This window comes from Rattus norvegicus, chromosome 8 (assembly GCF_021556685.1).
Source record: "Rattus norvegicus strain SHRSP/BbbUtx chromosome 8, alternate assembly SHRSP_T2T, whole genome shotgun sequence".
Lineage (NCBI taxonomy): Eukaryota > Metazoa > Chordata > Mammalia > Rodentia > Muridae > Rattus > Rattus norvegicus.
Genome location: NC_141541.1, coordinates 120,753,326 through 120,825,414, shown reverse-complemented (window position 1 = coordinate 120,825,414; position 72,089 = coordinate 120,753,326). Strand labels below are relative to the sequence as shown.

Here is a 72,089-nt window from a genome sequence, read left to right as displayed (position 1 = left end):
AGGTGTGCTGTCTGCTGGGCTGAGTTTTCTGTACTTGGCTTCTGGCCCTCATTGTCCGTACAAGCCTGGAGTCCTACTTCACAGTAGCCTGGGAATGGAGCTTTGGACTTAGATTCAGATTCATCATTACAGTGACCAAATATCACAGTCCCAGTGCTAATTTTGGCTTCCTGAATAAGCTCAGATCCTAGAAATGTTTTACTTTGTGTCTGCAAAGTATAAAGGCAAGCGGCTAAGGGATTCTGAATTTAATTCGTGGACATGAGGTTGGTTGTTTCTTTGATATGTTTGGATTGATAATTGCCGCGTGAATAACTCAGCCTCTGTTTCAAAGCTCTTCAACCACGAACTGTTCCTTCAATAAGGAGCTTCTGAGGAAACACTACATCCCAGGTCGGCGGAAAGGTGGAATAGAAGTGTATTTGGTAACCATTCCGTTTTGATCTTCTCACTAACTGTGAAAACGTTGGCACCAGCCTCTCAGTAAGTCAAGAGGCAAGAAAGTAGGGTCTTGGGGTTGTTTGTGTTTTGCCCAAGATCTTCAGGTAATGAACTACGGCACTAGTCTGTGACTGCTGGCCGTCGTCGGTGTAATGTATGATGGCTCTCTGTCCCTTCCGTAGACCACGCATGGTATTGATCTGTTTCAGCTCTCCCGGCTCAGCGCGGGCAGAATGAACTGCTCGGACTTGTAGATTCAGCAAGAGCATCTCTGCGCTGCGATCTCAGCCATAGAGAGGGAGCTCTTACTCCCCCCATGTTCATGGCCCTGCTCCACATACATACAGTTTGTTCCAAGCCCGTTGGAGCTTTTCATGGTAAGTGCTAGATCTTAACAATATGAAGCACCTAGGCCCGTCTCACCTCTTCTTAAGTCACTTGCCATTTCAAAGACTCATGTTTCAGCCCATTTCATTTTCAAGCACGTAACGCACATTGCCGGCACAATTAAGACGGCTAAACCGACACAACAATTGTGGCACTGTATCATGGCGAAACAACTCAGGAGCTCAGCGACTTTATTAAAATTTTAAAGGAGTCGATCCTCTGGGAAGAGTTCCTATTAATTAAACAAAGGTGGGAGAAAATGAGCTTCACACTCTTTTTTTTTCAGCCCGGAATGAGGTGGCCTGCAGCATGAATGCAAAAGAGATGTGTGAACACCACACAGGCATCCCGCCTCGTTCCTCAGCTTGCCGGGCACTCAGGATCGCGGGTCCGTTATCGGCAAGCCACATTGGGCCAGTTTTTTGTTCAGTCTTTTCTGGGGGAGAGAGGTCTTATGTCAGAGGAGTTTCCCAGAAGTCCTTGAAGTCTTAACCCTTGAAGAACCAGGCTGTCGCAGAGCAAACAGATGCCAGGACTTCATTCCTATCAAGTTCGGTAGTGGAATAGCATGGGGCAGACAAGAGGCTAGAAACTGCCTTGTGGAAGAGGTAGATGGCCATAGGCACATCAGAGGATTTAATTCTTCGGTTCCTCATCTCCACTGCATCTCTGCTATTAGCAGAAATGATTTTTCATTTTATTTTCCTCCTGTGGAGTGACTCATGAACCCATCTAGGAACTTGCTTTCTCAGACATGCCTACGGACGATAATGCTTCTGCTTACGTTGACCGTACTCGCTACTTCTCCCCATCGCTGTGGTTGAGCCCCTGATAGAAGGAACCTCAGGAATGTAGGGCTTAATACTACTGTTCATCGCGGCAAGGAAGCTGTGGAAGCAGGCTCTTTAGGAGGCAACCGATCACGTGGAAACCACAGTCAAGAAGCAGAGGGAGGTGAAGGCTGGCGCTCGCATCCCAGTCTCTGCAGCCCGTGCCATGATGCCACTTCCGTTTAGGGCGATGCTTTCTATTTTAATTAACAAAATTAGAAAATCAACCTACGGGCATGGTCAGAGATTTATCTCCAAGTGGTTAGTCAATGTTCACTATCACAGGGACTGTGTACTGACCATGTGTTGTGTCAATTCTGGAGAGACATAATCATTTCTGAGTCCATCAAACCCAGACCCTAGAGTTTGTAACTACTACACCAGGTCAAGCGGGAAAGTCATGCTGGGTGCTTGGTCTCCTTGTACCCTTGCCCCTCAACTGACCAAATAAGAACAGAAGAATGGAATGTGTGTATCTACGTCCATCAATTGTGGGATTAAGTGCAGGCTGGGAGTATCCTATATCCACTTTCCATTGGAAGAAAGGAGTTGTAACTTATGTTGGTAGAAATCTACAAAACAATGAAAGAGAAGTCATAAATAAGGCTTGTAGATGTCACTGAGATCCCCATGAGAATCTGACACACCTACCCTCTACTTTAAAATGTATCTAATTTAATCACTACAATTTATTTATTTATTTATTTATTTATTTATTTATTTATTTATGTGTGTGTGTATGTGTGTGTGTGTGTGTGTGTGTGTGTGTGTGTGTGTAGGTATGTACATAAGAATGTGGTGTTCACAGAGGCCAGAAGAGGGAAGATCCCAGAAATTGTAATTACAGAGTCGTGGACAACTCCAAGTGGGTACTGAGAATCAAACTCGGGTCTTATATAAGAACACCAAGCCCTGTGAACCACTGAACCATCTCTCCAGCCCCAAGATGAAGGTTTTTGTTCTGAGACAGGTTGTGCTGTGTATTCTTGGATGACCTGGAACCTGGCACATAGACCAGTGTGGCCTCACATTTGGAGATTTACCTACCTGGCCTACCTAGTGCTGGGATTGCAAGCCTATGTCACAAGGTTCACCCTGCCCTCTGCTTGAACAATCTAACCAAAGCAAAGGCATTTGAGAATGGGAAGACCACAAGATAGGAGACGGCGTGAAGACCCCAGGATTGCCTTACAGCAGAAGTGGGTCTAAAAATAGGAGGACGCAAACACTGGAAGGTTAACTATTAATCATTGCCTGATGAAAAGAAACCAAGGAAGTCCTGCTGAAAACCCCTTGCCATGCAAAATGCATAGGAAAGAATGTAAGCCTTTTAAGATAAACCCAATATACAAGTCTTCTCACTAAGACTTTGGCTCAGGGGAAGTGTCCTCTCTTGTTCATTTCCTTCCGGCATTGTGCAATGTTAAGTGTGTTCTTGATTACTGTATAGTGCTCATCAACTCAATGTTCACAAGAAAGACAAAGGATCATGTGAAGATCCACAGATCTCAAAGGGTCCTAACAATATGAAGCACAAACAATAACAAAATGGCTAGTGGTGTGGATTTTGCAATTATGTCTTCACTACCATTTTATTTTAAATATAGCCACAATGTGTGAGTTACTTTTCTGTTTCTTGGACTAAAATACCATGGCCAACAGAAACTTAAGCAAGAAAGGCTTTATTTTAGCTCATGCTCCCAAGACAGACTCCAGCTTAGTGGGGAAGGCAAGTGACGGGTTTCAGGAGCAGGAAGCTGAGATATCATGTCTCAGTTCTACACAGGGAAGAGAGAGAGAGAAAGTGTGTGTGGTATGTGGTGTGTGTGTGTGTGTGTGTGTGTGTGTGCACGCGCATGTGCGTGCATGTATGAGAGAGAGAGAGAGAGAGAGAGAGAGAGAGAGAGAGAGAGAGAGAGAGAGAGAGATTGGGAAGCAGGGTGATAGTATATAAACCCTCAAAGCCCACCCTGAGAAATATACTTCTCCCAGTAAGGTGCCACCTCCTAAAGGTTCCACAATCTCCCCAGTGCCATCAACTAGGAACCAAGTGCTTAATTATACGACCCTCTGGGCGACGTTTCTCACTAAATCTACAACACGTAAAGTGACAGAAAGGAATCGCAACCTTACATATTAGTGCTACAGTATGGCTTCTTCTTTTGGACATAACATGAACATTCAGATACCATCTTGGAATGGAGAGAGCCATGGCTGGGTAGCCATGGCAACCAAGTAAGCAGAATAATACAATGATAGCTGTGGTCATGTTGATGTAGCTGTTAATACTTCCCGTTAGAAGTCAAGGAGGTCACAGCAGCCTCGCCTGGGATTCTAGTCATTCCTCCCTTCTGCCTTCCGCTCCAGCTGCAAGCGATCTTGGGAAATGCTAGAATAAGTAGAAGGTAGAAGTTTAGCTGAATGAGGGCTTCTGTGAAGTTACTCTCATGAGGTCATTATCCAAAGTGGAGTAGGACTTATAATCCCGCTGTATGGGGGTGACCATGCTTCCTTGTATAACCCTTTACCCATGTCCCTGGAAATACTGGAGTACTATTTATGGAGATGAGTGTTAGCATCTAGCTTTGTGACTTTGCAGATGGATAACCAGGATGAGGTAAATAATTTCTGTGTACCTCAGGTTTCTCATCTGTACATGGGAGCTCAGAGTGTTTAAAGCACTTGACCTACTGGCATAATTGGTGGCCTAAAGAATACTGGTTGTCCATTGTTTTCTTTTCTCCCCAGTCCTATTTTTAATTTCATTGCTGTTTTTCTAATCTAGTGAGAGTTAGGAAACATTCTAAAGGAGATAGTAGTAATTTTTTTGTGTGCTTCACCCCTATTCATTTATTTTGAAACTAAAATGCAAGCAAACCAACATTATGCAATTTATCTCTTGAACTAGGGTCAGGCATAGGTAAAATGGCTAACAACTTGTGTCCTTGAAATTGTTTGTAATTGCTGGTAGTGATTGCCACATTTTTAAAATTAATACTCATGAAAGCATAATACTTGACCTGTGAGAGGAGACTTCATGAGTTAGGTCTCGTCAAGTCTCAGGCATGGTGGAGCCTGATGCAGGGGGTTAAGGGCCTGTGCCTTACTGAGGGCTTGCAAAACTACAGAAACAAACTAGAAAGACGAGGAAGAAAATCCTCTTCTGATCCTTAGTAAACAACTAAGCATGGCAGACGAGGAGAAGGGGAGGGAGTAATGATGGCTGCTCTGTCCTGGGCTCTGTGCAGCACTCAGCCTTCCTGGTGGGCTTTAAAGGTAGAAGGTAAAAGTAAAGGTAGAATGACTCCTTCAGGTTGTCTTCTGGCCTACACACACACACACACACACACACACACACACTACATACATGCACACACTCACACATACTATACACCTGCACACATACATAAACACATAAATGCATATACACACAATACACACAAACATGCACACATACTCATATACATATATACACATACATATGCATACATACACATATGCATACACACACACACAAACTCACATACAATATACACATGCACACAAACACACACAATACACACATGCGCACACATGTTCACATATATAAACACACATCCATACACACTCACATACACTACACACATGCACATAAACATGCACACATATTCATATGCATATATACACATCATACATATGCACACATACACATATGCAAATACACAGACACAAACACACACATGTGCACACACATACATCATACACTAAGTAAATATATAATTAAAAATTATTCAAAAGAAAGAAAAGAGACTCTCTGCCTTCCCTTTGCCTATCAGATTGTTAAAACAATGGACCCCAAGAAACTGGAATTTCCCTAGGAACCTCAAACCTTGAGAAGAAAAAGACTAAAGCCTGAAGAATGACTTGTCTCCCAGGAAGATATTTCATACAACCTGTCAGAGAAGTTTTCAGGAGAGAATTGGAGGATCTGGGGGACACCTTGCCTTGATCAGGACTGTGTGTTTGCTGTGTGTACCTCATGTCTTCTCTTGACATGTAAACAAACCTCTGGCTGGGGAAATGGCTCAGTGGATAAAGCCCTTGTTTCTCAAGCCTTGAATCTCCAGAACCCACAACATTTGGATGCTATTTTGTTCCATATTCCCAGTGCTCTTATGAGAGCAAGAATGGGAGGCAGAAGCAGAGAGGCAGAGAGGCAGAGAGGCAGAGGCAGAGGCAGAGGCAGAGGCAGAGGCAGGAGAATCCTTGGCTGCTCTCAGACCAGCTAGACTGGTGTACACAGCAGGGAACAGAAAAGAGAGGATGCCTTAAATACAGTAGAAGACAAGACTACACATCCAAGATTTTCCTCTGACTTCAGTATATGAACTGTGACAAATGGACACCATGGCATGTGTGCCTGCACACAGACACACAGACACACAGACACAGATACACACACACAGACACACACAAACACAGACACAGACACACAGACATGGACACACAGACATAAGACAGACAGACACACACACAGATATAGACGCTTAGACATACAGACACACACATTCACATACACATCACACATACATACACATTCATGCACATACTCATACACACACACTCTCATACATTAATATCCATACAGACATACATAGCCATGCACACACATACACACACACACATATCACACACAAACACTCATACACATGTACTCACATTCCCCACATACACACTCACGTATATACTTATATATACACACACAATCTCATACACTCATACACATGCACACTCACATACACACTCATATATACATACATATGCTCATACACACTGAACCATACACAGACACTCATAACCCTCCCATGTACCCACTTATGCACACACTTGTACATATGTACATACACACACTCACCATATACATACACACACTCACATACACTCATATATATACACACTCATACACATACACACATACACATTCACACACACATACTCATATATATATATACACATTCCCATACACATAAACACATATGAATTCACAGACACACACACACACACACACAATATAAAAAATGAAGTCTTACGTATAGCAGGACTCCCAGTATAGACTTGAATGGGTGGTCACAGGTCTTTTGTTCCTCTTCTTAATGTGTCCATATTGAATAACCCTCCTCTGCCTGCTTTCTCTGTATTTTATTGGCCTGTTGAGGATGAGTGACTGTACCTTGCTGGTTAGGACTAGCAGGGCCCAGACTCTGGCCTGAACCATTCTGGCAACAGCATTACCAACTCCTTTTCCACATGTGTTAAATCGACTGGCACCAGAAACACTGGGCAAGGTAGGTAGGTGTTCTTCGTACCCCAGAGCAGCACTTTCCAGTAGAGGAGTATCCTGAACCATTTGCATTCTTCTGGTTGGCCCATGGGTGAAATGGAATAGTGTGTTTTATTTAACTCATTGTATCAATCATGTCATGAAAGCACGTAATTAATATCAAAGTTATTAATGGCATTACCCATTCTTATTTCTACACTGATAAATTTCCTTTGTGGTTGGCGAGTATCATATTGAACATTCAAAGGCTTGCCTTGTCAGTGGCTATTGAATCCCCATTCTCCATTTCAATCACAGTGCAGAGTGTGGCAAAGCAGATACACCCAAGTCTTCTGAACAGGCAGGGAATGGGGATTCAGAGTTTTGTGGCCTTAGGCTCCAAGGTTCATGCTGCTGCTCTCAGACCTGGGCGTGTACTTGCCTCCCACTTACTTGAATAATGGGCTTTTGTAAATGGTCATTGTGGTAGTGTTTGGCAGAGTCCAGGAGTAGGGAAGGACAGCGTGACTGAAGTGCTCAGCACACTTCTGGCTTGGTGTCCACAGTGTCCACTTCTACACCTGCCAAGGGAGTGCCAGCCCCATAGGGAGAAGACAGGTTTGCTGACCACAGTCAAATGACTTCCTTATAAAGAAAGGACTCCAAGGATTGAAATTCAAATCCCAATTACACCATCCTCAGAGATGATGATGCTGGCTTGAAAGTTTCTCTCCTTCCTTCCTTCCCTCTCTTTCCCTCCTCCCCTCCCCCTTCCCTTTCTTTACCTAAGAGCTTCTCCCAGGACACTCACAGTCATCCCGCACAAGACTTTCTGAGTGTGGGCGTGGGCTTCACAGTATAGAACCATTGAATCCATAGACCGCTTTAGCAAGGCCAACTGCGTCTACAGAAACACCTGCTGGGGTTAAAGCACACAGCATGCCTGGGTCCTCTGCTCTCCAGGCAGGGTACACATTCTCATCACTTGTCCTCCGCCACACACCCTGCACTGATATCATCTGACAGATGGCACTGTGATGGTGTGACTGCTGCCATGTTTAATGTCCCCAGTAGCATTCTGGCCTCTGCCTTCTGTGCTTTAGCAGCAGCGGTCAGAGTCCTGAAGTGCTCCCCAATCTAGAGCCTTGGCTCATTTTCAACTTAGTTTGTTCAGTGCATGAAGGACAGGTCCAGTGAGAAATCTCTGAGCGCTTATCTGGCCTGTAAATAGAAATCTTCATATATATTATGGATGTGGCCATGACTCCTGGAGAATCTAAAATAAGAAGCATTGCTTCCTCAGAGAGAGTGTGTACTGTGAACCACGGGAACGTTTGCATCCGATCTGTGGCTCTCAGTGGAAGTAAGGCAGGGGTCATGCTGTTGTGACTGTGGAGATGGCTCAGCACACAAAGTGCTGGCTGTGTAAGCTTAAGGGACCAGGTCTGGATTCCCAGAAATAACAGCAAAGCTGGAGGCAGGCAGCATGAGGCCCTGAAATCCCAGCACAGCTAGACTAGGGGGGCAGGCAGAAACAGGAGAATTCCTGAAGCTCTGGCCCTGGCTTTCACAGAGGGGAAAAACAGATCTCATCTCAAACAATGTACGTGAGGCCCTCCCTCCACAGGTATGTATCACACACACTCATACACACACACACACACACACACACACACACACCACACACACACACACCACACACACACACACACACACACACACACACACACACACACACGAAATTTAACAGGGGCCCATACATAATATTAACTTTTCTCATAGACATATTAAAAAGCAAAAACGGATCAAGTGGAACTACTAGCAAAATAATATTGAACACAATAAATAAAGAAAATAATTTTACAAGGCATTCACCCCCCAGCTCACCCAGGTTTTTTCTTTGATAAAAGGAAAAGCACATGCCGTGTGGAGGGCACAGCCTCTGCAGGGGCTGTTGATAGATAACGTCTCTGCTTCTGAGCAGGAGATGGTCAAGGAAAGATTAGGGCTCTGCTAATTAGGACGGTCAGGTTCAGGAAGTCAGACATCTGGAGTTTGTGTAAAAGGGCAGGGAAGTCATGCTTGGACAAGGAAGGAACTAGTTAATGATCATATTTAAAGGTCATTCATTTACTTTTGCAGTAGCCTAGTGACATTTATCCTAAGTCACTTAAAAATGTTATAAAATGTCACAGATCTATGTAGCATGGCCACATGGCGGGCCTGGATTCCAAGGCTGGTGATTCTAGGGCCAGGGTGTGATGTTGACGTTGATCATGTAATTGCATGAAAATGCTCTGCCTGAACACGGTATTTCAAGTATGTCTTGGCCTTTCATGTGTATCTATGTACAGACATGAGTTATGTATGCACACATGTGAGGGTATGTACATATATGTGTGGGAGCCAGAGGTCAACCTTGTGGTCATTCCTCAAGAGCTGGACACTTTGTTTTCTGAAACAGGCTGTCTCACTGGCCTCTCGTTCACTGCTTTGATAGGCTGGCTGGACCTTCTCTCTCTGCATTTCCGGTACTAGTTTACCCGGATAGGCCCTCTCATCCAGCAGTTGTCATGGATGGTGGGAATCAAACACAGGTCTTTACGAGTCTGCAGCAGGCATTTCACGAGCTAAGCCATCTTCTGTCCCCAGTGTCAGCGCTTTGACAGCTCTGTTTTACGTGTCACATGGACCCTCTGGAGAGCTGATAGACTCTCAACCTCATTGGTTAACACAGTTGGGAAGTATTTCCTACTAAAACGTACTCCATGATAGTAAAGCCAACAGGCCTTTAAAGGTCTCATACCAAAGGTGTCAGGCAATGGATTGATCAATTTGAGGTGACAGGTTTATTATTATTGTTATTGTTGTTGTTGTTGTTGGTGGTGGTGATGTTTTCACCTGATCAATACTTTGCATATAAAGAAAGTAAAAATAGTTTTCCTGTACAGTAAATTGTTTATAGTATTTAGTTCCCTCAATTACTAATAGTTTTGGAGAATGTCAAGAAAATTGTAGAAGAATTAAAGTTACAAAAGAAATTTTGTGGCCATCCATCTCCAGGTCTCCCCTTTTACCAAGATCACCCCGATGTCCAGGGGGAAATGTGTTCTCAGTTTCTCACATCGTCTGTTATGATTGTCAGTGCCAAGGAAGGAGAGCATCGTGAGTCAAGCCATGCCTATTGGTGTCTGTATCTCAAGCCACGCCTATTGGTGTCTGTATCTCAACTCTTGAGTCCTAAGCAGAAACTCATACTCCGCTGAAGTGCTCAGCATACCTGAGTCAATAGTAGAAAAGCCAGCTACAGCTGACTGGTTCTGAAGGTGTGATCTAAGGAGACCATAGCATTAAAATGTCAAGGCTTAATGGAGCACACCAGTGCTGACGGATGCGAGTATTGTCTCTGAATATTTTTTAAAGTCTCATGTAAATAATATAACATTTTATTAACTTTTTGAGAAATTTATACATGCATACAATATATTTCAATTATTTTTACTCTTTACCCCTTTCTCCTAACTCCTACCAGATCCATTCCCACTTCCCCACCCCTCCCAATATCATATTTTATGATGGCCCAGAAGTCCAATTTGTGCTGAGCATACATTCCTGGGTATAGTTCCAGTTAATCTTGGTTGACTTATGCAGAGGCCCTGCCCTTGAAGAAGACTGCTTTCCCTCCGAGAAGCCACCAATTGTCAGTAGTGCTTCAATTAATGTTGGGGCTCCAGAGTCCCTTTGTACTCCATACTGGGGTGTTGGTTGGCTTGCTCTTGTGTAGGTCGTATGCAGGCAGCCCCAGCTGTCACGTATTAATGAATGTAGCTATCTGTCTCTTCCAGAAGATAATACTTTGTTCTGGTCCTCTTTGACCTCTGGCTCTTCAGAATGTCTAGTCCCCATTCTGCAATGTCCCTCAGCTTGTGTGTGTGTGTGTGTGTGTGTGTGTGTGATAGGTTATGTTTTGACAAGTTGTTAGTTACTGTATTAACGTCCATCCACTGCACAAAGCAATGTCTCTGATGAGGTCTGAGAGTGTCACTAATCTGTGAATAGATAGAGATGGGAATTTGGAGGGGACTTCTAGGGTTGCTTCTCTGTTAGTTCTACAGAGTTGAGTAACTATGACCAAGTGAGCCACAAGGCTATAGTAGTTACTAACCGGTTTTTCTTTTTGAAGAAAAGTATTTGTTGATCTCAATGATTTTCTGACTTTTCAACCCTCTATCTGCACACCATGTCTGTTTGAGTTCTCTCCATTTGTGGACTCTTTAATTTACTGTTACTGCCATCAGAGCAGTGCCCATTGTCCTCCACAATGAATATGGCCTCGGGGACCCATATTCAAGTATCTCTCCATCCCCACACTCTTCCCATCTTCCTTTAGCATTTTTCTTTTCTGTCTTCCCTTTTGTGCCCCTCACCCTGTGTCTGAAATTTGGCCTCTCTGTACACCCACGATCCTCCTGCCTCAACCTCTTGAGTGCTGGGATTATGGGCAGGCAACACCATGCTTGGCTCCCATTACCAATTTTTTTTTTTTTGTAAATAATGGGGAGTTACAGGTCAGTTAGTTGAGGCATGACAGACAAGACAGAAGTGTACAGGGAGAACACATCTTTTAGAAACGCAACTGTAGTAGTTAATATTTAAATCCTGATCTGGGGCTTCTTCCCTGCCCTAGACCATTTATGTTCCTGCATGAAAGACACACACAGCCTTTATATTTTTTATATTTTTGATACGCCTTAAGCAGCACAGAAGCTGGGCAGCGGCCCACCCTCCGTGCTGTTAGAATCTACCTTCCTATCCGTAACCGAGTTATTACCTACTATGTTTTGTCTGGGCTGCTCCTCAGGGCCACACTCATCAGGATGTATGTGCTCAGAATTCGACTTTTCAGGTCTGGAATGCACTTGCAATGCAAACATGAGGACCCTGGTTCAATTCCGGCCCCCTCATAAAAACCTGGGCACGGAAGCATGTGCCTGTGATCTCGGTGTTAGGGAGGCAGCTCCCAGGGCTCACGGGGGCTTGGGGCCAGCTGGTTTAGTCCAATTAGAGAACTCAAGGTTTAGAGAAAGACCTTGTCTCAAAAAACAAAATTGAGAGCAACTGAGGAACAGAGCAGACGTTGTCTTCTTCTGGCCTCTTTATGTATGGACCCTCACACACATGTGCCCATGTGCATACATCCACAAGCATGTATACGTATTTCTCTTTCATGGAAACCCCATGCATCCAGGTGTATTTTCTGACAAGGTAAGCGATGGGAAGACAAGAGGAGCAGAGTGGCTTCTGTGCTACACCAGTCACCAGGTTCAGCCCGGGACAGCAATTGCTGAGTCCTAAGGCAGTAGCTGTGATCTCCTCAGCTTTGCCTGAGTGCCTGGGGCCAGTGCCTCTGTCCAAAATACTATTTTCTTGTGTTCCTGTTGGACTCTGGGGGAGGAGAGTACATTTATACAGGGTAAATGTAATGTACAAAGAAAGTAAAACTCTACGGAGTTAATTAACCCACAATCCCAAGCTCTCTGTGTGGAGAAGTAATCCACGTACCTCAGTTCACCTGAGTTGCTTTCTAATTGCCTTCCCGTATCTTTAATTTCCTCATTTAATTGAAGCTGGAACCAATTTTTTAGGTGTTCCGGTAAAAACATATTGTCAGGGAGAGCTGAAAGGGATCATGGTGGTGAACCATACAGAATAGCTCCGGGAATGAAATTTGAGCAACCTTATGTTTTAAAAATGAGAGATAGACAGGACTTTGGGCCATCCAATTTCTAAGCAAGAGCAGGTAGAAAACACCTTTAATGCCTTCCTTAGCCTTGTCCCTCTGCCACATCCAGTACTCCCATCCTCTGGTATTCCCTGCAATGTGCTATACATCCTGGGCTTCTTAGACACCTCAGAAGATGCTGGAACTCCTTGGTTTCACTTTTGCTTTTCATTACAGCTCTCTGTTCCCCAAACCCTCATCTGCCTGGTGAATTTCATTCATTATTCAAAATGTGTACCGTGCGCGCTGACCACAGGAATCTTGTATTAGCTTGTTACTATCTCATGTTTCCACTATATACTTTCCATATTGTCTTGGGATTGCCATGTATCCATTTGTGTGTGTGTGTGTGTGTGTGTGTGTGTGTGTGTGTGTGTGTGCTCGTGTGCAGGCAACGGGTCAATGAGAGTAGCTTCCATAATTACTCTTCCCCTATTTTAAAAAATAGCAATCTATTTTTATTTCATGTGCATAAGTGTTTTGACTGAATGTATATTTGTGTACCACACATGTATAGTCCCTATGAAAGAAGATGTCTGATTACCTACAACTAGAGTTGTAGAGATTTGTTAACCACCATGTGCATGCTGGGAACTGAACCTGCAATGAGCCATGTCTCCAGTCCCTCTTCCTCTTCCTCGTTGAGACTGGGTTTCTCACTGAACTTTGTTGATTCACCTAGATTTGCTGGGCAATGAGCCCCAGAGATTCTTGGTCTCCTTCTCTTCAGTCCTGAGATTAAAGACATCATACTTAGCTTTTTCCATGGGTGCTGGGGATTGAACTCAGGTCCTCATACTTGTATGGCAAATGCCTTAATAGCTGAGCCATCTCCCCAACTTCAACATGTATTCATTTTTTAACAGTAGACTGTGATCTCTAAAGACAGGTGCAGAATTTGTTTCCCTTCAGTTTTCTGTCTAGACCCATTCCCTCCCGTGTTAGTATTTACCGATGACTTTTATTTTTGTAGGCAGACAGCACTGACACTCGATAAGAGGCCCCTTGTCATCTTGAATTTGTTCTAAAGAAGAATGCTGTTGGCATGTTTCTTTCTTACCCCACCTCAGATAGCCAGCAATTCCCACACATTCAGCATCAAAAACAAACTGGTTCTCCTGATGACTCCCTCCAGCAGACTGGGTTGCCCTTGAAGCTCTGTCTTTAACTTCAGCTGTGCAGACAACCAAGCGCAAAAAGGGGGAGGCATCGGGATGGACCGACTGGTGAGACGACTGGTGAGAATCTTTAAGGAGATACTTTATTTCTTCAATATATTTAAAGAAGCTACTGGAGATGAGCTGGTTGGAAATGACACACCTCCCTATGCTTGCGTGTCACTTGTGCAAACACAGCTGCTTACACACCCAGGGCAATGTCCTCTTGATTCATTCTGGCAACTGTTTTTCTTCCCCAGATTCATTCAGGCATCTGTGACAGAAAACTGCTGCAGATCAACGTAGCCCTGGGCCAGTGACCTTTGCTATGTGTCATCTGTCACCATGGCGGGAGCCAGCAGGTGTGCCAATGCAAATATAATCAGGTTAGAGAGAAAGGAGCAGAGTAGGGGGAGAATAGAGACCTATCAGGTGTATAGTTACGGAGGGGATTTGCCTTATGCTTTGGGACATTTGTAGACTTTTTTTTTGTATCATACACGTGGTGGTTTGCATGAGAATGTCCTCCACAGACTCATGTGCTTGAATGTTTCATCACCAGGGAGTGGAACTGAAAAAGATTAGAAGGATTAGGACTTGTGGCCCTGTTGGAGGAAGTGTGTTGTTGGGAGTGGGTCTGGAGGTATAAAAAGCCCATGTCAGGCTCAGTGTCTGTCCTTCTTTTGCCTGTTGTTTGTCTAAAGCTCTCAGCTACTCCTCCAGGACTATGCCTGTCTGCTCCCTACCATGACAATCAAGGACTAGCCCTCTAAAACTGTAAGCAAGCCCTCAGTTCAAAGTTTTCTTTTGTAAGAGTTGGCGTGGTCATGGAGTCTCTTCACAGCAAAAAACCAAAAAACCAAAAAACCAAAAACCAAAAACCAAAAAACCAAAACAAAACAAAAAACAAAACAAAACTAAAAACAAGCAAACAAACAAACAAACAAACAAACAAAACCACTGGCTAAAAACAATGTGTATGGAGCGAAAAATCCAGGAGTATCTGAAAAGCAGTGAACTGCCCTGTCTGCTCCACCAGTGGGCCAATCCCAATGTTCCTAACACCATTTGCATTCATTTGCTGCCACTGCCCTGGGATTCACCTGCTACTAGTGGGAGGGGAGCCATAAATAAGACAAACGTCAAAGATCGACTGTTGACCTTGTGAGGTCATGGTTGAATTTAGGTGTCCTAGGATTTATTTAATGCTTATAAAAGTGGTGTGTGTGTGTGTGTGTGTGTGTGTGTGTGTGTGTAAAAATTTAAAATATGAAATTAAATATAAAAATGAACATTTACATCTGAGGAAAGAAATCATTCATGTTCTCAACTTTGAAATTGCCAATGAAGACAACAAATACTTACATCCTAGACAGTGCAAATCCTGACTACTTGTTAACATTTGTTAACCAGCAGTTTTATCAATCAATTGTCAGGATATGTTTGTGTAGGTATATTTATAAGCTTAAACATTTATAACAATAACTCTCTAAAATTACATATTGTTTGATCTTAAAATTATATACTCTTATTGACATTGAATTGTCACCACAGTGCATTGTGGTCCAGAATCATGATGTAATCAAACAGTTCTCACACTTTACCCGTTGGCATCCTAATGAAGGTACATGGGGGCTTTGTCCCTGGAACTATTGTTTTTAATGTGACTTTGCTGCACTAGAGGTCATTGTGTGTGCCTTATTGTTTAGGGTCGTGGTCGTCATGGTTGTCACATGTGATATCTACAAAGAACCAAGGAAAACTGGGACTCACAAAGTAAAGAAGTTAATTTATTTATTTACGTGTGTGTGTGTGTGTGTGTGTATGCAAGTGTGTGTATGTGTGTATGCATGTGTGTGTGTATGCAAGTGTGTGTGTATGCAAGTGTGTGTATGTGTTTATGCATGTGTGTGTATGCAAGTGTGTGTGTGTGTGTATGCAAGTGTGTGTATGTGTGTATGCATGTGTGTGTATGCAAGTGTGTGTATGTGTTTATGCATGTGTGTGTGTGTATGCAAGTGTGTGTATGTGTGTATGCATGTGTGTGTGTATGCAAGTGTGTGTATGTGTGTATGCATGTGTGTGTATGCAAGTGTGTGTATGTGTGTATGCATGTGTGTGTGTATGCAAGTGTGTGTATGTGTGTATGCATGTGTGTGTGTATGCAAGTGTGTGTATGTGTTTATGCATGTGTGTGTGTGCAAGTGTGTGTATGTGTGTATGCATGTGTGTATGCAAGTGTGTGTATGTGTGTATGCATGTGTGTGTGTATGCAAGTGTGTGTATGTGTTTATGCATGTGTGTGTGTGTGTGTGTGTGTGTGTGTGTGTGTGTGTGTGTGTGTGTGTATGCATGCCACAGGGAACATGCTGAAGTCAGTGAACATCCTTGGGTATCTTTCTTTTATCTCGTTGGAGACAGGATCTCTCATTGTTTGCTTCTTACGTTTATCAGGCGAGCTTCTGGGGAATTCTTCTATCCTGCCTCCCATCTTGCCGTGGGAGTGCTGGGATTTTAGATGTGTGTAACTGGTGGCATGTGATTGGACCATAGGTCCTCGTGCACGTGTGACAAGTGCTCTACCCACTGAGCCATCTCCCCAGTACCACATTTATGATCTCTTCCAATGCGCTGTCAAATATTTTCCAGAGAGAAGTTTTACACGTACTTGGTGTTGATTAGAAGCCTTTTGTCTACAGATGCACATGTGTTTTGATAGGAAGACATCTCCCATGGTGCCTTTCTTCTGCCTGCATAGTTCCGGTGGCAAGAGCTTCATGACATCTTTGTGCTATGTTTGCTCTCAAGCCCCGTGTCAGGATGCTGACTGAGTCAGCACACTGAGTGGTGAAGGGATTCTTAGAAGTTATTTCTACCGTCTGACAGCAACACTGTCGGCACCGTGAGCTCCATCAATAAGCCTTTCTGAACCTGCACCGAACGTACACCTAGCCCAATCTCTTAGCTGGTCTAAAAATACACACGGCTCTTCCGGCGTCACCGTGCACAAAGGGGCAGAGGCAGCGGCTTAACCCACTGTACTTTAAAGATCTTTTTGATAATTCCATAAAAGTCTAGGTCCTTGTGAGCATACTCATGGAAGATTTGCAAGACCCGGGCTGAGGTGTACTAGTGTGGATCTTCCTAAATTCATATTCATCATTATCATTTGTTCATGCTTCCTGGCTTGAGCTCTACGTCTGCAGATTACCTCATTGGCTGCTCTCAGCTTTTAGAGGGTTTTCACTTACTCATGTTTCAAGCTTAAGGTCTCTCCTTTCATCTATCTGTGTACTTGACTGTCCTGCTTTTAAGTCTGTCCCTTTCTGAGGGGTCCCTGTGTATAGGCAGGCAGACAAGTGGATAGAGGCTTCAGGAAAAGTCCAGAGACAGCCTTTCCCTCCATTCCCCTTTCTCGGGTTGCTTTGGTTAACAAAGGGGATTTTAATTCTCTCTTCTCTGGTTTGACAGCCGGTTTTTGAAGGGGCCACAAAGTGCAGGGTTTGTCCCAGCTCACCTTGCTGACTTCACCCCTGAGGGTCACACACTCTGCAGTTGTCTTCTTCCTGACAGTGCCCCTGCTGAATAAGTCACTCCACCAAGCAAACAGCAAGAGAACCAGATGTTCCCATTCAATGGGAAGACTTAGCTTCTTTGAGTGATAACAGAAACTTTTTCCACTTGCTCGAGAATCTCCACATGAAAACTCGGAATTACCAATGGCTATTCCATCGTCTCCCTCATGCCATGGCTGCCCAAGATGTCCCTCCCATAGGGCCATCACCTCAGCCTGGAACCCCATCACCACTGGAAATTTTCTCATGTTCTTGGGTCCTGGGACTATTTTCTTATCTTAGTTCCTCTCAGGCTCAGCTTATCTCCCAGACTCAGAGATGATGAGGACAAGGAGTATTTATGCAACACTTAGAAATTGGGGATTGAGGGGGGCTTCTATAAAGTTAATCCTCTTTTCCTTAAGACCTACAGTCTCTTAAAAAAACTCCAATTCTTTATTGTTTGGGAATTTCATACATGCACATAATGTGCTTGGAGCAAACTCACTTCATTTGCTCTCCTCTGATTCCTCCCTCCATACCATGTGCCCCTCCCAACTTCATGTACTTTGTTTTTAAACCCACTGAGCTCATTTAGTGCTCCCACTGGGGGACCACATGGTGCTCCCACTGTGACATCGCATGGTGCTCCCACTGGAGGAACCACATGGTTCTTCCCCTGGGGGACCGTGTAGTGCTCCCACTAGGGGAACCACATGGTGCTCCCACTGGGGGAACCACATGGTGCTCCCACTGGGGCGCAGGTAGCTTCTCAGGGAACCATAAGCACTGAAGAAAGCTGGGGTGGTCTTCATGAGCCTTTCGCCCATCTCTGCTGGGATTTTGACTGAGCCGATGATGTACAGGTCTTGTGTACACAGTTAGAGCTGCTGTGAATTCACGCGTGCACCGTTAGGCCTGCCAACTTCTGTTCCACCTTGGATGTCGATTATCTCTAACTCTTACAGTCTTTATACCCCTCTTCCATAGGATCCCTGAGCCTTGTAGGAGGAAGGAGTACTATGAAGGAAGATTAAAATACTACTTCTTTTCAGGACAGCATCCTTGGGGGGAACCTTATAGCTGCATGTTTAGCTGGCACATAGCCCAATAGTAGAGTTCTTGCCTAGCTTGCACAAAGGTCTGAGTGTAACCCCCAATGCCACAACTATCAAACACACCAAGCTAACCAAATGAAAACTCTGCAGAGCAAACCTCTCCCCTCGGACAGCTGCTTGTTTAACAGATATCTTTTAGTGAATTTGATCTTTTAAAATATCTTTCTGGGAACTAAAAATTCTCCAAAGAAAGCTAAAACTTAGGAGAAAACAAGGTAAAATTTTTAGTGTGTGTGTGTGTGTGTGTGTGTGTGTGTGTGTGTATTCATGTGCCTCTGTGTGTCTATGTGTGTGCGATATGCCTGTTTATGACTCTCTGTGTGTATGCGTGTACCTGTGTATATATGTGTATGTGCATGTGTGTCTATGCATGTGACTGTTTGTGCATGTCTGTTTGTGTGCATGTGCTTCTGTGTGTGTATGCATGCATGTCTTTGTGTATGGAAATGCTTTTGTGTATGTGTTCAGAAAACAGAAGAGCATGCTTGGTATCCTGCTTTATCACTCGCCACCCATTTCCTTAAGACAGAGTCTCTAACTCAGTCTGGAGCTAGGCTGACAGCCAGGGGACCCAAGTGAGCCTCTTGTCTCTGCCCCACAGAACTAAGGCTACAGGTGCCTGTGCAACCACTGTGGCTCTAAAAACAAAACAAAACAAAACAAACAACAGCAGCAACAACCAAACATATGTATTGGGATGTGAACTCAGGTCCTGACACTTGGGCAACAGACGCCCCAATCCGCTGACCCATATCTGCAGCCTGAGAAAAATCATTTAGTCCTCACTCTTACTACCTGTCCACGGTCCATGGAACCACACATACGTTTGATATACAGGCAAAAATATATCACAGTGGCTTCTCATTCCTCATTCTTTGCTGCCTACCACGCCACTAATAATGCTGCTATTAAGCAGGTAGTGTGATATTTCACTTCTATTGCACCAAAAGGAGGGATATTAATTTTCATTTGGGCTGGATCTGAAATCTGCTATGCACACACTAACTGACATCTCGTTTTTCCTGATAATGATGTTGATATGTCTCTGGGATACCCATATGCTCTGCATTTGCTGTTTCAAACTTGTTCTTCATTAATTATAGCTATAGGAAAGCTGCCAAAAATTAAGTCCTGCGGAGGGTTTTTAAATTGAGCTCAGAGTGGAGTTTTGTGTTGGTGGAGAGGGATGTGGAGTTTCCATGACAAGAAGCATACGGAGAAGGATATGGGTACTTTCGGTCTGATTTCAGCTCTGCCAAGACTTCCTGTGACACCACTGTCATGTCACCCCGCATGCTGTCATGTCCCCTCCCCTCCCCATCCAGGTGTGTGGGTAGATTGGTGATGAGACCACACGCTGAGGTCCTCTGGGGAGAGTGCCTCTAGGCAAGTCTGTGGGCCATTTTCTTGATTGATGGTTGACATGGGAAAGCCCAGCCCACTGTGGCTATGCTGCCTCTGTGCAGATGGTCCTGGGTTGTTCACGAAAGCAGGCTAAGCAAGCTGTGAAGAGCAAGCCAGCAATCCACAGCTCTCTGCTTCAGTTCTCCACTCCAGGTTCCTGCCTTGAGTCCTTGACCTGACATTCCTTAGGGATGTTTAGTCACCTGGGGGTTGTAAGATAAAATACCCAGACTCTGGTGGCTTTTGGTCGTGGCATTTATCACAGCAGTAGAGAGAAAATTAGGATATCAAGGGAACCGAATGGGGAAGGGGCTTCCAGGTCTTTACCTGGAGAGCAGCGCTAGGAACTGAGCAGAATTATAACTCCAGGTGTAGCAGAGTTTAGTCTAACTGTATGGACAGCATTTGCTTTTGCAAAAATTACAAATTCCCCTCCAACATCTTCATTGCACAGATCTAAATTTCCAGCTTCTTCTTCTTTTTTTTTTCTACCTTAGATGAAGTCTTTGGGAAGTATAAATAAGAAAGAATTTAAGGGAAGGCTATAAAAAAAAGAAAACAATACATATATTTTCAAGGAGTCTGAATTTGACAAGTACGCTCTAAAGGTTCAAATATTTTTTACCTCTGTGGGGCCACACGCCATCTGTTTTACCTCTCCTCTCTCTCCTCTTCCTTCTCCTTCTTACCCTTCCCTTCACTGCCCTCCCCCATTTTCTTGTTTCTCCTATTTTCCTTTCTTCTCTTCCTCTCCTTGTCTTCCTTTATCTCTTTCCATTCTTCCTCTTCACGATCTTCTAAAATACAGTTTAAAAAAATCTTAGCTCCTGGACTGGTCGTGATTTGTTCCTTAGAGCACCTCCCGCCTTATCTTTATTTCTTCCCATAACATCTAGCCTTTTACCAGGGTGAGGCTTCTGGTCGCTGTCGAGGGGACAGGGGAGTGTGGAGAAGGTAATAAAGACCAAGCAAGTGGTCTGCATTTTGTAGAGCTGACTCCCTGTGACTGTCCTTCATTCTGAAGGAGCACCTTGCAAAATAGGAATTCGGGCCCTTTTAGATGTAAAAAGATGGACGTCTCTGTAGTTATAGTCACACCATGGGTGCTGACCCCGTCCTAGGAGGTCTTTGAGTCTCACTCTATTGAAATCCAAAGGCATCATGGGAGATACTGGAACGGAGTTCACGGAGATGCACGAGCAAATGGTTTCTCCGTGGTACAACCGCTGCAGAACACTGAAAGACCCAAGAGAAACTAAAAAGGACTGGAGCAGAGATCCAGCAGCAAGGTGCTTCAAGCAGGGTGGGTGGAGAGGAGCTGAGAGTCTTAGGAAGGATGCAGAGTGTTTGCAAATTTCTACCCGGAAAGCAACAGCAGAGCTTTTAAATACTGTGAAAAGTGTCCACCATGAAAGAGAAAGTTGTCTTTGGAAAGCTTATCTCTGCTTATAAAGTGTATAACAGTAAAAGAAAAAGAAAACTAGCAAGTGTGGGCGTGGCAAGGTGAGGAGGCATTGTGATTGGTCAGGCTAGGCAGAAGGGGTCAGTGGGGACCATGGGAATGGAGATGGGGGACAGAGATGGATTTGTGATATTTCTTTGGCGATAAGTTGTCTAGGACTTGGCCGTTGAGGAATGGATGGGATGATGAGATCAGGGAGTTGTCAGGATGAGTCTCCAGGTGGACAGGACAAGATCGAGGCTCACGTTCACTGCCGAGGGGCAATGTAAATACAGTAGCTGGGAGGGTGTGCAGGAAACGGAGGATATTAATGTCCGTCCCCGAAGAGAGAAGAGAATTGGGTAATGAGGCAGCAAGGGAGGGAAGGAGGTTTGAGATTATCTTTTGCCCTCAGAGTTTTGTACTAGTGCTCTCTTTTCCACGCTCTGATAACATAAATCCAACATTTAAAATGTGCGACTTTGTCTCATCCTCTGGTCCTTTCTTCTCCCTTTTCCTTTCTTGTGAGGTAGGTTCAGAGTGCTGGCTTCATAGTGAACAGCCCGGGCTCCCCTGAGTGGCAATGAGTCACAATCTCCAGGAGTCTCACTGTTTTACTTGAGAAGTGGATATAGTGGCAGGGATCAGCTCACAGGGCTGTGTCCTGGGTACTAAGCTGTTAATGCAAGCGAGCTGTGTATACAGGTATCTAAGTAGATAGCTTTGCTGCCCTCTCCCCGCACCTCTCTTCTGTTCTCTCTTTTCCTAATTCTATAAGCAGTTCTACCGGTACAATTGCCTAGTTTTATTTTCTCCTCAACCGTAGAGGGTTTACAACTCTCACAAGGATTCGTTTGATACCTCAGTAATGTTTCCCCCAGGGGCGAATCTTCCCAGTATTGTGGCATGGGTGTTTATGGCCTTGGTACACGATACAATGTAGCTAGGCGCTTCCTGTAGAGTAAGGATACTGTTATCTCTTGGAGCAGGGACACACATCATGCTGGTCAGAGGCTACCTTAGATATTATCTCTGAAGCCTTCCTTTGTTCAAGAACCAAGATATTGTAGCCCTTGGTGGGATCTGAATCTTCTGTGTTCTGGGTTCCATGTATTTACACAAATGAACCACACATGTTGTTCTAGCTTTAGATGTTTGGGGGCAGATCTCTTAAGGGTGCTATGCAAGTGATTTTGATGGTAATGACATGGGTGATGCAAAAAACCCTGTCAAGATAACAGTTTCAAAGGAACTCAACTGAGAGCCAGAGTCCTGCTAGCCAGGACTGTTAGTGAAGAGTTGCTACCTTGGTCGTTCTGCAGCTGCCCCATAGCTACTGGCCAGCCACCCTCCTCCCAGGGCCAGCATTATATTCTCTCCATGGAAAACACAGGAAGACAGAAAGGCAGACAGACAGACTGGGGTGCTCATGAACAAGCAAGAGCTCTGGGAAAGTTAGTAGGTGCAGCCTACCCTCCCACAGCCCCGGCTTCCGCCCCTTATCATATTGATTGGACGTAGCTGGAGTCCTCCGGTCTCCTGACACCTGCTTACTGTTGTTTATCTAGCGTTATCTAGGCTTCCTCTGCCTCCAAGGCAAATCTCATACTGCACGGATCAATAGGCTATGAGGATCTTAATTAAAGCCTCAGGATTAAATTGAAACCAGAAACTAAATTCCTCCGGTGTCTAGGAGGAGGAGGAGGAGTGCTCTTTCTCATGGAGATATTTTGATTATTCATTTTTATTTTATATAATGTAACTGATATTCCAAATTGGTATGTACTGATGGCGTGCTATCTGATATTTAATACATGTATGGAGATGTAGTTTCTAAAACAACCTGCAATCAGTTATAATTATCAACAGTCACCCTATGTAGTGGAACAGTACTTTTTACCGTAGTGCATATTGTCAATGTCAGCCTTTGCCAACTCTCCCTCCTATATGCCTCACCTCTCATAAACACCTATAGCATCATCTCTTTGAGAGTCTGCCTATGAATGAGGTCCTGTGGGACTAGACTTTTTTATACCTGATTTAGTTCACTTAACACGGTGACCTCCACTGTTGTTACAAAGCACCCCGAGTCTAATTAATGAATAAACCAGATTTGTATGTACAGTGAAATTCTTTTTGTAAGGTTACATGTATTTAGCATGTGTATGTGCATGCCTATAACATGGCACATACACATGAAGCTCAGAGGACAGCTTGCATGAGTCAGTTTTCTCCTCCTTTTGTAGTTGAGAGCAAACTCCAAGCATCAGCTTGCAAAATCCCGGATAGGAATAGAATCCTCCTGCTTGAAGGATCCCATAAGCCTTTGCATACTCCACAAAGATACTTCGGAACTTTGAAGGGACATTTGTCACCCCAATGGGTGTGATAAATCCACATCTTCACTGTAGGGGAAGTCCTGTATGTGTGGATTTCAGGTCCAGCTTCAAGTGAGTGAAGATGACACTCTAGGAACACTCCAGTGGACATGAGCAAGGGTTTTTATTTTATTAAATTAATTATCTTACTGTTTGTTTTGCTGTTGTTATTTACCTCAGCATCTCTTCACTCCCGTGATAGTCATGATGTCATTGTCCAGTCACAGTACTGAAACAACTTCAAGGCAAAACATTGGGCCACCAAGTGTCTAAGGCTAACTTATGGTGATGAAAGATGTGGGGGCAAGTAAGGAAGCATAAGACTGACTAACAGGAACCACAGCTAGGATGTGCTGTCAGTCATGGGACTTGCTGTCAGTCATGGAAACAGCTCTCAGTCATGCAAACTGCTGTCAGTCATGCAAACTGCTGTCAGTCATGCAAATTGCTATTGGAATGAAATCAGTGGTTATAAATATAACAAAAAGGGGAGGGTGAGGGGAAGGGGATGGGGAAGTTCTGAAGTTGGGAGAGGATGTTGCAGGGTTTTGGGGAGGAGCTGGAGGGGAAACAAGAATTGGATATGATCTATAAACATTGCATTCATGTTTGAAATTATGAAAGAATAAATAAAATGTAAAAGATTCTGTCTCCAACATTCATTAGCTCTAAGTACAGAATGAATTAGTTTCTATGCAACATTATTTGCCCATCTGTAAATTTTGATTTATGTAGGCAGCAAATAAGATTTGCATGTGAAAATATATAGCACAGTATCTGGAATAATTTTGCATTTTTATCATTTGATCTTTCTCTAGACCTTTCTCTTTCTGAGCCTGCTATTCCCAGGAGCTGTTGCTGTTATTGATGACATTGTCAGGGAGCAGAGGTCAGCCTCACAGGGCTGCCTAGGTCACTACAAAAGTATGTCCATTTCTTTCTAGCATTTTCCTACAGCGGTGATAGTCATTCTTTGAGGAAAAGTGTGGTCCATAGAGGGGAGGGAGAGGAAGAGAGAGAGAGAGAGAGAGAGAGAGAGAGAGAGAGAGAGAGAGAGAGAGAGAGAAAGGGGGAAGGAGGGGGAGAGGTAGAGAGAGAAAATGTACAAATAATAGAATGTTATTTCTATTAACCTGATGGAATTAGTGTCACTGGACCCCAGAGAGAGTGAAAGGAACATCAGAGGAGAAATGATGAAACCAAGAGACACATATCAAGAGACGAGAGACCTAGGGAATCAGAAATTGATGTTTAGGTGTCCAGAAGTCTTTTCTGTAGATATAATCCAACCATTCAATTTTGTGACCAGACTATGAGAGAAGAGAGAATCCAGAAATAGACTGTGGAACACATCTTAAATCTAGACCTCCCCATGAATCCATTTGGCAAATAAGATCACACTGAAAGATCTCTCTGTGGTGCACAGTGCCTGATTTATCATGTTAAAAACGCATAGTAAGACTCCAGGGAAAGGGAAGACAGAGGGCTCAGTGTGTACAGTGTTTGCTGAGCAAGCATGAGGGCCTGAGTGCAGATCTCTAGGGACAGCATTGGCACCTGTAATCCCAGCATTAGGGAGGCAGAGTCAGGAAGGTCCCTAGGGCTCTTCAACCTGTCAGCCTAGCTGAATAATCAACCTCCAGGATCAGTGGGAGATCCTGAATTAAAAAGTAAGGCTAAGAGGGGTTGGGGAAGAAGCCTGATGTTGACCTCTGAACTCCTCATCTGTATACACATATACACAAGCTGCCTCACAAAGAATCTCTAATCTCTACACTACACACACACACACACACACACACACACACACACACACACACACACACACAATTTGGGAACAAGTACAGAATGTCTTATAAGTTTTACATCTATGGCGGTATCAAGTCCTGCATGAGAAAAATTGACTGTAGACTCTTAGAGAATCTAAAGCATGTGGGAACATGCATAATCTCATTTTCTGTCACTTTGCATAACACTGCTCTTACCTTCCCTCCCGGGGAGAAACTTTCACTCTAAGCCTTGTCTTTGGTAGGAGTGAGGTTGTCCTGGAGGCTGACACCTGACTTTGCATGGCGACTGTGCAGAGGGACCACTTTCACTCTGAGGTAGATACTGTTGCCATGGGCACACACTGAGTGCTTCTGAGGCGTGGACAAGCACAATAGCATGAACATCAAGCAGAGATGCTGACTCCTGCGCTGTAGCGTTAGCAGTCACCTATTAACCACGTGACTTTTTGAATGTCACTTCATTGGTTTTGACTTTCGTGTTCCTTAACTGCAGATATATAATGATAAATCTGTTTTTTATTGCCCCAGCATGGTGTAAAGATGAAAAAAAAACCAAAAGGAATTGGCTACAAAAGAAATTTCTTTATAGGTTACAAAGTCCTATATAAAATTAAAGGATTTAAGCAAGAAACACGTTTATGCACATCAATAATTAAAAACTTCTAATCATTAAACATAGAAGTGGCTCTATTTTCCTTAAAGTCTGTAATTCAGGGACAGGACTTCATTGACATTTACTCAATCCCACAGTCTGGTTGTATTTGGTAGAACAATTGAGCTTACATTTGGGAGGAACCAAGGATGACATCTCTTGGAACAGAAATTTACATCTAGGCTGCCTTCAGCTGTATGCATACACACCATGTCCCCAGAGCTTCAGATCTGCCATGATTCCTTAGTGGGCCTGGGGCATCCGGGGTTGAGTTGAGAACTCTAGGCACCCTCAGAGCCAAGGCTTCCCACCACTCTGATAAAGACCAAGTAGATGGACACAAAGACAGCACACCTTACCTTGCTCTGTTTCACCTTCATCATTGGTTTGGTCCATCTGGTCTTGGCTCACCGGGGCTCCAGTTTAATGAAGCTTTAAATAAACATAGGCCTGGGGGAAATAAAGGAACCACATGCTAGAAGAATGCATTGAGGTATGACTTCATTTGTTGTCTTCCAAATGAAATGAGAGAGTGGTGCTTCCTCCTGTTCAGGAAAAGTGTGAAACCCAGTTAGGGTAGGATAGAAGGACTTAGTCTGTGTTCATGGTATTCAGTGGACAATGTATATTTTTTAATGTATGAGTGTATTCTGTGCATGTGTTTATATATGTTCAAGTAGCTGAGTATGCATGTATGTGTGTGTGTGTATGTATATATGTATGTAGTGTGTACATGGAGGCTCAATGTTGACGTCATGAGTCTTCTTCAGTTGCTCTCAATCTTACTCGTTTAGGCTGGACTCTCAGTTCACTCAGAGCCTGCCAGGAAGGCAGTTGGCTCACCAGCTTGCTCTGAGGATAGTTTGTCTCTACCTCTACAACACTGGAGTTACAGGTGGGTCACTATACTCACCCAGCCTTTATGTGGATTCTGGGGATTTGAACTTCGGTTTTCCTGCTTGGCTAGTAAATGCGCTAACCACTGGGCAATCTGCCCAGTCTGACAATGAAAGCTTGCCATGCACCCTTGGATGTTGCCTTCCTCCTCTATGCACGGAGACGTCACATATAAAATAATAGAAACCCCAGAGTTCCCTGGTGCTCATAAGACAGACTCCTTGCCTCAGAATGACTCATCAGAAATATTTCTTTATCTCTTACAATTCTGAAGAGGGTGTGAGACATGGCAATTTTGGAGGTAAATTCTATGAGCTTTAGGGGTTATGAATGGTGTAGCGCCAGGGGAAGTGTTAAATAGCTTCATGTTCAACATCATCCTTGCTCAAAACAGGCTTGTCTGACTTCTCGAATAGAGTCTCTGAGGTAGGGAGGGCAGTGTAGTCTAGGAAGAGTTCGAGACGTTACTGTGGCACAAGGACTATGGCCAAGGCCTCTGGACAGCCTCAGGGCCTTGTGAAGTGTTTGACACTCAGGTTCCTCACTCAGTTTCAGAAGACCCTTGGGGCTCAGCCTACTGCCTGTGAAGAGGAACAGGCAGACTGGGAATTGATTTGAATGCAATGAACCTTCTGTCTCATCTGGCACTTTCAGAAGAATTTGCAAAGTCAATAGGTAATGGAGGCTTTAATTAAAAATGAAAGGGGGGGGAATGAAAGCTCGACCACGGCATCCTAAAGGAAAGATGACCTCAGGGATCAGAGATAATATTGCCAGCATCGCACAGCATAGGAAGAGCCGCTTCTATTGAATTCAAGTAATTTAAGCAGTGGGCAGTTGGGAGTAGAGCTCACTTACATGCACATTAGTCCCACCTCACCCTTCCTTTTTTCATATCGGGAAGAAGATTGTTAAGACCTGACCAGGTGCATAAGGTACATAGTCCTATGGGACCCCTCACTTGTATCCTGATGGGACTGTGAGAGGCACAGCATAGCATACCCTAAGCTGGATGCAATCTGAAATGATCTAACATGGAGTACTCACGTGGTCAACAATAGTAAATTTGTTATACAATGCTTAGATCTATTTCTGAAGTAAAAGATGACCCAACATTGATTCTTGGCATTTACTCTTTCATTCACTGACCTATCTCTTGGACATAAATTTTCACTAATGCTAGAAAGCAATCTACTGTGAAATATAGGAGGTGGCTAGGGGGGAAATTAAACAGGGATGAAACAGGGTCTCTTCTTAGATTTTGTACTATTCTGGGGAGAATGGTGCTGGTTTATGATTCACTGTGGAACAAACACACACATGTACACACATGTGAACATGCACACACATACCAGGTTCTGGTAAACGAATGATGACCTTTGAGCATTTCCTCTGTACCTGAACCAGGCCAAGGTTCACTTAGTTTCACAGCCATGAATAAACCTGCAGCCTTACTTTATTGCTGAGCTCACTAAGGCTTATGGGTTCAAGGATCCCCAGGAGTTAAGAGATGCATGGTCAGAGCCAGATTTAAGCCTGAGGTTTTATGACTATTCTATCTGAGTCCTATGAGTTCTGTCCTCCTGTACTGTCTGTTGTCTAGGAACTCAGTAGACACAGTGGTGTACGTGATATTAAATTTTAGTCGAGATGTTTATATTGGACTGATAGAGTCAAGGATTAAAAGGTGACCAAATTTTATTAGGCTATAAGAACTAAACAGAAACATCAAGCCTATAGTGAACTATAGTCTAGAGAAAATTTAGGGAATAAGGATCTTTTTAGAGAGAGTTTCTCTGTGTAGCCCTGGCTGTCCTGGAACTTGCTTTGTAGACCAGGCTGCTCTCAAACTCACAAACTGCCCATCTCTGCCCCAGAATCTGGAATCAAAGGCATGTGCCTCCACAATCATCAGGAGATGAGGAATTTCAAATAATAATCATAGCAGTAGGGAACAGTTCTGAAGGAGAGAAGAAAACAGTAGATAAATATATTAGGAATTTAGGAAAAGATACGAAATCACAAATATTCAGAATTGAGGAGTATGACACGAGCATAATGAGCACTTGGGGCAGCAGAAGAGGTGATGGAAGAAACCATGCCCGCATCAGAAAACATAACTTAAAACACTAGAAAAAGAATAGGAATCCATTCCAGCATCTTCATGATCTGGCAGAATCAAATAGTCTGTCAAGTGTGTGTTTGGGGATGGAGAAGTCAGAATCAGAAGAGCAACAAAGCAGTATTTAGTTGCATGGTTGCTAGGATATGATCAAAGGAGCAGCCAATGCATGGGGTGTTCAGAAACTCCCCACCCGGATAACCCCAAAACCACTTTCACTTTGGTATGTGTCACTCAAATATCTGGGTACCATAAATTGACAAAGGTTTTTAAATGAATTGGGGAAAAAAAACCCCAACACTTTTGCTATACAAAGGAGAATGAGAAAAGTGACAGATGATCTATTAGGTTTCCTTTTGCTGTGAAATACATTCTCATATCTGTTGAAACTGAAAGTGATTCTCTTTTAGTAGTTGTAGTGGTTTGAATCAAAATGGCCCCTGTGAGCCCCCATAGGGAGTGGCACTATTGGGAGGTGTGATCTTGTTGGAGGAAGTGTGTCACTGGGTTGGGCTTTGGGGGTGTCACTCTCTCTCTCTCTTTCTGCCACTTTCGGATTCAGGTGTGGAACTACCTTTCCAGCACCCTGTCTGCCTACCGTCTACGCTTCCCACCATGATGACACCATACTAAACCTCTGAAATGGTAAGTCGGCCCTCAGTTAAATGCTCTCCTTTATAGGAGTTGCCACAGTCATGATTTCTCTTCACAACAATAGAACACTGACAAGACAGTAACTCTCAGCTCTGTGGGTCAGACCACACATCAGGTCATGGCTGGATTCATCTCTCAGGCTGGCATGAGACTGAGGTTTGCTGAATCTTCATCTGGACCTGAATGTTTCTCTTCTAGGTTCATTTCTGTTCTCAGCACAGCTCAGCTCCTGAGGTTAAGGGACTCAGATGCGTGTTGGCGGTGGTTGTTGGCTGATGGCTGCTTCGGACTTCCAAGGGCTGCCTGCATTTCTCAGGGTGAGTTTGCTTCCATTTCATGTCAGCACAAGCTCGCTGGATCCCTCTAAAGCTTCGTTTCCCTCCACCCTCCTCCTCTGGTTCCCACTTGAGAAAGCACTGTACCGATAAGGCTCATCTAACTAATTACATCCATCTGATGGCCTTTGCATTTTCAGATCAACCGACTTGGGACTTTAATCACATCTGTGAAATTCTATCACAGCTAGAGGGGTGTGCCTGGAATAAGCAGAAAATGAGCATCTCATTTTTCCGTCATAGAGTCGTGTTGTTGTTTTAAATCAGGAGCAGCGCTTATTCAGAAGACATAGTAACGACACAGACAAGCCCTGATTATGCTAGTCAGAAGTCAAAACATGCCAAGAGAAGAAGCTATTTGGAATAGGGAGACAACTGAGTCAGTGGAGTTTGGACAGCACTGACACAAAGCCTCTGTGATGTTGGGATACCCAACATTAGCACTGGATAAGCAGAGACAGAGGGACTTGAACTCATTGGCTAGCCAGTCTTGCTGAATGGATGAGCCTCAGGATCAGTGAGAGACCGTGTTTCAGAAGATAAGGTGGACATCGATTGAGGGAGATATTTGACATTCATCTATAGACTCCACATGCACACGCATGTACACCACGTGTGCACACATGTTCATATACATATATACACCACGCACAGAGTTTAAGAGGGAGAAAGTACCTTTACACTGTATTTTGATTTTGCAGTAAAATAACTAAATTTCTCTAGAAAATTCTAGAGAATTAGTGGGGACTAGGGGACAGAATGGTGATGAAGAATGAGGTCACTCCTTCCAGGACAGAAGGTCAATTAATTGGATGAATCTCAAGGAAAAAAAAGTGGCTCACACAGAATTGTGGCTTGGACAAAGGACAAGCTGGGGACTAACTTTAGATTTGTTCCCATGATGTCTACCACAAAACAAGGTCACTGTTGTTTGTGATGGTCAACTTGCTTTAATTGAGAACCAGCTATTGCTTTGATAAGGCACACCCTCGGGTGTGTCTGTGTGTCCTCAGGAGAGGATCAACAGAAGGAAAGATCTACCCTGGATGCGGGTGACATCCTCCCATGGACTGTGGTCTGAAAATGAATAAAAGGGGGAAAAGGAGAAAGCCAGGAAGAAAAATCTGGGTTTTCTTCTTTACCTCCTAATCACTGGATGTAAGGATGCTTAAACTTACTCCCAGGACGGCAGAGCCATCTATCACCATGTCTTTTTTTTTTTTTTTTTTTTTTTTACCACGGAGGACTGTATCCCCTTGAATAAAGAGCCTCATGAGCCACCCTCCCTTAAGTTGCCTTTGTCAGGCATCTGATCATATCAACAAGAAAAGACACCAATCCAACATTGCAGGGTAAGCATGTGAGAAAGCCCCTTTGTCCCTAGATTGAGATTTAAATCCTGGGTCTTTGGAATTGATTATTTTACAGTCTGTAGGTCATCCTTGCCCTGCTGTGTTAACTCGTCTGTCTTTTTGGAGGAAAAGACCTTAAGAATCATGATTTAAAAGGGGGTATGGTGAAAATGGTCAGTAGGAAGTGGTAAACAGCCAATACATCAGGATGATTGGAATGTCAGAGACTTGTGACTGTGTGTGGAAACATCCTGAGTATCACATCCCTGGCTTCCAGGAAGGAAGATCTTCCTATTCTCAGCCACTTCTGGGAGGGAATTTAGGGAAGTAGCCTTTATTAAGGGTATGAGTTTGGAAAACTTCTGGCATCTGGTGATAACTTCTTAGTTTGGACAATCCAAACCACCAAATCACTGGTAATGAAACACTCTTAAAAGACTGGCTTAGTTTCTCCTAATTTCCATAGCAAAGTCTCAAGTTCAGGCAACCAACACCATAGGCCCTGCAGAGCTAATGTCTGGGCTGTTTGCTTTTTTATCCTTCAGCCCATGACCTACATCTTGTTTTCTGTCTTAGTGAAATTTCAAACAAAAGGATGGTGTGCAGACACAGTTGATGTGTCCACAGCCCCTCATTTATCAGTTCTGTATGGCTAGTGTCTTAGTTAGGGTTTTACTGCTGTGAGCAGACACCATGACCAATGGAAGTCTTACAAAGGACAACATTTCGTTGGGGCTGGCTTACAGGTTCAGAGGTTCAGTCCATTATCATCAAGGCAGGAACATAGCCGTATCCAGGTAGGCATGGAGCAAGAGGAGCTGAGAGTTCTACATCTTCATCTGAAGGCTGCTAGCAGAATACTGGCTTCCAGGCAGCTAGGGTGGGGGTCTTAAAGACCACACCCACAGTGACACACCCACTCCAACAGGGCACACACCTTCTAATAGTGCTACTCCCCAGGTTGACATATAAACCATCACACTTAGCATCTACGACTGCATCCACATGGCATGATGACACAGCCAAGTTCTGGATGTGCACAACCTCCGAAGATGCTATTGTGTTTACCTCCAGCCTTTGAATTCAGTAACAAGCGCAGGCAGTGGATTTACCTCTTCTGATACACTAGGTTCCAGTTACTTCTAAGACTCACAGGTACTCAGTTGTCCAAGAGTCAGAAGAAAGCCGGGTACCTGTCTCCTACCCTATTCATTTTAAGACAGTACTGTTCAAGCCTCCCGTCTTACGGTGTGGTTGTGTCAAAGTTTTCAAGAAGTCATCTAAACCTTGCGTGTCCTTGGGGTTTGAGCTCTGATGTTTCTCAGGGGATCATTCTATCTACTGCTCACTATTTTAAGATGGCATGGTGTGGCCTAGCTGCCCTTATGCCCTCTGTGACTTTGGCCTTTCCTCTCACCCACCGGTCTTATGGTGGATTAACTTTGGGTTAATCCTGATTTTAAAGATCAAGGCCCGTTTCCGTGCTAGGATACTTTGCTGCTGAGAACCCTTCACGACCCGCAGCTGACCTTGCATTCAGTGGACAGAAACTGCTCCTCTTTCCATAGCCTTAGTTACCCACCCTCTGAAGCCATTATTTCTTCCTGCTCATGAACATCCCATAGCATACTCTCCCTCGAAGACTGGATTCAAATTCTACAATTGAGACCGGGCGGGCATGCCCAAAGCCCTGGCTTTGATGCCAGCGTGCATAACCAGATGTGATATTATAATCACCATTACTCAGGATGTGAAGGCAGGACGGCCAAGAATTCAAGTCCATCCTTACCAACATAGCAAGTTCGAGACCAGCCTGAGCTATGAGCAACCCTGGCCCAATAAATACACAATGAAATCAAGTGACCCTATGAAGCTCTTAATTTAAGAACCCGAGACAAAGACTGAACTTGAAAACAGAATTTCTGAATTAAAATCGGCCTGGAACTTTGGGTACTCTCAAGTCCTTAAACTGTTTCTCGAGACGCAGATGACTCACAGGTAGAAACGAACACTCGAGTCTCTTCAGGTACTGAGCCGAGGATGTGCCCAGTGTCCGCTTTGGTCACATCCCACTTTCTTCTGTTTTATACATCTCAGCAGAATTACGAAAGCCACATAGAAAAAGAAACCCCCAGAGTGGAGTTTTATTTTAGCAAGCCCTTATGAAGACCTTCCTGGCTTCGAATCAATCCCGCGGTAAAAGGCCAACAGGAAGTGCATTGGGGGGTATATTTAGAAGCGAGGAGAAGCCGGCTAATGAGATCTCGAACTTACGCCTGCCCCCTTGGTTTCGTTGGGAAAGCAGCACCTCAGCCTTGCCTGTAATTAGATGTAATTGTTTCCTTACAGAAATAATCAGAGTAATTTAACCAGCGATCTGTTTTTGTTTTTGATAATTCGAACCGCAGCTCTTGCGTGGCAGAGTCTGGCAAGGGGCTGGGTTGGCGTCCTAAAGAAAGCAGGTGCTTCGGGCTTCTCAAATAGCTGACGTTCTGTGGCTCTGGTCCTCGCCTGCTTCCTTGGGTCCCCTGCTGCCGTCACCACTGCAGAAAGCACTGAGGTTGTAATTTTTCTTAAGAAGAAAACAGTTCCATGTGCCTGCGGGGGAGTGGAGACCACTCAGGAGAGTTGGGTGAGCTCCCTGGAGACAGAATGCACGTTCTCTGAAATTCTCTGTTACTGACCCAACCACCTGAGTGAAAGATGCTGAGAGTGAGAGAATGATAGAACTTTCTGGAAACAGGCTTTGTACAAAATGAAGACTAGAGCGCACACCCACATTCACTACTTAATCGTGGTGGCTAATCTTCACTGTCAACCTGAGTGGACTTAGAATTAATCTTAGGGATTGTCAAGGAAGACATCGGCGTGGATGGGAGTGTCAGAACGTTCCCAGAGAACACTAATTGAGCTGGGAAGACCTGCTTTTGAGTGTTAGGCTCCAGCCCTTGGGCTGGGGAGAATGAGCAGAAGGAAAGAGAGGAAAAGACAAAGCTGGTTGAGTGTCAGCATCCTCCCCCAACCCCCGAAGAAAACTGCTTCTGTCTGCCATGATGGGGACAGCTGTTCTCTGCCTTCTTGTTGTTCTACTTAAATGCAGGCCACCAAGAAGCTGTGGCAGAAGCCAGTAAAACCACAAGTCCAAAGAAATCTTTCCTCTCTGGGTATTTCGTTAGAGGCATGAGGGTAGTAACAAATACACCAATGTGTGGGTTCGGTAGTTTACAGGAGCAGGGAATTGGATAGTCTGGTTTGCACCTGAGCTGGGGTCCTCTTGGATTGTGCTATTATTACCCTCTCTGAATCACAGACTTCTGACTTGCAGAAGGGATGTATAATGCTTCCTGGCACAGTAGTTTTCTGAGTGTGTGGTGAGCTATGCAAGCATACGTTACTATTAACCAGCAGACTTCACAGCACAGGGCAGGACAGGTTTTCTAGACTTATGTCTTTGGAAGTAGGATAAAGGAGAGCTTCATCGTGTGGTGCCCCAGCTCTTGAGGCACGAATTTAGGAATATCTATCAGATCCTTCCCTCGGCCAACTCTGAAGGACCTTATAAAGCCTTATAAAGTGCGTCTCCCAACAGCCCCACCATTCATCCTCTGAGACATCCAGAAGGAGAATGCAAACCAGAAGGAAGGAAAGGGACTCATCCTCAGTAATGAGACCTTCAGGAGCTAGGGCAGGTGCTTTACATAGTTCTACACTTCTTATAAACACCAGCTAGATGTGCTTAAAACCCCCTCAATCTCTCTGTGGAACAGAGAGGTAAGTCTCTTGCCAAAAGCCACACAGCTAAAATGTGGAATAGAAATAAACTTACCTAAGTATGCCCTTGCATTTTTCCTTTCTCTTTACCAAACCAAGACAACTCCTTTACCTTCCTTAAGTTTAGTATTTCTGCAATGGTCAAATGAAACCGACCTTAAGATTTGATTACTAATGTTGAGGAAGGAGGCTGGAAAGATGGCCCAGCTTTTAAGAGCATATATGGCCCTCACAGAGGACCTGAGTTCTAGTCCCAGTACCTTAGGTGGGAAGCTCACACCTACCTGTAACTCTAGCTCCAGGAGGTCTGAGGCGCTCTTCAGGACTCCGAGGGCACCTGCATTCGTGTGCACAGTTCTCTGTTACACGCATGCACACATAACACTGAGGAAATACATCTCCTCTCAATGGTGAATGGTCTATAATATGTAGTATCAATGCCAGAGAAGCTAGAATAGGTACCAACAGTAGTTGGGAGGTAAGCACGGAGTGAATATCTGATCAATTACAGGTCAGACTGAATATACTGGAAACCCGGCAGCAGGGGGAACATTTATTTTTTTGTGTGTGTGAAATTTGATGCTAGAGGCCCTTTGAGAGCATGGCTGTTCAGTCCACATTTTGGAACCTTTTTTCTGCGATGAAGAATTGATTCAACGTAATAAATGACTCAGCAATTGTAAAGGCAAAATCATGTGAAACAAAGGTCTCAATGAGAGCAGGGGGTGTGTTGATTGCTGCCAAATGGAGAAGGTAGGCCGCCTTCTATCTCTGTAGACCAGAGGTGTCTCCATTGTCCAGCTCGCTCCGGTGATTTCCTCTCCAATTATAGGATAGAGTGGTAAAAAAGAAAAGATTGTGCGGGGAGCAAACATGAAAGGGAACAGCAGCCTGTTGTTCAGAGTCACATTACCATGAGAAAAACCACAAAGGGGACGAGTAATCTTCTTCCCATGTCCCCAGCATCACAGGCTGCTGAGCGATGCATCCTGATGACACTGGTCATCTATACACACTCTTACCCTCTACCCTTTTACTGCAGGAAAGCATTCAAGTCAGTCAAGCACAGTTAAATCTAAAACTAATGGATATGAACAGAATTGAAAATCTGTATACCAATGTCACAGATTACACTTGGAAAAGGTAATGCACAATATAAACATGCTTTTGTAACACACACACACACACACACACACACACACACACACATGATTTCAAAATCACATAATAGAACTCTGGGAGCTAGTAGAAACAGTTAGCAAAGAAATCATTTTGCCAGTCCATCCTCTTACATGCGTGAGCTTAGTAGAGGGTAGTTTATTCTGTAAGGGGATCTTCAGTGATGTCTCATGCATCATAATGTAGTAAACTGAGTCTAGTTTACGTGGGCTTTTCCAGGATGTCTGTATACACACATTTCAAGCTCTGTAATATTCAGTGATTTTTTTTTGGGGGGGTGGTGGTGGAGGGCTTCAAGTTGGCCAGATGTTAATATCTGTTCCATCAAATTGGCAAATGCTCTAAGATTAGACCTTTAAAAAATAAATTTAGGGCTTCTGTTAAACACATTGTCGCCCATGACAAAAGTCACAGATCAATGTGGAAAGCCAGGTTGCATGGGAGCAAAGAGAGGCCAGAGGATGGTGGGTAAACACTGCAAACTGACACGATGTGTGTTCGAAACTAGAGGGCCCGGCATGGAGGTCCCACCTAAACGGTGTGGTGCAAGAGGCAGTAGTATGCTGGACATATTGAACACTGTCTTTTATCAAATGGGACAGGAAACATGGATGCTGACTTGGCAAACAGCCTTGTTAGAGTGGTCTGTTGTGGCAGCCTGTAGAATTAGTTTTGCTTAACTGAGACTTGGAGGAGGGGAGGTCTCTTCAAATGTGTTTGGAAGTATTTTTCATATCAAAGTTTTCTTGACTAGCAAATAAATGGGAAGCAGATGGGGGCAGATGATGGTGAAAAGATAGAGTTAAGGGTTCCAGGTGGGAGCTCGGCATTCTCCTGGAGCGTCGGGGCAACTGCACCAGGCTTGATGACTGCCCATGAAGTAGCATGGTATTAGCGCAGAGGAGGAGATATACAAGGTTATGCAGGGATGGTGGTGAGAAGGGAAGCAGCAGGCTGTAGGTGACTGAAGGTTGCTGCCCATGAAAGCCCAAGACCAGGCCAAGGAAAGAGTGAGTAGAATAGCCCAGCCTCAGATTTAACTGAGAGAACCATCTTGGGTGATAGAGCTTGGACAGCCATCACTGCGCAGCATAAAGGTTCTGATGGAAGAGAAAGTCCTGCACGTATTCAATATGGGGAGAGTGTAGACAGCCGTGGAACTGGCGACGGGTCTCTCAGACTTCACAGTGAGAACAGAAGCTAATATCGAATGGAGCCGTAAGGAACACAGAAGCTCAGGGTGGAATCCAGGCTGGGTGTCTACAGGAGGGAGGCTCTGGGTTTGCTCAACACTGGAGGCCATGGTCTGCCAGAGTCAGCACCAATAACTCGGTGGCAAAGAGTGATGGGAGAGCTATTGATGGCTGGGGGAGATGGATCAGAGTGAGACTCTGTCCCTGAGGTAGCTGAGGAGTCCTACTCAGAACCCCTCTCCCCAGGCCTGTCCCAAAGCCCTTTATGAAATTACGTTTACAACCAAGTGCTTCTCAGTTTGTTTTAATGAGAGTCTAATATGTGTAAGAGCACAGGGTCTTCCAAGCCCGATTCCAGCTGTATGTAGGATTGAGGGAACAGGGGAAACATGAAACAAGGCAGCCGGACATTTTCTTGATACAGCTAGATAAGTTTATGCACTAAATTAATAACCTTTGAAACCACAGCTCAACCTACAGGAAGTTGAGAAGAAACTCATAAGAGGATCAGGGTGGTAAAAATTTTCTTCCCTGTAGGTACTAATAAAATGCGGGTACAGAACATTATGAGGTCTGTGGACAAGTTCTGTGGATCTCCAGTAACAAGACACTTATGCTGGATGTACTAGAAATATAGTTCGTCTGGGGCTGGGGAAATGGCTCAGTAGGAAGGGACACTTATGGCTCATGTATGGTAACCCCAGTTCAATTCCCAGAGCAATTCCACATCCACACATGCATGGAGCAGGGATGTCCACTTGTACTCATCATGCATGCATGCACGCACACACATGCACGCATGCATGCACACAGAGAAAGTTAGCCTATCCCAAATAGACTGAGAATGGCATAATGTTTTCCTCTTTAACCAGAAGGTAGTAAAAAAAAATGTACTCGGCTGCCGACAACCCATGTTTAATATGAGGCTATTTGCAATAGACAGATTACATAATCAACACTGGTAAGACATAATTTAACAGGTAAGACAGAGAAAGCAGGAGGCCAACACTGGAGTATTTCTAGGCAAAAAGAAACCATGTCGTTTTTCAGGATGGAAGTGAGGCTCATCGTGCTAATCCAAATAAGCCAGACCCAGTCAGACCCAGGTCAAAAGTTGTCCATTTCCCCTCCTCAGTGGGATCTGTGTTTAAAGGAGACACAAGGGCACAGGTGGGGGAGAAGCAGGGGTTGTAGGTAAGAGGGCAGAGGACCAGGTAGGTAAGGTAAACAGACAGAAACGTCCCAACGAAACCTACTGTTTGATAATCAGTGTATGCACAAGCCTCCAAAGGCAAATAGAAATGTTATCTGAAAATTAAAAATGTCTCTCAAAATTTCTAACTCAAAGGGGATGAAATGGCTATGTCAGTATCTTAAGTACAGTGCTATGTGTGGAATAAGGTTAAGAATGAAGTCATGCGGATCAGCTAAATGCTTACAATAATAACTAAAAGAAGAAACTAAAACGGACGTCCGTTCAGTTACTTATATCAAGAAGGTCCCAGCGCATGTAACTTTGAGAAAAACATAAAGAAACCCTTAAATACAGAAATGGGCTTCCAGGAATATAGCAACGTAGCTGAATAAGCAAGTATTCCCCCAAACTTGTTTGGCTGATCAAGTGAAACACAGTAGGCACCCCCAGCTGGCCTGGTCACGACAAAATAATTTAAAAAAAAATGGGGGATGAATCGGAGTGCAGAACTGGAAGCAAGAGTCAGCTACCAACACACAGGAGATGCTGAGAACATTGAGGGGATATCTGCAAAAGTCTTCAAATAATCTTAAGTGAATGATTTTTTTTTTGTGGAAAATACAAATTACTAAAATTAAACCGGGAAGTACCCGAGTTAGACTGGGTGCCTGCGCAAACAAGGTTCCATCCCCTCTGTGAGACTTCTCCCTCCAAGCAGTGCCAGGCACAGATGGCTTCCTGGTGAATTCTTTCAGCCTCCACAGAGCAGAAACTGCAATGCTATTTAAATGGTTCTCAAGTGGAGGCTAAAGGAAGTCTTCCAAATGATTTTTCAAAAGCCAACGTTGCGTTCATTCCAGAACCGTAGGATGAGAGCACAGGAGAGACAAAAAACCTGACAGGAAGCCCAGTGCTGAGTTCTGAGTGAGTGTGAGTCCCAGGGAGTGTTCTGAGTCACTTTGGTGATAGCTTTAAGAGAACCAGAGAGACGGAGCACAGCCATCATTCACCTGAAGGAATACATGTCCAGTTGTCCTCTGTCATGGATGGTTGTAAATGTCTATTTCAGTTGTTGATTTTTGTAGTTATGCATCTCCCTCCCTCTCTCCCTCCTGTTCTTCCTTTTCCTAGGTCTCTCTTTTTTGGACTCATGGTTTTACACTGTAGCTCAGTCTTGGCCTGAAACTCACCATCATAGCCAATGCTTGCCTCAAAGTAGTCTGCCATCTTTGGCCTCCTGTGTGGAGGGTTAGAAGTGGGAGCCACCACACCTGCCATAATTCAACCATTCTCATTCAGATTTACCATACAGCCATAAGGGTGATACGTTAAGATTTTAGTACTCTCTTTGTTTTCTTTTTTGCAGTCTAACTGTACAGGGTTCCAATCCCAGCACAGTGTAAACCCATGCAGCAGCACATTCCTCTAATCCCTGTGTCCCTGTGGGTCAGAAGTTCAAGGACATCTTTTGCTACAGAACAAATCTGAGGCCAGCCTGGGCTACATTTTGTTTCCATGTAGTAAGTGTATATCCATTTGTGACTGGGCAGTGGAGAATCTAAGCAGCTGTGGGACAGAGCTGTCAAGCAAAGAAAAGAAGAACAAGCAGAGAACAAGGCCATGTCACTCCCGCCGTTGTGGGAAATATCTGCATGCAGACCTTAGGTAAGGATTTGAGCAAGTAATAAAGACTATCATTTATTTCCACAGGTGCTTGCAAAGAGGCCCATGCCCACACAAGTTACACTTCACTGTCATAGGCCAGAGTTAGCCAATAGAAGGGGACAGCAAGAATCCAAAGAAGAGGACCAGACGACTCCCGTGTCCAGTCTGGGCTAGTCTCTGGAAATGTGTATACATCCATGGTTTCTTACCTCAGCCAAGAAGCCCTCCGCTACAGGGTCAATGGCTTTCAGGTTTTTAATACCTGCTGGGTGTGTATAGCATCAGGCTACGGGTACTTCTCCATCTGACCATTTCAGCCTTTACGGCTCTGCTGTTGTGTGTTTATGTGTGTGCAAATCTAAGAAAGATTTCCCAAGAGCCCAGATTACACGGATGTTCTGTGGCACCTAGCCCAACAAAACAGTGAGACTGGCAGGATCTCTCTGCTATTCAGCAAGGCCAGTTCTTCAAGGGTGGGTGGAGACAGAGGCATGGGTAGATTTGGTACAAAGGATGGGGAATAGTTTTCCATTCACAGATCTAAAGCCATGCTGTTTCTATTGACCAGTGTCTTGCTACTACCTACCTACTCATTTCCACACATGTTTGCCTTGTTGACTTGGAATTACCATAATATAGTGCTGAAAGGGAAAAATAAAAATAAGAGCTCAGGCAGCTGGACTTTATTGGTGGTACACTTGCCTTGTCCAGCACTGCCCAGAGAAGGGAAAGTGTTTTTTTTTTCCTTCATGGTATGAATTTCACAGCAAAGAAAGAGAAAAACCCGAAGAGTACAGATGGATGCTCACAAATTATCATGTAGGGTGGGTCACTGCGTAGAAAATTATCTCTTACTGAGAAAAATTTTCCTTCCAAACACCCGCAGTTGGAAGCTTGATGGGCACAGCTAGCAAATGAGGGTTTTGCTGCTAATGCAACTGAAGTCTATTTTAACTAGTTTTATCTTGTCAGAAACAACGGATTTGGGAACAGAAGCTGGGGTGGGGGGTGGGGCTGCAGAATGCAACAGGAGGAAAGAGTCCAAGGGAAAAAAAGAAAAACAAATTGCCTACAGTAGGAGAATAAATAAAAAGCCCCAGGAATTACTTATAGCTGTAACCTCAAAGGCCCCATAAAATGTAACTCTCTGATTTACCTTCCTTGTCTCCTGTAGTGGCTGCCAGACGAAATTAAAAATGGGTCCATGAAACTAGGGGGATTGAGAATGACATAAAGAATGCTTCAGAGGCTCCCAGATTTTAAGTGCTTTTCCACTTAATCGTCTTTGGTTGCCAGGTATGGAAGGACTGGAGAGGGAGATGGAGAGAGAGGAGGAGGGGGAAAGGGAGAGGGGAGGGGAGAGGGAGAAGGAGAGGGCGGGGGAGGGGGGGAAAGGGAGGGGGAGAGGGAGGGGGAGGAGACTAGACTGGCTCGGAACACTTGCAGTGTGAGAGAGGACAAGACATCCTGCTTTGTGCACACCTCCTGCCTTTCCTCTCTGTGACGGATGCTCTGTCCATTTGGGTTCATGCCAGATCCAAGTATTCTAGGCGGTGGAAGCAGGCAACGTTTTGCACGCATCTATCAGCAATATCACTCAGTGATTCTTGGCTTTAGTTTTTTTGGGGGGGGAGGGGGAGAGGGAGCACTTGGATGGCCGTGTTCCTGGGAGTGGGAGTAAAGATAAACTTGATCCCTGCTGCCTGTGTTAGGCCAGCTCTTCCAAGGTGGTGCAGTACTGTGTCTGTTTGGGGACAGTGGATGCAATAAACGTTTACTGCTAACTTTCTGTAATAAATATAGAAATTATGAGACAGCCGCAAACCACAGTTGAGAGCAAGAGCTAGTGGTTGTTGAATGGCTGGAGAGCTGTTCAGGGATGACTGATTTAGGCTGAGCCAGCCTGTCAGTCTGTGGGTTGGTTGGCCTACTGTTGACTGATCTCCAATGGCTTCCATCAGGGCATCTGACTCCCTCCACGGATCTTGCATGCTCCTTCTCTACTGGTCTAGCCCAGGCTTGGTTTCTTCGTGGTAATATCTCCAGGTCAAGCGAGCAGGCAGGGTGCATGAAACTTCTTGAGACCCAATCCCAGAGAGAGGACATTGGCACTCCTGCTATATTTTCTCAGCCAAAGCAAGACGTTTTCTGGTTCAAAATCAATGGGAAGCACAGAAAGAAAGGCTGCAAAGTCAGGGGGAAAAAACTAGGTCACAAGAGAAGTGAAAACGAGGGCCCTCCCTATACGCTACCAGGGTCACCATGTGCTGTGCCTGCAGGGTGCTTGTAGAAAGCCAGCCCTTCCTTTGACCCCATTGCCTTTCCTCTTTGCTACCATGTGGGGCACAGCTCACCACAAGCCTGTTCTTGTTGCTAGGGAGAAGGGCAACCCTGACTTTTCACTGTATGACACTCTCTTTTGTTTCTTTTTCTGGAAAGCAGAAGTGTTTAGACATGATTACAGAGGGGTGGGGATTTCTTTTCCGTTAAATTTATACCCTGGGTTTCGGGAGAACGCCATTGAAACCCACAAAGAGGGCCAACAGGTGTCCTACTCTGATCCACTTTACCAGTCTGGTGAAGCCAGTTTCCAGTTCCTGCAGTGTCTGCTAACGCAACCGCTTTCTCCCAGCAAATTACACTCATCCAAGTGATGGCTACTTGGCCTTAGCAGCTACAGTGTGACCAATGAAAGCAGGCTTTAGTTAATGATGGAGTGAAATGGCGATCTAGGAGAATGTCCCTTGCTTTAAGGGAAGGACAGTCCTGGGTGCAAATAGCAGGGTATGAGCTTTGGCTGAAGTTACATCTTTACTCATTTGCTTCTTTGGCTTGCACAGCCCGAGTCATTTCCACTCTCTCAAGAGTTTTCAATAAGCATGGGAGGTCTCCTGTCTCAGGCTCTGCATCCAGTAACACACACTAACATGCCTATCTTACACCACATGTGTTCAAGGGAAGGGAGAAGAACTCATGGTCCTCTTTGGTAAAGACCATCTTGCCACTCTGGTACCAGGGCAGGTTTTACATAATAGAGATGCTGTGGTGAAAGCAATACCCACAAGGCTTTGAGGCAATGGAAGCTTGAACAGCGTGCTGCCTAGACTGCTGGGAATTTTCAATATTTTATGTGTGGTGTCCTTATGACTCTCAATCATGATTGGCCAAGGCTTGGAGAAAGGAGAGAGGTGAGGGGTCTTGAGTAAGGAAGAAAATAAGTCAGTAACATTGAGATTTTTCATGCTAACCAGAGTCACATCCTAACACATAACAACCCAGAGAAACGCTTAGATTGTCTTTTCCCAGTGATTTTTTTTTTCATGACTATCTCTGTTGTATGTTCATCAGTGCGGAAGTCAAATGGTAAAGACACTCATTATGCTTAATAGGTCAAAGTTAACGGAGATCTCTAGGGCCCTAGGGGATGTGTGTGAGAATGGCTTCACCACCTGCTGCACAATGCATTGTGTTTGGTCTTCTCCTTAGGTGCGATCAGTGTGGCCTTTATTCATCAGCCTTCCAACCACCAAGTACCTCTAATCCATTAACTCTAAGTAGCCCGTGTCCTCTAATCCATTAGTCTTTGCCAGATTAATCTTGTAAAAATTAAGTCTCTACTGCTCTGATTAAATTCTCCCGTCCTCCAGTCCTGTTGTTCCACATGGCAATTTTCTTGCCCTTTTGAAGGCATTTCGGTATTCTGCTGTGAGCATGTACAACACTTCTTTACCCATTGATGGATGTGTAAGGTGCTTCCATATTTTGAGATGTGAATATCCTGGGAGACACTAAAATGGACCAAGGAGTCCGCATGTTTCCTCATCACATTAATTTCTATTATTTGGGTATCTTCCCTGATTTTACCTGTTTTCACCATCATAGAAACAGAGGAGAAAAGTGGATAGCAGAGCTTAAGGGCTCATGAAGAGGGACGAGGAAAGGGAAGATTCTGACCAAACATATAAAGTCTTAGTTGCAAGACTATGATTCAGTGACCTGCTGTGTTATGGGTCGTAGTTACTGTAGATTGCAAAATTGCTGAGATATTTTTAATGCTCTTGTCACAAAGCGATGTTAAATTGGTGAGGTGATTGATGCTAATTAGCTTCCGATGCATCCTATACAATGTTCACTTCAGTCAACGTATCACGTCATACTCTCTCCTATCTATCTATCGCAATTAAAAAAATAAACAAATTAGTCTAAAATTTCACTTGATTACCTTTGGCTATAATTTAAAACCTGAAACTAGCCAGAACCACACTAAAATCATTCTGTTTATTTTAAAAAGTTTTATTTTTGAATTCACTGTACATTGCGTGTGAGTATATGTGTGCATGTGTATATGTTCATGTAAAGGTCAGGGGACAACTTTTGGGAATCAGTTCCCTTCTTTTACCGTTTAGATTCTGAGGACAGAAGTCAGTTCTTCGGGCTCTGCTTTAGGCACCTTTACTGCAGAGCCATCTTGGTGGCCCTGTAAGCACCTTTTATGACAGCGTGTCTATTCTGCCCCTTTTCAGTTCTTCAGGGTCTTACCAGCTGTAGGCTGTTTGCTGAGCAGGCCCCGAGTCTTGCCTTGGTGGGCTTGCGAGCATCCTTCTCCATGACTTCGTGTTCTAAGGCTGATGAACCCCAAGTCGCCTTCCCATCAGCCTCCTCTTTCCCAGCACCCGTACCCAGCCTCTATCCATTTCATTCCCACCTCAGGATACATTACACACTTGTTATAGTCATTCTGGGCAATCGGGGCACACTAAAAATACATCTATCGTCGGAAGTGTGTGGTGGATGGATGCATCAGAATGCATAATTCCTCTGGAAGAACTGCCCGAAGTCTGAAAAACAAGCCTCGCAGAAACAAAGGACACGAGGTTTAAGAGCCCCGAGTTAAATAAGGCTTCCGTGGTTCAAACTCAATTTCTTTTATTCATGGAAAAGTCACATTTCTTGTGGCTTTAAAGAACTGTTTTTCTCGTACTGTGCCTCTCTGATGTTACTTATAAAGTCTGACCTGGAGAATTTAGGAAAGGTTCTCTTCCGTTTTGAGGGGTGTGTCATATGAAAAGAAAAACCATGCTCCATGACAAAGATGTAAGAACTTCTAGCTGTTTGTTTTCATGATTCTAAAAGTAGTTTGTATATGAGGGGAGGCACGGGGTTGGGCAGACATTATGTTGTGTGCATGAGGGGAGTCTGGGGTGGGGCAGACATTATGTTGTGTGCATGAGGGGAGTCTGGGGTGGGGCAGACATTATGTTGTGTGCATGAGGGGAGTCTGGGGTGGGGCAGACATTATGTTGTGTGCATGAGGGGAGTCTGGGGTGGGGCAGACATTATGTTGTGTGCATGAGGGGAGTCTGGGGTGGGGCAGACATTATGTTGTGTGCATGAGGGGAGTCTGGGGTGGGGCAGACATTATGTGTGACCATGAGGGGAGTCTGGGGTGGGGCAAACATTATGTGTGTGCATGAGCCGTGTCATAAGGTGGTGTGGGAATCCCCATGGAACAGAATCTATGCCTGTCAACTTGGGTTATATTTTTCAAGTGGATCTGGAGATGTCAGTTTCTCAAAACAAAGGAGACCGGACACACACGCACTCAGCAGTAGCTGAGCCAAGCTGGCTGATCACCAAAGAAACAGAATCGCAGAAGTAAGCAGGCAAGGGAGGCAGATCACATTTCTAATTACCCCCACAGCACCCTCATTTTCATGTGCAGGGCAGTCACTTGTTAGAAATGTTTGTGCCTCGGTTTAAACACTCAGAAAAATTCTGGTAAAGGAAGAGCTAGCGGTAGAGGGTTGTACACCTAAAACAAACATAGGTTTCCTTGACATTCAGGAGGGACGCTGGCCACACATTCAGCATGCATCACACAGCCAGCCATTCTTTAGTCACAAAACCTATTTTTAAGTAAGTAGGCAAAGGAATATGGTGCAGCCTCCATATAGAAGGCCGTGTGGAGTAAGCTCAAGTCCTTTCTGCATTGATTATCTCGTTTTCTCTCCTGGGTGGATCTTTGTCTCGTTCCTGGGTATAAGCCATTCTCCTCCATAGTTCCATTGGTTCTTGGGTATGTGTATTTTATTGTTGGGGACAAGGGGTTCATGCGAATGGGATCACTGCCTTGTGTCGCCGTTGACCAGGTCATTTTTCATGTAGCTCATTTTCTTTGCGTGTTGATTGTATGCCCTATAATTCTATGGAACTCATCTTTCAGTTCCAAACATTTCCTTTGAATGGAGTCATTAGGGAGCTGGGGGGTCAGGAACACACTTGCCTTGCCTGAACTCTATCCCCCAAACCCATAGAGTTAAAAAAAATCATAATCCCAAGGTTCAGAAGGCAGAGATGGGCAGATCTCTGTGTCTCACTAACCAGCCAGCTTTGTTTACTTGCTAAGCTCAGGTCAGTGAGACTTCATCTGAAAAACAGAAACAAAAAACAAAACCAAACAAACAAAAAATAAAACCAACTGGGTGGATGGCTCCTAAGGAATGGCACCCAACAAACACACACACACACACACACACACACACACACACACACACACACACACAGACATACACACACACACAGAGACACACACACACAGACATACACACACACATAGACACACACACAGACATACACACACACAGAGACACACACACATACACACACAGACATACACACACAGACATATACACACAGACACACACACATACAAACTCAGACATACACATACAAACACAGACATACACACATAGACATATACATACACACAGACACACACACACAGACATAGACACACACAGACACACACATACACACACACCCTAAATATAGAAGGTCATTAGGGATTTAAACTATTATGATTATTTAATTAGAAGGTAGAAATAGTGTCATTTCCTTCTGATTAGGATAACTTGTGTTTTTTTTTTTCTTGTGTGATTGCTTCTGTCAGTACATTCACATTGATTTGACATGTGATCGCAATAGGTCTCTTCACCGTCTATCATTATTTTTTTTTTTTTTTTTTTGGAGCTGGGGACCGAACCCAGGGCCTTGCAAGCCGCTGAGCTAAATCCCCAACCCCCATTATTGGTTTTATATAGTAGACTAATCTTAAATCTCAGAGATCAACCCTGTTTGATCGCTATGTGTAATCTTTTGGATGTATTACTGAATTAATAATTCCCAGTGTTTCTCAAAACAACAGGGTAATTGCCCATACGCACACTTAGGACAGCATGGTCGAGCCCCACGGAATCCCAGCGTAGAGAGAAGAGGTAGTCTTGAAGTCTTACTCTTAGCCGAGGAGCTATTGATAATTGATAGCTTCCAGGAGAGGAAGAGTCAACATTCTATAACACTGGGGCCCTAGATAGGTAGAGAAGCTCTGGAGGACGGACACACAGCCACAACTCTGTGGTAGCACAAATTGGTGTGTTCTAAAGAGAAAATGAGGACACAGTGGGGTGGATCTGAGAGGGAACAAGGGAGCGTGGTAATGTGATCCTTTCCCTGACAATGACATCATGCACCCCACTCACTGGCTGCTTTATTCATTCATTTCATGCAGCCTAATAGACAACTTCATCGAGATCCAGGTTTGGGTATGACTCTGTCAGCTAGGTTTCCTAGGTCTGTGGAATTGGGGGCTAACCACCGAGTTGGCGAGCATGTGTGTCTATTTGTGCGCATGTTGTTAAGGTCAGAGACAACTTGGAGTACCTGGGCTAACAACTTCAGGTTGTCAGGCTTGGAGGCTCTTTGCTGCTCCCTCAACCCCTCCACTCCTACCCCTTCACTCTACCCATTAACATCTTGCCAGCCGCAACTTTACTCTTGAGAAGTCGGCTGCTCTATCTGTGTTAGCATCACAGTGATCAGTCTTCAGTGTATTTCGGGATAGTGTGTGGAGTTGCTGACCTTGATGTCTTGTGAATAGGTGGAGGGGGCTTTTATAAAAGAACATGGGACTGTGTTTTAATGGTACAGTTTGGAGAAACAGAGACAAAGCACATTCAGAAAATAGGTGGGAGTATTTTATTTTCTTAAAATGATTTGTTTCTGTTTTATTCAAGAATTTTTGCCTGAATGCACGTGTCTGTGCACCAGGTGTCAGCAGCGGCACCAGAGGCTAGAGAGAGCATCCCCTAGAACTGGAGCTATAGTTAGCTTTGAGTTACCATGTCATGCTGGGACCAGAACCTGAGTCTTTTGGAAGAGTAGCAAGTGACTTGAGCCACTGAGCCACTTCTCCATCCCTAGAAGTATGTAAGTCCTCACTCCTGTGTTAAATATTTGTCACAGTGCCTAGCAAAAGGTGTGGACAGACTCCTGATTAAGGAGATCTCTGTGGCTTTACTATAACAAAGACTATTTTGAATTTGGTTCATGTCTTCTGAGTTGTTTTCATGCTAAGAGATTTATTAATCTTCTCTTGGACTGCACTCTGAGCTGAGAATTATAAGATAAAGGGAAAAAATAATGATAGGAAAATAATTGCCAGGCTCCTTCTGAGACTTCTCATTAGAGCTGGATTTAGTGAGGTGTTTGTTGGCAAACCTGAGACTTACGTGGAAAACCTGGACTTGAGCTAGACACTGAATATTCATACGAACAGCCAGACATCAGAGGAGCACTAGAGAGGGGAAAAAAGTTTCCTGGGGACAGACGCTTTCATGCCCTTGGAACTTAGCAACAATTGCTTTGGAACGATCAGAGCGAATTCTATGCCCTCTATAGATTTATACTGCAGCATAGGTAGAGAAGAACGCCCACTTACTGAACTGACAAGGTGTAGCTCACAGTGTAAATAATCTTGGTCAACACTCAGGACTGTCCTGGAACGCAGTGAGCCCCCATGAGATCTTCTCTCCCTTCAGAAATGAGGAGACTCAGGGACAGATGGTCCCAATTTCCAGACTCTATAGCTGCTAACCTGGTTCTTTTTTCATTTTATTAAGTTGTAGATGTTCAAAGATGTTTGGCCAGGAATGGACATTTCTGAAAAGGCCTTTTCTCCCTTCCTTCTTTCCTCCTTCCAACCTCCCTCCTTTTCTCTCTCCTGTCTTGTCCTCTCCTGTTCTGTTCTTTTTTCTCCTCTTCTCCTCTTTTCTCCTCCCTTCCTCTCCCCTCTTCCCTCCCTGCCCCTCTGGGGCCTTCTCTTCTCTTCTCTTCTCTTCTCTTCTCTTCTCTTCTCTTCTCTTCTCTTCTCTTCTCTTCTCTTCTCTTCTCTTCTCCTCTCCTCCTCTCTCCTCTCTCCTCTCCTCCTCTCCTCCTCTCTCCTCTCTCCTCTCTCCTCTCTCCTCTCCTCTCCTCTCCTCTCCTCTCCTCTCCTCTCCTCTCCTCTCCTCTCCTCTCCTCTCCTCTCCTCTTCTCTTCTCTTCTCTTCTCTTCTTTTCTGCAAAAGTCCTTTGCCATATAGCCCAGGGTGTCCTCAAACATACAACCCTGTTGCCTCCTCTCCCAAGTACTAGGATAGCAGGTATGTACCACCACACTTGGCTCTGATAGGTCTTTCAGAATTAGAACTATTGGGAGTAGTGAGAAAATTCAGGATATTAAAAAGCATTCAATGCACCAAGCTTCATGACCCAAATTCAGTCCCGGCAAATCCTCATGGAAAGAGAGAACTGACTTCTGAAAGTTATCCTCTGACATGCACATGTACATGCCCACACACAAACACACACATAGGCACACAGGCATGCACACATACACATATTCACACACATGGACACACACTCACATACATGCACATATATGCATACACTCACACATACACACATGTACTCACGCATGCACTCACACACATGTATGCACTCACACATATACATATGAACTCACACATGCATAATGAACACACACATTCATATACATTCATACACACATATTCATTGCACACACACAAATTCATGCACACATTGTACACACTCACAAATACACACATATTCATTCATACCTACACACATGCACTCACACATTACACACATGCAGTCACACAGGTACACATGCACACAAATTCACACACTCACGGACATTCAGACACAATCACACACACATGTACACACACATACATGCACACACTTTATAAACAAACACAGTAATGATAGTTGTGATAAAAAATTTAACAGACATAATAATCTTAACTTTCTGAAAGGAGATTACATGTATGAGAAAGCCAGAACATGGGCCAGAGACATTTAGAACATTATTTTTGTCCTTCATTCTATGTGTGAATTGGCAGGGTCCATGGCCCCAGGTTTGCCCTTGGTTATAATATAGGTGATGATGGATGGTGGATGGATGGACAGTCTACTCAATACTTTTGCATGTAGTGGCCTTGTCTTCTCACTATCTAGGCACCAACCTTGTTTTCCTGAGTCTCCCAGGGGGAGGCACATAGATACTTTATTGTAGAGAAACTAGTCTTCAACCCAAAGTGGCCTGGTAGTCTGAGTTGCATATCAATCTCTGCGACAGAAAAACACTTTATTCTTCAAAGTTCACTTGTCCCTTCTTCTTGCCCTTGAAAAGCTCCTATTTGAAACGGCAGGGAACAGAGGAAAACTAACAGAGTTTATTCTTTGGATTTCTACCAGTTCAATTTTTTGTTTTAGTTTCTAAAATAAATGTTGCTGTTTAAAAACAAAAAGCCAAAGAGAACTCTGATTTAGTCGTTGCTTCCACATATAGGAGGGGTGGATTTCTTTTGTATTTGGACCATTAGGGCTTTTTGATTCATTGTCATTGGGATGCTACAACCATCAGCGGCCAAAAAATCCTGGATAAGTGATACTGCAGAGGGATTCCCCCCAATACTGTGAGAAAATGAAGACTTCCTTTTCCAGCTTCAGCTTGCCTATGGGTTCCTCATTCTGTTCTTTCTATTCAATCTGTCTTGTTTATCTCTCTTACTAGTCTTCTGCAATGTGTTTGCTTAAATGAAAGGACAGATGCTGACTCCCATATTGTAAGGCATACATAAAATCAACAATTAGTATATATCCACGATAAAGCTACCGATCTCCATCATTGCTAGTCCTAGGAAACGTGTATTCCATGTCCACTCCATGGGACACCTTGCCTTCATTTAAATGCATAGGAGAGCCTAACCCAGAGCTATATTCAAACCCATCCAGGGGGAGTCTTCAATTATTCTAAGTGATAAAACCAATGAATATTTCCATTTAAAACATTTGAAAAGATTTCCCCCCAAATGTATTCATCCTTTTTGCATTTTTAAAAACTTTAATCCAGTCTATTGTCATCTACTTAAACAGAGGTAAATGTAGTTATAAATGGTTTCTGATTATAGTTATTATGTCTAGTCTTAAGTATATATAGAAGATAATGATGGCTTAGAGTGTTTTTCCTGGATTAAGTAGCCACTTAATGGGAAATAGATATCATGATTTGAATGCTCTTAGAATTATCAAATGTTAGGCATGTATGCCTACCACTACACACACTACACACACACACACACACACACACACACACACACACACACACACACACACACACGCACACACACACACATGTATCTGCTTCTATTTCACAGGTTCTTCTCTTAGCACATCTCTGCCACTAGAAGTCTGAATCCCTTGGACAGATACACCTTGTCCAAATGTCTAGCAGATATGTGGTGGACATCTAGTGCCCAGGTAGTGGCAGTATGATCAGGACTGAACCTTCCCTCTGGGAAGCAATTTTAGACAACTAGTCGGATGTCTTCATTCCAGAATGTTTCATTGAGAAGAAGACTCTTGTCTTATGTTTCTAGATTGTGATTCGATCCTCCTAAGCAAACATCTTTCTGCTCCCACTTGTCCCCATGACTAATTCTGACAAGCTCCTTATATCATACTCAACCTTAATAACGTTTTCATCTTTATCTCTATCGCCTCCTCTGTATCTCTGTCTCCACCGTATCCTCATCTCCACCTACACCCCACATCTTTTTCTTCATTTCTGTTTTCATGCTCAACCCATCTTTATCCTCACCTCCATCTCCATCCACCTCCACCCCTATCTTTGTCCTAGTGACATCTCCTTCTTTAGCCTTAACTTCATAGCTTCATCCTTACTTCCTGTCTTAGTCAGGGTTTCTATTCCTGCACAAACATCATAACCAAGAAGCAAGTTGTGGGGAAAAGGGTTTATTCAGCTTATACTTCCACATTGCTGTTCATCACCAAAGGAAGTCAGGACTGGAACTCAAGCAGGTCAGGAAGCAGGAGCTGATGCAGAGGCCATGGAGGGATGTTACTTACTGGCTTGCTTCCCATGGCTTGCTCAGCTTGCTCTCTTATAGAACCCAAGACCACCAGCCCAGGGACGGCACCACCCACAATAGGCTGGGTCCTCCCCCTTTATCACTAGTTGAGAAAATGCCTTACAGCTGGGTCTCATGGAGGCATTTCCTCAACCGAGGCTCCTTTTCTGTGATAACTCCAGCTTGTGTCAAGTTGACACACAAAACCAACCAGTATACTTTATTCCAAACCAACATTTCCAACTCTGATTACCAATTCTAATTGTAATTACCCCTGAGTCATGATCTCCACTCAGAGTACTGCTTTATTCACTGACAAATTAAAAAAATCTAAACCCATACCCTCAAAATTTACTGTTGTAAGTCACTGTGGGACCAGCCAGATGATCAACATTGGTAAACACAATAGACCATTTCAGTTGATTGACCAATTGAGAACCAGAAACTGGCAAAGCATCACTTCAGTGGCCCCATATGGCTGCTCTATTCACGTCCCTGGACCTTTTCTGTTGCCTATAGTTCCCCTTAACTGTGCAGACTTATAAACCTAATTTTGTTCATCCACATTTGACATGACTGTCTATGCTTTCCTTTCATCTAAGACTCAAAATTCTTCCCATTGCCCATGTTGCTACTAATAAAGTTTCTGAAAGTCTGGAAAAGTAGAAACCAAAAAAATAGAGAAAGAATACTACATTTTAATATAATAAAAAGTGCTGTAGGGACAGCATTGTGATTTGCTGGCATACAAAGAGATAAAGCAATTGCTTAAGAAAGTCATTTAGTAGATAATAAATCTAACTTGAATGAGGCCTCTGGGTCCTACCCCAATGCATCAGATTCCCTAATTTCAGAAACACAAATGTTATAAGATTAACATAGAATGAAATATTTGAGAGGAGATTAAGCATAGCCTGATGCACTATTAATCTTAACCTTCCTTGGAGCGTCACGTTTCAGAGGATGTAGGAAAGAACCTCAGAAAGAAGTAGCAAATGCCTGGGAGGCCAGTCCCACAAGTAAATGAGCCTTCAGTCTGTGGCTTCCTCGTGGAGGAACTGACCTCTGCCAGGGCTAGAATATATCAGTGTTGTTTGTAATCACAGCTCCCACCACACTCCTGACACTGTAACACCTGCAAATTGAACTTAGAGGCACAAGATAAATTATGCAATTTGTGAGGTGCCCAGAAAACAGCTACTGTGGAAAATTACCATTAATAACAGCCTCATTACAAGCTTAGTTTATTCTAAACTGTACTGAGTCTTGACTCTCTTACCGATGCGTTATATTCTCTGTTATGGAAATTATATAAACTTATTAGGGAAAAGCGAACTCTTTCCATAGCAAAAAGAACCAAATTAAAAATGTGAAAAGAATCGAGCTTCAGAGTCCCAGGATAAAAACTTGTCAATGTTTGTCAACTTTGCACTGTAATTTCTGACAGCTAAAAATCACAAATTGTAACTCTCCACTTTCAAGTCAACGTGACTCATCCAAATTCAGCCCTTTGACACCAAAACAACTGGAAATTATTGAACTCCCTTAAGCTGGTAGTTTACACTTGTCAGACACGAGCAGAACGTGCTTGGGCTGAGAGGATCAAACTTCTGCTTTATACGAGGCTAATAATCAAGCACGTTTTCTGATTCGGCCTTCCAATCTGATGCTATTCAATGTCTTGTTTGGTTCTGGCATCATTGTGATTCAGAGGGCTCCATTTCCATACTGCAGAGGCAACTCTGCTTTTTTTTTTCTTAGCATAAAACTACAGCAAACCTATTTGTAGACTGTAGCAACGTCTCGTCGAAGCGAGAAAAATAAGATTGTGTCAATCATGCTTTGAGTGTGAAAGCATTCTGGACAGCTTAAGCTATTTTGGGCAATGAGTTATTAAAAGATTCCCGAACTTTCTCTTATTGATCTGAAATTCAAGACTTGCTAGGTTGTCATGGTTTCACACTTACTTAGTTTGTAGAACTTTTAAGTTTTTGGATTCCTCGTGGCCTTTGACTCATCTTCTAGAATAGCCATACTTGGAAACAACATTTCTATATAGTTTTCAGTTAGACAAATATAATATAGACCTCACTGGTCCGGGCCTGAGTCAAGCCCTGAAATAGAGAGATGGGGGAATTCTTGTCACCCTAAAGCTTGTGGTTTCATAAAAGAGTTGAAATAACAGTCTGGGTACCTGTATTTTCTAGGAGAAATGAGACTCAAACTGGTAAAGACTGAATATCCTGTCCTTCTGCATGGTGCCAAGGCTTCCTCGAACCTAGGTATACTCTAGGACGTGAGATTGTTCCTAGAGGCACAGGTATTGGCTGGGAGGGTAAGGAAAGAGAGAGAAAGGGAGCTCTCTAGACAGGTGTCCCAAACCTTACTCTGCCCAGTCAAAACCTCTTTTCTTTGTTTGGCATCAGTCTATCCCTGTCATGAGCAGATGTGCCATATGACCTTTGGTGGCCAAGCATTCTGGTGTGGACCGTGTACAGAGTGTAGGCAGAATGCTTACTCTCTTGAAGTCCCCTCCTAGGTGATGTTCCAGTTATTTTTCTGTGGTTATGATAAGATACTATCATCAAAAGAAACTTAGGGGAGGAAAGGGTTTATTTGGCTTATATTTCCAGGTCACAGTTCCTTGTTGAGGAGGTTCAGGGAAAGAATTCAAGCAGGAGCTGAGGCAGAAACCATGAAGGTGTGCTGCTTGCTAACTTTCTCTCTGCCTCACTTTCTTATATAACTCAGGCTCAGGACCACCTTCCTAAGACATAGCAGAGATCACAGCAGGATGAACCCTTCTATACCAATTAAGATCATCAAGACAATCTCTCACAGACACGTCCACAGCCTCAATTGAGACTTTTTTTTTCAGTTAATTCTGGACTGTATCAAGTTGGCAGTTAATGTTAACTAGGAACAGTAGTGATGACAGAAATGACTATGGGAGGAACAGACACTGAATGTTTGCTATACGTGGTGGGAGTCAAAGGTCAAGGGAAAGAAAATGGCTTCCGCAAAGCAGCAACATTACAATGAGTCATAAGGTCATGCAGTGAGGACTGTTTCTGACTATAAGAATGGGTGGATAAGAGTGGGTGTGGAAGACAATAGGTTTTGTGGACATGGCGAGGGGTTAAGACTTGCTGCCGTTTAGTATGAAGACATGTCACATCATACAAATTATGGGCTTTTGATATTTTATGGTTTCATCCATTTACATAATGAATTTGAGTCATCCTGGATAACAGTCCCCCCATTCCTTTCCTTTACTTGCTGGAGTCCTTCTCCACGAGTGTCCCTCTGACTTCAATGACTTTATCTTATGTGTGGTACACGGAAAGTTACTTTGCCAAGTGTGGGGTGTGGAGGAGGTTATAGTAAGTTGTCTATGGTTATACCACTGAAGAAAAATGGCACCCTCTCTCAGATAACCACCAATTGCCAATTGTGAACTGTGTTTTTGAAACAAGTCTTCTGGTAGCTTCATAGAGGATGGGTTGTTGTCGTGATCCACAAAATCACTTGAAAATATCTGATGATGTTAGTGGTGTAGAGCACAGAGGTCACGGAAGTATCAACCTTAGCACATAAGAGTGTAGCAAGTTGGTCTATGTGCTCTGTTCTTCACATACAATGGTATCTCACAACATCCTAACATCCTTCTTCCTGACAGGGTTGGGAGCAGATTGTGTGTGAGTGACTTCACCCATCACTACATCCCCCTAACCCCCTTGAATGTCATATGCAAGTTGGTGTGTTACTTTTTACCTTGTGTGAGGTGGTCTCTCTTGTTTACCACTATGTATGCCAGCCAAGCTGACCTTTGAGTTTGCAGGGCTCTCCTGTCTCTGCATCACATCTTATGAGAGGGCAACTGGAATTGTATGCATGCACTAGCATGTGAGATTCATGTGCTTTCTGGGGATTCAAATTCAGTTCCTTTATAGTTTTTGTTTGCTTTTCTTGCAAGTGTTTATCTACTGAACCACCTCCCCAGATTTCAGATATGTTCTTTGAAACCACAGTAGTCAGAATCAATTTTCTTCGATCACTGTCTCTTTCTGCCTTTTCTTTTTACACTTTGTTTGTTTCTGTTTTTTTTTTTAAGTTAAGGCTGACTTGTCTATTTTTTTTCTTTCTGGCTAATATAACTGATGGTAAATAAGGTTGAATCAGCACAGACTTCAGAACTGGACAAATATTATATTTGTGATCTTGACAAAATAATTGAAATTTTACTAGTTTAATTTTTTATATCAATAAAAGTATGGGTTCTAGTTTTAAGTGCATTGTAATTTAATTTAGCTCATGAATGTGAGTTTCTTAATTTTATGTGCAATATATGGTGACACTCAACAAATAACAGAAAGAACAATTAGATTTGGCTTGTTTCTGAGTACAACATGACATCTATAGGGTACCACACATTCTGTCTCTCTGAACTTGGGGTCTTCTTAGGAATATTCTTCTAGATTTTGACTCTTCTGAGATCTCTTTTTGTTCTCCACAACTTTTATTTAGTGTATTATTTAAATTAAGATTGCTTAAAATATAAAACCATGACTATCCGATCAACAATGACTAAGCTTTATTTGTATTCCATTGAATTTTCTGTTGATCTGTGGATGGTTTAAGATCCGTTAGCTACACAGACATCTCTCACTTGTTCATTTCATACCCATTTTCTGAGAGGAAGGGCACTGTTCTCTTTGACTATGACAATACTATTCCTACTGAAAGCAGTGTCAATTCTGCATGGCACCCAGTGTCTAGTTCAATGCCAACACTACTCTGTGGTTCTTAAGATCTTCCATGACATTGGTTCTCTGAGGTGACAGTCAATCAGAGTGCACAGGTTGCCCCAGATGTTTCTTTGACTTAGCTCAATTTTCTCCCTTTTTGTCTTAGAGTGCAAGCTAAGTGTGGAATTTTCTTGTGGAACGTTCTACTTCCTGAATCTGTCTTGAAAAACTTATTGTTCTGACTTTACTCTAGAGTGCTTGATCACTACTACTTGAGATTGGTTCTCAAAATGGCCACCTTATCAGCGGTGGGAAGACATGCATTGCTCTTTGGTATTGGCACTTTTATTTTACTAAATATCTTGAAAGAGATAAACCCCAGCATTTTATGGATACTGTCACAACTCTTTCCTACCACTTCCTTCCAGAAGCCTGAATTGAAGAGAACCCACTCTCTATGCATAGAAAATGTTACCCTGGGAGAGAAGAATGTCAGTGACCACCTGAGGATGCTGATGCGTTAGTCTGTTGAGCAATGGCTTACTTTCTGAAGTCTCCACATCACTCACCTACAGAACGAAGTCCCTCTACCTTGGTGTGTTTCAACCAAGTATGCTAAATTTATTCAAAACAAGTGGGTCTATGTCACCAAGAGTTCCAATTGGATTCTTTGTGTACTTTTTAAATAGTTTTCAGATCACATAAAAATCAAGATCATAAGCCAGGCATGGTAGTGTCAATCTGTAATACTACTGTTCAAGAAACAAGGCAGGAATGTTGGGCTAGATATTCCAGGGAGATTCTATGTCAGAAAACTAAAACCCAACAGTCAACCAACCAAAACAACAAGATAAAACCTAAAATAAAGTATGAACAGAGAAGGAAGGAAACTGGCTGGATTGAAAGATGCATGTCTTTTGGGTCTCTTTTCTAGACTGACAGGTACTAAGAGAACTCCCAACAGAGGTGTATATCCTTTGCTTTGTGACTATCCCACAGGCACCAGCTACCTGAGCCTGGTGGACATTCAAAGTGGACTGGTGAGTCTGAGGAACTGATCTAAATATGTCATTTGATTTCCGTTAATTTGAATTCAAATCCATATACCTGGGTGTGGCTGACATATGGAACAGCTTGACTGTAGGCAGTTGTTTCCTGAACCTAATTTCTAGAATTGCAATCAGGACTTACCTTCTAGAATTCTATTCTTTTCCTCCCGTGCTCCTTTGGGGTGCCATGGAGGGTCGTGGGTTCATTTCTACACTTTCTATTTTTCCCCTTCTTAACACAACTGCAGCCTTCTAGAAGCCAGCTGCAGGCAAGCCATGCTGTAGGTAAGCCAGCTGCAGGTGAGCCAGCTATAGAAGAGCCATGCTGCAAGAGAGCCATGCTGCAAGAGAGCCATGCTACAGCTTATGTTAAGAGGGACAGCTCAAACCACTATGAGCAGTGCCATATGGAGCTTCAGACATGCTGAGCCTTCCTCCTTCCAGCTCATGACTTCTCTTCCCAGGTGAACTGGATTCCATGGAGCTCAGCTTGAAGGGAATTCTGCTCTAAAAGTGGTGGGAGTTTCTTTCTTTTTCAGGGTCAAATTTTTCAGGGAGGAGTTTGCAGAATCTCTAGACCTAACAAGCCCTATTTGTGACATTTTCTGAACAAGGCAGGGGATTCTTTTGGATGACAGCAGTGATAAAATGACCATAAACTAGTAAGAGCACCCAGTGAATTTATATTTACTGTGTGAAGTCTTTGCCCCGTATGAAAGATTTTAGATACACTTCCTCTTCCTAGTGATGGAGTGATGTGTAGTAGGAGTTTTATAGGGTAGACAAGGAGCCTCCGTGTTCAGGGAGTTGTGTGACTTGCCCAGCAGCAAGCTACCATGTCTCAGAGCACACTCTGTATGACTCCTGATTCTACTGAGGGCTTCCGAATTTATCATAGCCACACTATGAGCCAACTTCTGTTTCTATTCTCCCACGTCTCCTTAATCTACAACAGTCTTCCTCTTTTTCAAACGTGTGTGGGTGTGCAAGTGCATGTGCGCATGTTTGTGTGTGTGTTTATGTGTGTGTGTGTGTGTGAGAGAGAGAGAGAGAGAGAGAGAGAGAGAGAGAGAGAAAGAGAGAGGCAGAGAGACATAGAGACAGAGACACAGAAAGACAGAGACAGAGACAGAGATCAGGCAGATGTATGCCACTGTGTGTTTATGAGGGTCAGAGGACAATTCTGGGGTTGACTGTTGCCTGATATCTTAAATGATCCAGGGATAAAACTCAGGTGTGCACACAGAGCCTCTGCTTGCTAGACCATCTACTAGAAATGTTATTTTCTTGATTTTTGTACGGGTGGTATGTATGTATGCAGTGAGTCATTCTGTAACCCTATTCCCTCCCTCTTGTCCCTAGTAAGCCTTATCTCATTTCCAGCTTCTCTGTGAGTTTGACATTTCTAGATTTTAAGGCTTGGAGCTTCCTTCCTGTCTATAGTCCATTTACTTCACCTTTGTGCCCATTAATCTCTTAAAGATCAGTCAGTGTATGGTCCACACGTGGTATAAGTTGAGTGTGTGTGTGTGTGTGTGTGTGTGTGTGTGTGTGTGTGTGAGAGAGAGAGAGAGAGAGAGAGAGAGAGAGAGAGAGAGAGAGAGAGAGGGTGGAGGTGAGGGGAGGGGGAGAGGGAGAAGTACTTATGGATGTACAAGAGAAGGGAAGAATGAAATAGAAGCTTTCCAGTTTGATTCTCTGTTGCTGTAACCAAACACTGATCAAAATCAACTTGGGGAAGAAGTTTATTTGGCTTACATGTTGGAGTCCATCACTGGGGAAAGCTATGGCAAGAACTTAGAACCAAAACCCAGAGGCAGTAACTGAGACCTTAGAGGAGTGCGTCTTACTGGCTTTCTCTATGGCTTGCTCAGCCTGCTTTCTTATACAGGCCAAGGCCACCTTGTCCAGGCTTGGCACCACCCACAGTTAGCTGGGCTCTCTCATACCCATCAACCCCCAAGAAAATGTGCCAAAAGACATACCCACAACACAGTCTGATGGAGGCAGTTCCTCAACTGAGGTTTCTTTGCAAATTACTTTTGTGTGTGTGTGTGTGTGTGTGTGTGTGTGTGTGTATGTGTGTATGTGTACTCATGTGTGTGGTATATGTGTGTGTATATATGTATACATATGTGAGTTTGTGTGTGTGCACTCCTGTGTGCATGTGTGTGTGTACACACATGCATATTTGTATATGTAGTCAAATGCTAGCAGAATTTGTGAAGAACAATGTGGGAAAATTTAATTAGGGTTCATCTACAAGATCAGATTATCTAGTGAGTTCTGAATTTCCCGAGTGTATGGATTGCATTAAAGCTACCTAGGGAAGTTGCCTGGTTCTTATGAACTACATGACAGAGTCTCTGGGGGATAAACTGCCACAAGGCATTCAATTTATATTCAAATATGAATCTGAAATATGCACAAGTATCAGTGCATTTGCAGAAAGGTAGGGACAGTGACCTTGCTGGCATCCTAAGATCATCACTAGTTACTCTGGATAAAGGAAACCTGGAGACTCTGTGCTCACGTACAGGTTTTAATTACAGTTTTACTATATGTTAGAAATTTTGTAAAAGAAGTATGAATCTTGTCCGTTTTGTGGGAAAATACAAATTTTATGTTCAAGGGTACTTGCAGCATGGTTTTACTAACAAAAAGAAACCTTTGAAAAGTGCTTAAAACAGCTCTCACACTCATATGATGAGATGCACAGCTTTATACTTGTGTGCCTGTATGTAAAGATAAAGAATACCTTGTGCTTGACATATATGAGAAATGCAGGAAAGAAAGAAGAGAGGAGAAGGAGGAATAAAGGAAGGAGAAGAAGTAGGAGGAAGAAGGAAGAAGAGAGGAAAGAGGAAGGAAGGCGAAGAAGGAAGACAGGGAGGGAAGAGAGAGTGAAGGAAGGAGGGAAGCGGGAGGGGAGAGGTAGAGAGGGGAATGAGCTAGAAGAGAAGGGAAGGAAGGGATGGAGGTGAGAGAGAGCCAGAACCTGTGCAGGATGAGTGGAAGGGAAGTAAATGGTGGTGAGTCATTTTATTCAAGTATTCAATCAGTTTCTGACATGAAGTATAAGAAACTACTAACCATGATTTCCCCTGGAGAATTAGATAGAGATCAAGAAAAATATAATTCTCACATTTCATTAGTTTTATAATTTGTTTTCCTTGAGCATATTATCATTAGATAATAAGCGTCTCTACTCCCCCACCACCGAAAAAGAGGATGGTCTCGTTCAACTGTATAGAAAATTCTTACAGTAGTAAAGCTAAAATTAGTTTCTGTGTGTGTGTGTGTGTGTGTGTGTGTGTGTGTGTGTGTGTGTGTGTGTGTATATACCTTGGTATATGTAATCAATTCTAGTGGTGTTGCTTGGTGCTTGGTCAGATTCTGCAGGGCTAGGGACACAGGTTCATTTGACGTGAGTATGTGCTAATGAGCATACACAAAGAAGAATGTGTCATGATGTTGCTCCAGACACTCTGTCTCCTTGGGTCATAAATATATTTCCATTCCCGATCCTACAAAAAGGAAAGAACTCAATGATCTCAGTCTTAGTAATACTGGAAAGCCTTTGTAGGCTGTGACTCTGACTACCATGCACGCTGTCATCATTTCTTTAGAGAGTTAGCTTTGCCTTGCAGGCAGAGAAGTTATAATGGTCTTTGTTATTTATAAATGAGGGCCCGTCTAAGACTTGATCATCACGACAGTTTTAGTCTTTTCCTATTCATCATGGCTCTCATTAGTAGACTGAGAGTATCTGATACTTTCATTATGCAGACCGGGGCTCAGGATATGGGGAGAGTCTATATGCTTTATTTGAATTTTGAGGGTTCTTACAACTTGGCCTTTGCTTTTACTTAGAAATTCGGAATCAGGAGGCTGGGCAGATGAGCATGTTGGTAAAGTGTTTGGTGTACAAGTATAAAGACCTGAGTCCTATTGGGGTTGCTCTGGTGTTGCTATTATTCAAATGCTAAATACTGGCCCCTGGTTGCCCCCCAATGAGGAGATCCTCACATATTCCAAGTGATGCTATGTAAACCTTGCTCCCCAAGCTAATTGGTCAATAATTGGCTAAAGTCTGTGGTTGGGCAGTAGCGAGAGAAAGGCGGGACTTGAAGATCAAGGGAGGGGGTCTCAAGAGAGAACAGAAAGGGAGAAGAAGGGAGACCAAGAGAAAAGAAGGTGGTTCATTGGAAACACATGGCCAGGAGAAATAGCAAGCAACAAGGGATGCATGAGTGAGATGTGAATTAGAATAGCTCTGAAACCTGCCCGATCTAGGCTTACAGCTTGTATGTAAAATACTAGGGTTGTGTATCTTTTATATGGACTAGCTAGAATATGTAATTCCATTTACAGAGCCCAGTCACTGGAACTCACATAAGGAAGCTGGGCATAGTGGTGTGTATTTATAACCTCCTCCCTGGGAAGGCTCTCAGGTTCACTGGCCAGTCAGTCAGCTTAGCTGAATTAATGGTACTTGTGCTAGTGAGAGGTCCTGAGCCAGAAAAACCAAGTGGGCAGCGACTAAAGAAGACACCAAGGTTGACATCTGGTCAGTGCATACCCTGTCCCTCCTCCTCTCCCCACCAACCCCCCCCACACACACACCATCTATAATTCTATCCTTAGCTGAAGCAAACCAATGCTTGCCATTTGGAAGGGCCTATAAGACATCGCAAGGGTCTATATACCAAATCCTGTAACCATTCTTAAAACTTCATATAATTTATACGAGAAGTTAAATAGCACAAAACCTAAGAAGATCACCAGATTTGATTGCATCTGTTATCCACAGGTGGATAAGTCTGGTGGACCAGAAGTTTAAGCAAAATAAGAAAGCTGGAATAGACACCTCTTGCTGCGAGCATGAGTCGACAATGCTAGTTAAGCCCAAGGAGCTAAGAAGTCACGGCTACAAACTGCTAGGACTGTGATCAATATGTTACTTTGACATTTGCAAACACCCTCTAGAATCAAAACACTATTTCAAACCTTTTAATGTCATTTTATGAAGCCAGCTTGCCCTTTAAATGTCTTTTATCCCCCTGAGAATTAAATCAGTTTGGGGAAGACCCTGTTTTGAGGATCTGAACAGCAGTTTAGGGAAAGAACAACAATAGCTCTTAACTTGGTTGTTATAGGCTGTTGTCATTGTCACAGCCAGACACTCAGTATTCGTCCGTCCTCTTAAAGATACTGGCAGCTTCTTCTCCTAAATGAAATCCCTGCCTGAGAAGCAGAAGGAGTTGGAGAGTCACGCCACCGAGGAGTTTGTGAGTGTAACTTGGAGAAATCGATGGCCCTGTCAGTGACATGGGAGATGCCAGCCAATTAGACTCGTTGGGGGAATATTCTTGGGATCTCTCTGGTAAGCACAGGAAAGAAGATTCTCCATGAATGTATGTCAAAAGGTAAAAATAAGTGGAGCAGAAGTTGCAGATGCCAGCCTATCATATCTCCTGTTTGAGGCAAACGCAGGAGCAAAACAGTGGGAGGTACCTGGATAGGCTTGTCAGGCACTGTGTTAGTGCACACTGAATAGTGTTTTATGATGGCTCAGAAACCTCTGTGTTCCTAACAGAATTCAATATAACCAAACATGTGTGTGTGTGTGTGTGTGTTGCCAGAGGACAACTGCAAGTGTTTTTCCTCAGACAACATCCATCCTTTATTGAGACAGGGTCTCTGATTAGCCTCAAACTATCCAAGTTGGACACCTATTGGGCCTTACTTATCTCTCTCATTCTATGTCCTCAGTTCTGGGATTACAAGGATATAATTGACACTATCCAAGAGTAATGAATTTCAGTGCTTATACTCAAATAAGATAGAATATATCTGGTGTCCCTCCTAAAAGAATGTTTTATTTAAAGCAAATGACAAGGCCAGCAGTGTGAGTGAGTAAAAGCACTTGCTGTGCAAGCCTATGACATAAGTTTGATACCCATAACCTATGGTGGAGGGAGAGAGTCAATTCCCAAAAGTTGTCCTCTGACCTCTAGGCACTTGTAATGGTATTTGTACACCTGAAAAGCATGATCATGCAAACACGCATGCACACACACACACACACACACACACACACACACTAATTGAAATTTAAAAATTATGAATGACAAGAAGAAAGGAACAGTCTAGTCAGCAGTCACAGATCGCAGCTATTAGAAGTCTATGTTACTCCATTCATCTTAGAAGTTGTTAAGGACGCTGCTTCCAGTGTTTGCATGCTTGTCTGTCACATGATCTAAGAGGAAACGTGCACAAACTACAACTGTAGAAAACAAGAGTGATACCTTACAACGGTGCTTCTCAACCTGTGGGTTGCTATTCCTTTGGGGGTCAAATGTCACAGGGGCCACCTACGACCACTGGGGAACACATAAATTTACATTATTGATCATAAACAGTAGCAACATCACAGTTGTGAAGTAGCCACAAAATTATTTTATGGTTGGGTTCACCAAGGCATGAGGAACTGTGTTTAATGGGCACAACATGAGGAAGGTTGACAACCATTAAAGCATGGCAGCGGTCAACCTACAACTAAATGAAAATGCACGAGACAGCCATTGTGGCAATGAGTGGCCTTCTCAGATACAGAAGCAAACATCTCACAATTCTGCTTCATCATGAGTAGGCATGCCTATGGTGTAGAAGCCAAACACTAGGGAGAATGTTTGCTACAAAAAAGAAAGAAAAAGCCAATAGTTAGGCCTACCTGGGAGGCTGGACTGAGAAATCACTAGTTCAATGATTAGAGTGTGAGTCCAAGACTAGTTTGTGCAACTTGGTGAGACCCTGTCTCAAAATAATAAAGGGAAGACTGTGGAGGTAGCCCTGTGGTATCAGACCTTCCTAGTATTATGATGCCTTGGCTTCTATCCCCAGGAAGAAAGTGGAAAATTCATAGCTCTTGGAGTCTGTGGGTGAAACATTGGGGCCTGTGAGAAAAAGGCTTGAAGGCCAGAGGAGAAGCCTTGGAACCTGTGGCAGAGGTCTTGTGTCTTCTGGGAAAGCTGTGGGAATTGTGTGACAATGATGATGACGATGACAACAAAAACAATAACAACAACAACAAAAGACCAGTGGGGATGACCTGGGAACCTGTGGGAAAAGGCTTGGAGCCTGGGAACAAAGTTGTGGAACCTGTGTGAAAAGCAGTGGGACCCTGGAGCCGTGGAACAGTGGCAGAAGCCTTGTCAAATGTGGATAAAGCTTGGGGACTATGGGAGAAGCCCCATGTATTAAGGAAATGTCTGACTGTGTGAGAAGCCTTGCGCATTGTAGAAAATTCCCTTGTACATCAAAGGAAGTGCCATGGAGAAAGACGGCCTTGGAAACTAGAACATGGTAAAGACAGAGAGACTTGTGAGGGAAAATACATCACGTGGATGAGGAGATACAACGGTCCTCTGAAGTACCAAAATACCAAAATGGCCCACCTCCAGAGTAAACTGCTGATCTCATCCGTATTATCCCTTCTCTGTCTAGGTCCCCTTAGGACATAGTTCCTCCCCAAAACATCCCAGGACTTCTAGGAGCTTAACTCAGTTCTCTACACAAGGGAATGGGCTGTGGGAGAAGTTGATTGTTAGAGTTCCAGAGATAGTCCAGGTCTCTTGGGATGCTAATGAGTCTGTCCTAGTGACTAGCAGAGCCAAAATTAGGGAGACAATGTGGGGGCCACGTGATCCATAGGGAGCAGGTTGGAAGAACAGGGAGAGCTGGGCCGTGCAGACAGCCAATAAATAGCACAGTATTTGAAGGTCACCATTTTAGGTGACTGTGACTCTGTCCTGCTGTGCACCTCCCAGGAACCACATAGCACTATGCTAAATGTCCCTCAGAAGGACAGGAGGCTGAGGCATTTATCGACTGATATGCGTCATTCCCACTGTGGCTTGGGGTTAGCCCTGCAGCAATGTTCCGTTTATTTTTTTATTTCTGAACTAGGAGACAAATACCCAGCCAAACCACTAAACAAATATTATATAAAATACTTAGAATCCCTGCAAGGTCCTGTGAAACATCACTGAGGGATAAATCCACACTTGGAGATCCAGCTTGACCTGAGAGCAACTCTCCTGGGTCTTCACTGACAGTGTGCCTCACAACCCTGAGGTTCACTCAGGCTTGGATGGAGATACTTCATCCTTAGCCACTATCAAAACTGCCCCCTGTGGCCCAAATAATGGAAATCAGCTGCCTCACTGGCTCAAGACAATCATCCCCATTATGGCCCCATTAGACCTCAGTCTGCACAGTTCTGAGTTTGGGCACTACTTGTTTTGGTCTGTGTCATCTTGTGACTCATTCTCATATATTAAGACTGGGTTTCTTGGGGCCATATTATGAAGGAACTCCTTAAGAAGTACTCCAGGAAAAACATAATATAGAAAAAGATAAAATGTGGTACAAAGAGGAGCAGCACTGCATGGTCCTTAGAAAGGTCAATGGGTTAAATAAAACCAGAACCAGAATCTTTGAAAGCTGGTGAAATGAAGGCAAAAGGATTTAGGGACATGCGATTAAAATTGCTACCTAATACTGCATACAATAGAATACTATACACCGCTAATCTCAGAACTGAGGAAGTAGAGACAGAATGACCAGGAGTTCTAGGTTATCCTTGGCTACATATTGGGTTTGAACACAGGCTGAACTACCTGAGACCTCATCTTAAAAAAAAAGTGGGCCAGCAAATAAAAATTCTTATAGGGTCAAGCACTTGAGTCAACAAGAACACGGTCATGTGACCATGCCCATGCAAGTACCATGTGAGGCAATTTCGGTCTTGTAATTCAATCCTATAAAATATCACAAACATGATTAATGCTGTTTGGAGAATAATACAAATGTTATAAACCGTGACAGACAAGCACACGTCATTGAACAAAGGGCTGAAAAGATTTAGAATTGTGAAACTATTATCCATTCCTCCAAATTTTAAATTGTTACATTGTTTGAAGTGTGTGTGTGTGTGTGTGTGTGTGTGTGTGTGTGTGTTTGGTGTGTGTGTGTGTACTTGTTAGTGTAGGTGTGTATGTCTGTGCATGTGAGTGTGCACATGTATTCATGGATAGGTCAGAGGTAGCCAGTGTTCTTTCTGTCTGTCCCTCTTTCCTTTTGGAGATGAGATTTCTCCTTGAACTTGATGCACCATGATTCAGTTGGGCTGAGCAGCTGTAGGGATCCAGGGGCTCTGTGCCTTATTGCTGGGTTTATTTTAAACGTGGTGATCTGAACCCAGGTCTTCATGCCTGTAGAACAAAAACTTTATCTACTGAGCCATCATTATGACTTGACTTTTGTAGTTTGAGCTGATTTCTAACAATTGTCCACAGCTAAAGGCTAGAATGTGGTGTTCTGACGGAAGCATTATGACGTATAATAATCTAATTAGCCTATCTGTCACCTCTACCATCTATGATTTCCTTGTGGTGAGAGCAGTCAGAATCACTTCTTGAAGTGTTTGTTAGAGCTAGAAAGTCTCACAGGAATCCTGATGGAGATCTTTTATAGTTGACAAGCTAGTGACCAGGGAGGAATTACATTTTATGGTACAGTTGACAGGGGTTCATGCCGAGCAGCAGTAGAGTATGCTCCGTAGGATAGCGAGCTCTTTGTCTTTTTATTTTATACGGATTTGTATTGTCTCAGTTTGATGATTCAGGACTGGAGAGATGGTTTGGCGGTTGAGAACACTCGCTATCTTCCTCAGGACCCAAGTCTGGTTTCCAGCGCCTCTGTGGCAGCCGCTCTAGTTTCAGAGGACCCGACACACCCTCTTCTGGCCTTGCTGATCCCATGCATATGTGTGGTGCACGGACATGCATGCAGCTGAAACATCCACACAAAATGGGAATGCATCTTTCAAATATGATAACTTGAGGAATAAAATCATTAAAACAAAAAAAAAAAACTAACGAGAACACCCAAACAGAGGAACGAGAGAATGGTTAAAAGGTGCTTACTCCCAGATGTGGTGACAGAGGTGGGCAAAACTGTGACTTTCACAATTTCAATTTGTAGAGATCGCCTTTAGAATCTATGTATCACCCCCCCCCCCATGTTGAGACCCTGTTTTAAGAATATTGTAAAAGAGACTCAAAACCTATTAGTTTGTTGGCTCTAAATGAAGTCCCCTGTCTCAGCCCTGAATTCCCAGTGATTAATAACAACTTAGCAGTGCCCAGGATTTGGAAGAACAAATAACCTTGTCATTTTCTACCCCCAAGCTGTGGCTTCCTATTAGACAGCCATGCTAATTCTGCTAGTAATCCCCAGGAAGCACGGGACTTGTGTAATCCTTCTTCGCTAAGCCTGTTTCCTCTCTGTTGATTGCAGAAGGATCAGCTTTTAAAAACTGCCAGTGGGGGTAAGGAGAGGAAAGAAGGATCAGACATGACAAACGTGTTGGGGGATGAGAAGGGATGGCAGTGATCAGGTTAAAATAATTAGATAGTTATTCTACTCACTTATCTTGCAGGGATCAACGTTTCCCCAGAGATAATGGGAATTTCATAGGGCTCTAAATTACTTTAGGAGAGCCTCGCCTGAACCTAAAGTACATCAGATCTTAAAATATTCAGTCATGTACCAAATCAAGAATTTATGAATTCAGCATCTTACTGCAGGGGCGAGACTCTGTTTTGAGCCTTCCTTGCTCCTTGAGAGAGGGGCAGAACCCAGAATCCAGGAGGTATTAAAGTGGTTAAGTGAGTCAGTGAGTTGAAATAGAACCGAGCTGGTTCTTATAGGCTGGTCCTTGAGCATGTGTGGATGTCTCCAAAGTCCTTGTCACTAGGCGTGGCAAAGAAGCTGGGGTTGGGGCTGATAGGCAAGAAGGGTCAATCTCAGGCTCCTCTGTTTATATGCATTATTTGGCTCCTGCATTTTCCACAGTATGCTTCCTTTCCCTCTTGTCATGGTGGGACAGCAAGAAAAAGGGATGGAGTGAGAAGGAAGGTTGGATATTGAATATATGTACCCTGCAGCCACAACGACCCCTGAGAGACAGCCAGAGCCTAACCATTACAGACGCAGATACACTCAGCCAAACGTCAGACTGAGAGCAAGGACCCCAATGGAGGATGTTGGGCAAGGACTGAAGGAGCTGAAGGGGTTTGCAACCACATAGGAGAAAAACACTATCAACCAACCATATCCCCCAAAGCTTCCAATGACTAAACCACCAACCACAGAGTACAACTAGGGGTTGGGATGGGGGACCTAAGGCTCCAGCTGGATATGTAGCAGAGGATTGCCTCAATGGAAGAGGAGTCTCTTGGTCCTGTGGGGGCTCGATGACTCAGTGTAGGGGAACGGTAGGACACTGAGGCGGGAGTGGGTAGGCAGGTGGGAGAGCACCCTCATAGAGGCAGGAGGTGGAGGGAAGGGACAGTGGGTTTGCAGAGGGGAATCTGGGAAGAGAGATAACATTTGAAATGTAAACAAATAAAATAACCAATAAAAATATGAAAAAAATATTACTTGGAGTTGAAAATTTGTTCTTTGAAATATTAAAGCCAAATCTTTTTTCTTTTATTGTGTTTTATGGAAAGCATTCATGCAATAGTTTCATTCATTCTGGTGTTCCCACACGTGAGCTTATAAGTGTGCCCGTGTGCATGTGTGGAGGAGAGAGGCCAGATGTGGAGAGTCTTTCTCAGTTACTTCCTATCTTATATTTTTTAAAAAAAATTATTGGACTTTTTAATTTACATATCAAGTATAATCCCCTTTCTCCCACCCAATCACCCACCCCTTCCTGCCTCCCTGCCCTGACATTCCTGTACACTGGGCAATCCAGCCTTGGCAGGATCAAGGGCTTCTCCTCCCTCTGGTGTCCACTTTTGCATCAGAGGATCTCACTGAACTTAGGATTTGGTGCTTCAGCTCTGGCCAGAAATTCTAGAACATCCTCCTGTTCCTACTCTCCAGAGATGGGATGACAGACAAACACTGCCATGTCTGGCTTTGATGTAGGTGCTGGGGATTGAACTCAGGTGTTCATGGTTGCATAGCAAGAACTCCCTACATACATGTTTATGTTTTTGATCAATTGAAGGAATATATAAATACTATATATAGTACACAAACAAATATATACCTAGTGATACATTTCTGAATATCTGTATTTTTTCTCTATTGTCATTCATTTCTCATCCAGCATGCAGGTCATACGTACTCTTCCACACTTTAATCTTGACTTAAAAATGGAAGGGGAAACCCTTGGTCCTGCCAAGGCTGGACTCCCAGTGAACGGGTTGCTTGGGGGGAGCAGCAATGGGGGGAGGATGGAGAGGGGAACACCCATATAGAAGGGAGGGGGAGGGGCTAGGGGGACATTGGCAGGGAAACCGGGAAAGGGAATAACATTTGAAATGTAAATAAGAAATATCTAATTTAATAAAGATGGAAAAAATATACCTCCTGGGCTAGAGAGGTGGTTCAGTGATTAAGAGAACTTGCTGCTTTTGCAGAGGATCCAGGTTTAATTTCCAGCGCACACACAAAAGTTCAAAGTAGTTCCAGGGAATCAAACATCCTCTTCTGGCTTTCTGGAGCACCGGGCTCATACACAGGATATTTACATACATGTAAAACAAAAATGCTCATAGACTTAAAATAAAATAAATAAATCTTTAAGACCCCCCTACCCCAAACACCCCCAATACAAATCTATATCAATTTATAAAAGTTCTTTTTAGTTTTGCTTTGTTTTTTTTGTTTGTTTGTTTGTTTTGTTTTGTTTGTTTGGCTTGGTTTTTGTTGTTGTTTTTCTTTTAGGCAAGGTTTTACTCCCATTGCTCAGGCTGGCCTCAAATGTACAATCCTCTTCCTCTTGCTTCCTAAGTGCTGGAATTTCAGGAATGCGCCACCATACTCAATCTGCTTACTCTTCTTTATGGCTGCCTAGTACTCCAATACAGCATGGTTTTCTTTTTCACCAAGCCATTATACTAAGGCTTGTTTACAATTTTTCAATATTACCATGGATAATCTTACATGTGATATATTTTTATTGAAGAGATATAATTTCAAGGTAAAATTTTTGTAAGTGCTGAGACAAGTGTGCCAAGAAACAAATCACACCACACACACACACACACACACACACTGACACAGAGACACACACACACACTCACACACAGACACACTCTCACAGACACACACACTCACACACACACAGACACACACTCACACAGACACACACACACACTCACACAGACACACACACACACTCACACAGACACACTCACACACAGACATACTCACACACAGACACACTCTCACACACACAGACACATTCACACACACTCACACACAGACACACTCACACACTCACACATAGACACACTCTCACACACATACACATACACACACACTCACACACAGACACAC

General features: G+C 43.6%; 1 long non-coding RNA gene across 3 annotated transcripts; it reads left to right on the top strand.

Annotated features, from left to right (window-relative positions):
- Positions 1-29,649: 29,649 nt before the first annotated feature.
- On the top strand, positions 29,650-70,133 carry LOC102553940 (uncharacterized). 3 transcript variants are annotated; one of them, XR_015627403.1, is made up of 7 exons: positions 29,650-29,897; positions 30,105-30,223; positions 40,298-40,596; positions 41,771-41,892; positions 58,044-58,210; positions 58,615-58,655; positions 68,404-70,133. It is a non-coding gene; the product is annotated as an uncharacterized LOC102553940 (long non-coding RNA). The 3 variants fall into 3 exon arrangements; XR_015627404.1 differs by lacking the exon at positions 58,615-58,655 and adding an exon at positions 63,876-64,050 and having other exon boundaries at positions 68,343-68,797; XR_015627405.1 differs by lacking the exons at positions 58,044-58,210; positions 58,615-58,655 and adding an exon at positions 63,876-64,050 and having other exon boundaries at positions 68,343-68,587.
- The last annotated feature ends 1,956 nt before the right edge of the window (positions 70,134-72,089 follow it).